Genomic DNA, 72,089 nt, shown 5'->3' on the forward strand with positions numbered 1-72,089 from the left:
ACCCAGTTGAGGGATTGGTGGACCAAATGATAGTTCTACTTTTAGTTCTTTGAGATATCTCCATACTGCCTTCCATAGAGGTTGTACTAGTTTGCAGTCCCACCAGCAGTGTATGAACGTTCCTATCTCTCAGCATCCATGCCAATATTTGTTGTTTGGGGCCTTTTTAATATCAGACATTCTCACTGGAGTTAAGTGATATTTTGTTGTGGCTTTGATTTGCATTTCCCTGATGATTAGAGAAGTTGAGCATTTTTTCATGTTTTTTGACCATTAGTCTATCTTCTTTTGAAAAGTTTTTGTTTATATCTTTTGTCCACTTTGTAATGGAGTTGTTTGATTTTTTCTTGCTGATTTGCTTGAGTTCTTTGTAGATTCTAGTTATCAGCCCTTTATTGGATATATAACATGTAATTATTTTCTCTCATTCTGTAGGGTGTCTATTTGCTCTCGTGATCGTTTCCTTGGCTGTGTAGAAGCTTTTTAATTTGATCAGGTCCCATTTATTTATTTTTGTTGTTGCTATGATTACCCTTGGGGTCTTCTTCATACATTCTTTGCATAGGCTAATGTCTATAATAATTTTTCCAACATTATCTTCTAGAATTCTTATAATTTCATATCTTAGGTTTAAGTTTGTTATCCACTGTGAATTGATTTTTGTGAGTGATGAGAGGTGTGGATCCTATTTCAGTGTTCTGCATGTGGCTATGTAGTTTTCCCAGAACGATTTATTGAACAGGGATTCTTTTCTCCAGTGTATGATTTTGTCTGCTTTGTCAAAGATCAGATAACAATATAAGGTTGGTTTTATTTTAATATCATTTTTCACAGATCAAGAAAAAATAATTCTATACTTTGTGTGGAACCAGAGAAGACCCTGTATAGCCAAAGAAATCTTAAGCAGAAAGAACAAATTGGGAGGTATCAATTTACCAGACTTCAAGCTGTACTACAAGGCTACAGTAACCAAAATAGCATGGTACAGGCACAGGACTGATAGATCAGATTTTTTACTTCTTCTTTCAGTCTTGGTAAGTTTTATGTTGCTAGGAATTTGTCTACTTTTTTTTGGTTATCTAATTTGTTGGTGAATACTAGTTCATACTACTCTCTTGTATATTTTTATTTTTGTGGCATCAGTAATACCTCTTCATTAATTTCTGGTGTTAGTTATTTGAGTCCTCTTTCTTTTTGTCTTGGTTAACATAGATAAGATTTTTCAATTTTCTTAATCTTTTGAAAAACCAGCTCTTAGTTTTGTTGATTTTTTTCTATTTTTTATTATTCATTTCATTTATTTCTGCTCCTAATCTTTATTATCTCCTTCCTTCCTTCTATGTTTGAGCTAAATTTCTTCTTCTTTTACTATTTCTTTGAGGTATAACATTAGATTGTTCATTTGGGGTCTTTCTTCTTTTTGTTAATACAAACATTTACATTTACCACTGTAAACTTCCCTCTAGTGCTGCTTTTCTGAAACACATAAGATTTGATATGCTTTGTTTTTGTTTTTATTTGTCTCAAGATATTTTCTCATTTCCCTTTTGGTTTCTCCTTTGACCAATGGTTGCTCAGAACTATGTTCTTTAATTTACAGATTTGTGAATTTTTTCAGTTTTCCTTCTGCTCTTGACTTCTGCTTTCATTACCATTTGGTCACAAAAGATACTAAGTTTAATTTCAACAAATTTGTCAAAAATTTGTTTTGTAGCCTAACTTGTGATCTATCCTGGAATATGTCTTATGTGCACTTAAGAAGAATGTGTAGTCTGCTCTTATTAGGTGGAATATTCTCTATATTTCTGTTAGGTCCCTTTGGTCTATAGTGTTGTTCAAATCCTCTGGTTTTTTTTGTTGATCTTCTGTCTGGTTATTTTGTCCTTTATTATTTTTATTTTTATTTTTACTTTTTTTTGAGACTGAGTCTCACTCTGTTGCCCCGGCTGGAGTGAGTGCCGTGGCGTCAGCCTAGCTCACAACAACCTCAAACTCCCGGGCTCAAGCGATCTTACTGCCTCAGCCTCCTGAGTAGCTGGGACTACAGGCATGCGCCACCATGCCTGGCTAATTTTTTCTATGTATATTTAGTTGTCCATATAATTTCTTTCTATTTTGAATAGAGACGGGGTCTCGCTGTTGCTCAGGCTGGTCTCGAACTCCTGAGCTCAAACGATTCACCTGCCTCGGCCTCCCAAGTGCTAGGATTACAAGCGTGAGCCACTGCGCCCGGCCCTTTATTGAAAGTGGAATATTGAAATTTCCCACTATAATTGTGTTGCTATCTATTTTTCTTTTCACTTCTGTCAATGTTGATGCCATCATATTGATAAGAAATTGACTCAGAGAATAAGAATGCTGGTATGTGCACCAACAGATTAATAGTAAATCTTTGTTTAGAAGCTGTGGCTTCCAAGCCATAATTCTTACATTTCACTTTCAAAATATATTTCATAAAGGAAAACATCACCTCTCAAACTTTTAAATGTGATTTCTGGTATATAGACTCTACATTTAAAACAACAATAGTAATAAAGATACCTTGCACAGAAGTAAATCACAGCTACAACTATTAAAGTATCTAAGCACTAAATACAGTCAAACTTATACTGATAGTCTCCTTTAAAGAGCTACATTTTTCTCACTCCTAGAAACTTTGTTTAATGTTTCTGCTAAAATCTAAGAAAACCACAGTTACATTGGCAATGCACTAGTAAATGTTTTTTAAAAAGTATGCAAAATAATAATCTGCATCACATAGATAGTATATTAACATGTAATTTGTGTTAGATAACACAAAAGAAATAATTATTAATCTAAAAAGTGCATTTCTGATTACTTTTATAGTATAGTCTCAGGCTTATTAGCCTTCACAAGGAGGTTTTTATTAGGATTAGGAAAAAAGAGCTAATGAAATAATAATTGCTATGAATGCTACATTAGCATTTCAGATTTGAAAAAATTACACTGCTATAGTATAGAGTGCACAAGAATACTCTATTAATTATTACTGTAATGGTAGGGAAGTTGTTAAACTTGTTTTTTTTTTTCTTCAGTGCCTTCGTCAGTGAAAAAGAGTACACATTATTTCCTGCTTATCTGCAGTTGTACTTTCCATGGTTTTGGTCATCCATCGTTAGTACAATAAGATACTGAGAGAGAGAGAGAGAAAGGACACATTCACATAACCTTTATTACAGTGTAGTGTCATAATTATTCTATTTTATTATTAGTTATTGCTCTTACTGCGCCTAATTTATAAATTAAGCTTTATCATAGGTATGCATGAATAGAAAAAGCAATATGTAAGGGACAATATTATTCTCAGTTTTAAGCACCAACTGGGGATCTTGGAATATATCCTCTGTGGATAAACGGGGACTACTGTAATTTGAATATATTTATATTTTTAGTTATGGTTATAGATGAATTTCTAAAATGTATGATAATACTTAAGTATTTATTGGGCTCAAAATTACATACAGATATTTAAAAGAATAACATAAAACTGCCCCTAGAAGAACACTGGGAGGGGAACTTCTTAGATTTGCATTGTTTGAAATGATTCATGTTTTAGAATGATTACTCTGGAAGCAGTATTGAGGATAGATTAGATTTGGCACATTTAGAGGTTAAAACACTGGAGATTAATGGGATGAATCCCTAAAATATCTACCTAACAGGTTATGCATGTCATGTTATGTGTCCTTAAGCTAGGTACACTCATCTGTCACACACAATCTGAAGGGAAGTAAGTAGAAACAGACATCAAATTTAAATAAATAGTTAAACAATACAATAGTCAAAATGGTTAGTACAGAAACAGGTAATGAAACTTAGAACTTAATTAAAAAACATACAAATAGCAAACTAGTAGCAATCTCTGTCCTAGATTGAAACTGATGACAACTTTAAGCTGGGTTATTTTGGTGATTTGTGTGTGTGTGTGTGTGTGTGTGTGTGTGTGTGTGTGTGTTTGTGTATAATTTGTATAGACTTGGGAAGTGACAGGAGCAGTCAGAGAATAAGGGCAGTGCTTCTTTGCCTCCAGGGTTTCCATTATGGCTCACTACTATTAGTTGTCAAATCTTACTGATTCTACATGTGAAATAGTTCTTAAAACCATTTTTACCATTCTTTGTTTATTGTTACTTATTGCTCTAATGTGATCCCCACCATATCTAAATGCCTTTTCAAGTGAGTTCTGAGATGAAAGCAAAGATTACAGTACCAGAATTTGGTCAGGAGATTGTTTTAACCTAAAGCAGTCAGGGCGAGTAATCCAGAACTATGTCCGTCTAAAAAGCTGAAAGTCAGAACAAGAAGACACACACTCACAATACAGACACATACACACACACACATAAATCCAAAAGTCCACAAGATAATAGTGTAGTCATAACAGAAGGAACAGGGGCCAGAAAATAAAGGTAAGTGGAATCATTCATCATTCCATTAATTCATTCATGAAAAATTTATTACATGTCCTAAGTATCAGGCATTTGAAATTCAGTGGTGGTCTGATTTATTGATGATTATGATCTTTAAAGTAAAATATTATAGAGGCAACTGCTCACCTGTATACTTCTTAGTTACTAGAGGTCTGATTTCCTTAAAATATACACTTCCCATGACTATTTTGTGTGATTTTTGCTAAATGTTTGCCATTTGACCCTTAATATGCTTTATCCACCTTCTGTACTAGGCTCTCTGCTCCAAGAATCTGATCTTTGAGGACAGTATCAGCCTTCTTTGCCACTTAACTTCTGGTAGGGTTCAGCCAATTGGGCATCTACATGAATTGGTAAGGGCTAAGAAGAAAGTGAGACAGATATTTAGTCTCCTATTTAGTCTCCTGGTCCTTTTCCTGAAGACAATATTTAGTCTCCTGGTCCTTTTCTTAAAGTCTCTTCTGTCTCCTACTATTCAAATAGTTCTCCCTCTAAATTCTGATGACTGCTTTTTACCCATGTTCCAAGCTTGGAAGTGCTACCCTCTTTCTATGACTACTTCTGTCACTTCCCAAGTCTTTAAAAATTATACAGAAACACACACTCACACACTTATATAAAAATCACCAGAATAACCCAGCTTAAAGTTGTCATCAGTTTCAATCTAGGACACAGACTGCTACTAGTTTGGTATTTGTATGTTTTTTTTTTATTTGTTTGTTTGTTTTTTTAGTAGTCACCAATCAGAGATTAGACCAAACAATCTCTTGATACCGGGCAGAATAAACTAAAGAAAGCAGATCCTTGATGGAACTGCAAACTGGGAAAACTATAGAAAACAATACGGAGATTCCTCAAATAGTTAAAAGTAGACCTCCCATTTGATCCAGCAATTTCAGTACTCAAAGGAAAAGAAATCATTTTATCAAAAAGACAACTTCACTCGAATATTTATAGCAGCACAATTCACAATTGCAAAGATATAGAATCAACCTACATGCCCATCAATTCATGAGTGGATAAAGAAATTGTGATACACACACACACACACACACACACACACACACACACATGTACACACCATGGAGAACTACTCAGCCATAAAGAGGAATAAAATAATGTCTTTTGCAGCAACATGGATGGAATTGGAGACCGTTAGCCTAAATGAAGTATCTCAGAAATGGGAAAACAAACATCACATGCTTTCATCAATAACTGGGAGCTAAATAATGAGTATTAATGGGCACAAAGAGTCATAAAGGATATTGAAAACTAAGACGGGGAGGGTGAGGTGGGGTGATGAGGGATAAAAACTGACCTACCAGGTACAATGAACACTTGAACACTGTTCTGGTGACGGGCACAGTAAAAGCCATGACTTCAGCATTGAACAGTCTATCCATGTAACAAAAACAGCTGTACCCCCTAATACTATGAAATAATAAAAAAGCAATTCCTTAGGTATTGTGTTAGTTCTTTGTTGTTGACTAACAAATTACCACAAACTGAGCAACTGAAAACAACTTCCATTTATTAACTCACCATTCTATAGGTCAGAAGTCCAGGCAGGCAACCCTGGGCTTGCTGCTTAGATTCTCATAAGGCTGAAACCAAGGTGTGGACTGTACAGAGCTCTTATCTAGAGGCACTGGGAAAGAATCAGCTTCCAGGCTCATTCTGGTTGTTGCCTGAATTGAGTTCTTGGTGGTTGTAGGACTCAGGTCATTTTTATTTTCCTTACTGCTATCAACCAGGAGCCACTCTCAATGTCCAGAGGATACTTGCATTTTTGGACACATGACCACATCCATCTTCAAGGCATATCAGTGCCTTCTCAGACTTGATATCTTTCTGGTTTCTACTCCTGTTACCAGCAAGAGAAATCCTTTGCTTTTAAATGACTCATGTGACTAACTCAGCATGACCCAAATAATCTTTCCATAGTAAAGTAAACTTTTTAGTAACCTTAATTACATCTTCAAAATCCCTTTTCTGTGTAACATAATCTTGGGCTTTACACTAGGGCACAGAGGTCATGGCTGTCATTTTAAATTTCTTCTAGTAAAGGCAAAAAAAAAAAAACATGACTTAAGAAGATATCTTTGTAAAACTTTTAAATGAGATCTGAGGTAAAGTTTGATCAAAGTTGGTCTGAGGAGATCCTCTGAATTCCTTAGTCCTTAGGGCAAGCTAAAAATGGACTTCTCATTTACACATTGTTTAGAGCTTTCCTCTTACAAAGAACATTCAAAAATTAGGTGAGTAGACAGTAAGAGCAGGTGTTATAAAGCCAGAAAATAATTGTGCCAAAGAACATTAGAAATATGATTAAATAACCAAAAATTCCTAGGAGACCTCATTCTTAAGAAAAATATAATAAACCCAGGGCTTAAAAGTCTCAAAAATAGAAGAACTCAATTCAGCAAAAATTTGCCTTCCATCCATGGACAAAGTGGTACCTCAAACAGACTAAAAGAGTCTCAAATGTGTGTGCTATAATGGAATCAATGATCTGATTGAAGGTAGAGAAAGCTAAGATAAACCTTTTCGAAACTCCGTATCTGCCAATGCTGTCCATCCAAAGTCCACCAGAAACATCCTTTTAGTTGAGTAAAATAGGGTTTATTGGTTTGTTCAATGAGGGAGAATTCCCACCTTGAGGAAGTGAGATACTAGGAATGTGTTATAAAGGACATAAAGACAAGATTTGAACTATGTTTTTAGGCTTTTCTGTGGATTGCCAATAAGCAAGGATAATTCTATGAATTGATATTTTTATGATTCTAATGCAAAAGTCAAGACATAGTAAGTAAACTTAAAGCTATAATTTGTAACAGTACTTACTCATATTTGTGATGAATTATGGAAGGGTTTGCTTTTGGTTTTGGTTTTGATTTTGTCAATGTTCCTGTGTATTTATGTTCAAAAGCAGTCCTTGGCCTAACTCAAGTGCCAGACCAAGTCCTGGCTGTCAGAGGCTGCTTTTCTTCTTCTTACTAGTGAGTGATAGAGCCAAGCCCTAGTCCATGCCTCTGTGGGGCTGTGTGAAATAGATGAACTTTTGGGGTAAATATGAACATCACTATCACCACCTCCTGTTATCAACATCATCATCTTCAGTAGAGATTACTATTGTGCATGTACTGTTTTCCTAAAACTGTACTTAGAGATTTGCAATCATTATCTCATTTGATCCTTACAGAAAACCTATGGACACTTAGACCATGAAACTATTTAGCTCAAGATTTCACCACTAATAATTGGCACTTCCTTCACTTAATCACCCTAATTTACTCCCTCTCTATAGTCAAATTGTAGCTCCACTAGCTGTGTAAAACTTTGAAGTGTTGCAACTTCTCAGCAATTTCACAAATTTGACACACTGCCTAGCACAGAGCAGAACTCACTCAACATACGCTGATTTGACTTTTCTGTCCCTCTATGTAACACATTTTTTTTTGAGACAGAGTCTCACTCTGTTGCCCAGGCTGCAGTGCTGTGCCCTCAGCCTAGCTCACAGCAACCTCAAACTCCTGGGCTCAAGCGATCCTTCTGCCTCAGCCTCCCGAGTAGCTGGGACTACAGGCATGCACCACCATACCCGGCTAATTTTTTCTATATATTTTTAGTTGTCCAGCTAATTTCTTTCTATTTTTAGTAGAGACAGGGTCCGCTCTTGCTCAGGCTGGTCTTGAACTCCTGAGCTCAAATAATCCTCCTGCTTTGGCCTCCAGAGTGCTAGAATCACAGGCATAAGCCACCGTGCCTGGCCAACACAGATTCTTTTCTATCATGCTGGGCATTCAGGCTTTCTTAGGACACGACACTGCCTATGAGAATATTATAAAATTGAAATCATCAAATCAATGAATCCCAATAATACATACTTCTCTCAGGAAGTAACTTTTTCATCACTTTGTGCTGCTTAAAACTACATGATTCTGCTGGTATCTAAGACAAATTTCAGGAAGGGACCTAAGAGCAAAAAGCTGTAAACTCCCTGTCATCCATAATACCAAAGTATTTACGTTATCTGAGACTGTTGAGTCTGTAACCCTGAATCCAATTCTACTTCCTATTCTCCATCTGGAGCTTTAGTAGTCTTTTTAGGAAAGAGATGTCTATATCACAAGCATACTGTTTTAAAGGCAGCTCTGTAAAAGAGTGTAGAATTTATCAAAAAGAAATAGGTGAGGAGGAAACAGGAGCCTAATTATTTAAATTCAATTATAGTTTTATAAAAATAATTACTTAGTGTTTAAATAAGTAACGAAGGAGAAAAATCAAAATATGTGAGGTAGCCAGTACATTGTGAGATGCATCCTGTTATCCCTGCCTTCTCCACAACACCTATTGCAATGAGTAACACATAAGAGCACTCAATAAAAAGAGTGCTTGCAGAGGGTTATGGCAGGCAGACCAGTAAATTGGATTCCCTTGTTCTGTATCACAATCCCAGCTTACTGATCATCATTCAGGGTGACTTTGGGTATATTACTTTAACTCCCTGTGCTTCATTTTCTATACAGTATAATAATAACTTGCTTTTATGTCCTTCTTACTCAGAGAGTGTCAGAGTGTCATAAAGACCAAGTTTTATTGTCAATTGCATTTGTATTCAATTTTAGTCAAAAGCTTTTTCAATCAGTTCTTTCAGAGATACATTCCCTATTTGAATCTTTTGATTTTTCAGTGAATGGCTAAGGTCTCAGCATAACTCCATGTAGTTGTACAAGGGCAGGCTGATTTTTTTAGACAGCATAGAAATGGTAGAGTAGATGTGAATGTAAGACAGACAATCATAAAAAAATAAAAACCTGATTTAAATACAGACTTAAATGTTGCATGTGTTTTACAATCACTTGACAGGCTAAAATACAATAAATGGAAATGAGTCTTTGATAATTCCAATGAGGCAGTGCATGGAAACATACGAAGCCTCAGTATTTATAGTCTCAAATTTGAGATCGTGAAAACAAAACTAAAAGCTCTTCAGAACAGGCTCATCCTAGTGATTAAATTTTGGGGATTCATTCACTTAGACACAAGGTCTGCCATAGTGGTGAAGTCACAAGTTACAAAGAGTGAAGGGGAAAAGTGAAATGGGCTAGACAGATGCCCTCACTTTCAAATTTCACAGAAGGCAGAAAAAAATGGAGTAAAAGAAAATTTCAAGTGTGGTCTGAAAGGCTTCAAAGACTGATGAGATATTTTATGTGGTGGGCTTTTATAAAAAAGTTATGGATTTACACACACAATATCTTTTTCAATATGCATAAAAATATCTGCCTGATGCTATCTTTATAACCCGAGACGGAATATGCCCATTGGTCAGGCTTGAAACATACATGTGCCTCTAAAAGTTAGTGGTATTTTGAACCCAATTTAAAATACAAGAACTAAGAAGATAAGAATTATTTTCCTTCAAAAGAAAAAAAATTTGTTTATTTTAGAAGTAGGATAATGTATACTAAACAAGCATGACAAAAATATTAAATATATGTTATGTGACCATGATGTATATACACATATAAATGCATACATTATAAAGGTATATACATGTATATACATGCATGCATGTATGTATGTGCACACATACACATATACACTACACCAACTCACTTCTTTCTTAGTCTGCTAAAGCTATTTGAGCATCAGTTATTTAGTCGTAATTATTAATATGTTTGTGTGAGGGCACCCTTGGGTGGAATTTTGCTTGAGACTTCAGCTTTGATTTCAAAGATGAGTGCAGAGGCATATTTTAGTGATCAAATTTCATGAGTCATCTGGCTCTCTCTTACATTTCTTGATCTTTGACCTCTGGAATAAATGTCACAAACACCCAAAACCACATTATTTTATTTTGGGGTTTTATGAGTGAGTAACAAGAAATGTTGAAGCAATTCTATAACTCACTCTATCAAATGGAAAATTGACATAGTGAATATTTATATCTTCTATAGTACTCTTCTCACACTGTGCATATTTAAAATGAGTAAATTAAAAAATAAAATGAAGCAAAACAAATGCAGTTAGCTGGAATGAATAATATCTGGTATTTGATACTATAACAGGGTAACTATAGTCAACGATAATTTACTGTGTATTTTAAAATAACTAAAAGACTGGAATTGTAATGTTCCTAACACAAAGAAATATTAAATGCTTGAGATGATAGATACCTCAGTTACCCTGATTTGATCATTGTATGTCTGTATCAAAACATAACATGTACCTCATAAATATATATACCTATTATGTATCCATAATAATTAAAAAGAAGAAAAAGTGCCTCCAAGAAAACTTGGAAATAGTCAGTTTTAACTGGGGAAACTTACAAAATGCCATATAAACATATTTCATTACAAAACTTTAAAATCAGAACAGCTTAAGAAAAGCTTAATGTATGTATTGTGTAGTTTGGTTGTTAGTAGCAGGTATTATAGCTCTAACACTTGGCACTTAACATTGATGAACATTGATTACACTAAGAAGTTTGAAGAAATGAATAATGAGTTTAAGTAATTTTTTAGTTTGTTTAGATTATATTTTACTTATATACATTCTATCTATAAATTTTATATTTGTATCTATATGCCCGTCTATATAGATAATTTTTAAATTATATAATATTAGCAGAAAGGACCAGTTTACTGCTAGAGGAATATACTATTGTATATTATTGTGTATTAATTATGTGTTGTGTATCAGTGTGCATAAATACACTATAGACCTTAGGCGAAAACACAAAGAAAAATTTTTAAAAAAAGAGAAAAATAGTGTTGGTCTGAGTTAATGGCAACCTCTATTATCTTTTGGCTGTTTAACCTCGGGAAACTTAGATAACTTTTGTATCTCTTTCTGTGCCTTATATAGTCACTAAACAAGATCCTATACATAAAAAGAATATAGAAGTCAGTCCTGGATAGAGCTGGAGCCCATTCTACTAAGTGAAGTATCACAATAATGAAGAAACAAGCACCACATGTACTTACCATCAAATTGGTATTAACTGACTTAACTGACCAACACATAAGTGTACATATAGTAGTAACATTCATCAGGTGTCAGGCAGGTGGGAGGGGAGAGGAAAGGATGGGTATATTCACACGTAAGGGGTACGGTATGCACCATCTGTGGGATGGACACACTTGAAGCTCTGACTTGGGTGAGGAAAAAGGCAATATATGTAACCTAAACATTTGTACCCCTGTAATATGCTGAAATTAAAAAAAATAAAGAAGTCAGTGCTCATCGTGAAAAAGTGTAATCAGCCCTTGAAAATCAATGGAAAAATCAATTAGAGAATCTCCAATTCAGTAGAATTTAGCAAGTAATATATCTGGTTAAATTCTAAGTAAATTATAACTTACGTTATAAAGCACATTGTACATAGCAGGTTTTTAGTAATGTTTATTAAGAGGATAAAGAGAATACACTGTAATAGAAGAGATAAGCTAAAAGAATAGGTGTAGAAAAACAAGACCCAGACTCATATTACATAGTCAGACGTTCTCCAAGTCAAATCACACTCCCCGGGGTAAATTATCTACAGTGAAAGTCTGCCTGATGCAATTAGGCTTTGTGGCTACCAATCCTATTAGATTATGTATGGGGACAGTCTTTCAAACCACAGCAATCCTTTTTCATTTGTGTCTTCTCTCTTTTTGCTTTTTCAGCTCAGTTTTATCAATTTTATTGATCTTTTAAAAAACAGCTTTTTTCTTTATTTTTCTGTTTAATAGTATTGATTTCTGCTCTTTATTGTTTCTTCTATCTGCTTGCTTTAGATTTATTTTGCTATTTCTTTTCTAGTTTTTTTTTTAAGATAAAAGCTTAGTTTGTCAATTTGAGACATTTCCTCTTTTACCTGCATGTCACAAATTTTGAAATGCTGTATTTTCATATTCATTTAGTTTAAAGATGTGTTTGCTTTGTTTGTTTGATTTTGATTTCCTTCAAACTTTCTCTTTTATTCCTGGATTATTCAGAAGTGTATTGTTAAGTTTCCTAGTGTTTAGAGATTTCCCTTTTTCCTTTCTATTATTAATATCTAGTTTTATTTTATTGTGGCTAGAGAACATTCTCTGTATAATTTCAATTACTTTAAACTTGTTGAGGTTTATTTTGTGGCCCAGGCTAAAGTCTATCTTGGTATACACTCCATGAGTAGTTAAGAAGAATGTGCATTAAGATGATAGTGGGGCAAGTGTTCTATAAATGTCTATCAGATTCTGTTGGCTAATAGTGTTATTGAGTTCTTTTATATCCTTGATAATTGTATGTTTAGTTTCTTCCTTCCTTCCTTGTGTCCTTTCTTCCTTCCTTTCTTCTTTCTTCTGTTCATTGGTATTTCCAGGTTGCCAGTTTTCTCAGTCTTGGATATATAAAGCAGAAAGAAAGCATAGGGATCACAAAACCTTGTCATTCCTGATGTCATGGGGTCCTGAGCCTCTCTCTCTGCCTTTAAGAATCTTCTTATATTTCTTTTATGTATGCTACCCAGGGTTTTTATTTGTATTTAGTGAGAGAAATACAGTAAATGTAATGTAAATGATGAAAGTTTCCATCTTTCTGGAAATGGAGGTAGGTTTCCAGAGTTCTGTTGTTAATAAAGCATATTGCCATTTTTTCTCCCAAATAACACACAGTTCACAGGTGAATTCATTAGTATATGCCCACTTATATTTGTTGTGGATTCTACTGTTACCAAATGGGCAGGTATTCAGTTTGCAAAACTATTCATATATTTTAGTAGTCTGGACTATTGAAGACATGAATTCTGTTCTGTATTTGTTTTAAATTTAAATCTCTGTTTCTGAGCTGTTTCATTTAAGACAGATCCGGTTCCACCCATGTTGTTGCAACCCATACATCAAATTACACTTGCACCACCTAAATTTATAACAATAAATAAATAAATAAATAAATAAATAAATCTAAATCTCATTAAAAGTTAGAAAAAATGGGATAACAAAACTGCTTCTTTTTATAATAAAGCTTCAAAAAGGAGATGAGGTATATTTGCTGCAATAAATAACAATTTGAAAAATTTTTAAAAGATGAATTACATTTTTTTCAAATCTAATTATTTTTTTCAAAATAAAGATCAACAAGTGCTGCATTCTTATAGAAAATTTGGATTAAAAAATATACAAAACATAACTCCAATCATACATTCAGAGTGTATGATTGGAGTTAATTACTGATGTATTTATATTCAATTATTTTAATGTGATGAGTCTGACCTGAGGAAAAGGACCCAAGTTAAGAAGTTTGGCAAATGCCATCCAGCCTCAAAAAGGCAATGATGTTACATTTCTGGATGCTGATGGCTCCACTTCCATCATCACCCTATAGAGTCTGCCTCAAGCGTATCACTATTCATCGTTAATAAATGCAATATTTCAAATGCTCTACCTAAAACACTGTTTTACTATACACTACGTAGTCAGGTGAGAGACGTGGCTGCGACGGGACATCTGCCTGAGACTCAAAGCATCGGATAGTTTTTCCCAGTAAATTCAGCCTAACTTCCTGCCAAGCATGCGGGTTCAACGACTGGCAGATTGGATTTCTCTTTGTCCCCGCCCCGCCCCTGCACGTTCTCGGGAGAAGCGGGAATAAGTGATCACCCTGGGATAAATATGTAGCCGGGTGGCCAGAGCGCAGTCCGGTGGCCCGAGCGTGAGAAGCAATCGCTGGGTCCCCCTCCTTCTCCCCGCGCCGCCTCTGCCGAGAGTGACAAATCGCCCTCTGGGCTCAGACGCTGCGGCAGCGATGAACAATCCGGACTGGGCCCTCCTAGGCCGCCGGTGACATCACTCAGCTGATTCCCTGCTCCCGGCTCTCAGCTCCTGTCTCGGCGAGGCGTCGATCCCTTCGTCTGCCTCCGTCTCTTCGCCGCTGGCCAGGGACAAAGCCCGACACGAAGAAACGATAGGACCGGGGGGAGGCTGCACAGCAAGGCAGCCAGGGAGGGAGGACCCCGGCCCGCGACAGGATGCAAGTCAGCCCAGCACACTGCCTGCTGACTCTCTTGCCTGCGCTGGTCGCCAGCACCAGGTGAGTCCAAAAGGGTGAAGTGACCTGAGCCAAGGGGCGCTGCCGGGGCGAGTCACCAGGGAGGCCCCAGGCACACAGCTCAGCTCTTTGCAGCTCCTTCCTCAGTTAGAGAGTATCAGTAGGACTCTGATCTATCCTGGCAGCAAAGGCCTTTTGGAGGAAGTCTCAGGACTGCTTCCTGTGTGCAGGGACAAAGGGCTTTTTCCTACCAAAGTCAACAAGTTTCTTTCCAGCCCTAATAATAGTGAGCATGCGTTTACGGATACCAGAGAGACCAAATAAGTGAAACAGAATCAAATAGGAGAAGGAAATTGCCACTAGGCATTGTCCTGACTCTGGAGTTCTCTCATTAGTCACAGACCACGCCCACAAGGCAGGTGTTTGACTTTAGGGTATAGGGAGGGAGTCAGAGTAGGCAGATAGGTTCTGGAATATGTGTAATCTTGTTTAAAAAAGAAATGTCCCTGGACCTCTGAAATGACTTGTTTCAGTATCTGGGCGAGACTAAGTGGTGAAACAATGCATGCATTTTCATTTTTCTGTCCTCTGAACTGAACTAAACAAATAGCAAACAAGGCAATTTACAGTTAGAAACACTTTCAGAGTATTGATGCTTTCTCACTGACCCTAGATGGAACTTTTTAAAGGTATCATTTACATACACAATATATAAAGTTTAATTGTACAGCTGATTGAGTTTTGACAAATGTATGTAAACATAGAGTATTTTCATCACCCCAGAAATTCCCCATGTGCCCTTTTACAGACAGCACCTCCTCAAAAGTAAACTTTTTAAAAAAATTTCTATCACCGTAGATTAAATTTGACTGCTCTTTAAATTTTTATAAATAGAATCATATAGTATGTATTATTTTGTGTCCAGTTTCCTTCACTTAGTAAAATGTTTCAGTTTCACCCATGTTTTTGAATCAGTAATTTGCTTCTTTTTACTGCAGAGTGAAATGTATTCCATTGAATGAATAAACCATAATTTGTTTTATCATTTTATTTGTTCGTGGACAATTGGATTGTTTTCACTCTTTACCTTTTATAAAATAAAGTTGCTAAGAACATTCTGGTATAATATTTTTGTAGATACTTGTTTTCAATTACCTTAGGAATCAAACACACACACACATATATGAATGATGGGAATTGCTAGATTATAAAATAAGTATGGTTTATCATTATGAAACATAGGCCACCTATTTTTGGAAGTGGTTGCACCAGTTTTTACTATGATCAGCAATGCAACATATGATAGATCTAGTGCTCCATATCCTTGATCACACTTGGTATTTCAACTGTAGCAATTCTAGTCTGTAGTTTGCATTTTTCATTTTATTTATTGTGCCCTCTTCAAAACAGACTTTTTTCATTTTGATAAAATTCAACATAATTTTTTTAGTGACTACTGCAGTCTTCCCTCATATAACATGTTTTTGTATGCCTCAAAATCATAGAAGTATTCTGTATGTTTTCTCCTCGAGATGTTATTGTTTAACCTTTATCTTTGGATCTATAATTCGACTCCAATTAATTTTTTTGTTTGGTATGAGATAAATAGGCTTCTGGGGTTTTTTTCCATATTGATACCTCGTAAGTAGTTCTAATATTATTTATTATTTGTTGGAAAACTATCGTTTTTCTATTAAATTGCCTTGTGGCCTTTATTGAAAAACATTTGACCATAATTGTGTCAGTCTATATCTGGAATAATCATTTTTGTTTCATTGGCCAATTATTTATACATAATTATGCTAATTCTTCAGATTGTATTGTTTACAATACTATACAATTATTCTACAGTTTATAGAAATTCTCTAAATCAGGTGATATAAGGTCTAAAATTTATTCTTCTTCCTCAAGATGTTTTGTTATTTTTAACTCCTTTGTACATCCACGTATATTTTAGAATCAGTCTGTTAGATATCACAAAAAAGTCTATTAGAATTTGATTTGGATTGCTTTGCATCTCTAGAAAATTGGGGTATAGTTGACACCTGGTCTGGTGATATCTGGTTCCAAATTGATGTATAATATTTGCCATTACACTATCACTATCCAAAGAATTATATCATTTATATTTCAGTACTCATTCAGTTTAACTACAATGCTTTCAGAATTGTGTTTGATTAAACTGAATTATTTTCACATTTGAAAGTTTTCCTATACCTTCAGTCCATTTCTTTCTTTGAGATTTTTGTATTTGTATTGTCCAAAAAGTGGACTTTAGTAATGTCTTAAACTAGACTCCCACGAAATCTTTATTAGCTTTATAGATCTGAATTTTATAAAATCTAAAATCCTATTTCCTTTTTAGAATATTCTCACTAATTTGTGATAGTACTCAGGGTATTATCTGTTTTTGTTCCATATTATATTTTCCAATGTATATATTTTGTTTTTACCCAAACGTACTTCAAATAGAGGAGAATTACTTCTACTAATCAGAGAAATAAAATATGGCTCTTAAATCTTGATCTCAGACTACCAGAAAATTATTTAAAGGAATGAGGCACAAACATATACACATCCATTTACATCACAAAAATGTGATGGCAAGCAGTGGATCAGCTTGCAAAAAACTAAATTTTAAAAAGGAACAGTGTAAATAATATGTAATATGGAATATTAGGCATCATTAAACATGATGTTATGTACCGAAATAAAACTTTCCATGGTGTGAGAAGCTAAAGAAAGTATATATAAACTTACATTTTACATATTTTACTGAACATTAAAAAGACATGTTACAAAAATACATGTAAATATATTTGTAAGTATAAATAAATTGCAGAATGTTAAAAATGACTTTTGCTCACTAGGTATTCCACTTTTCAGTAATAAGCTCATTTTTATGTATAGTAGAAATAGTAAACATAAAAAAGTATTTTTTTCATAGAAAGCTTGAATTGAAAAATTCAAACATAAAATTAAAATTAACCATAAAATTCTAATGATATACAATCTTTTGACTTTCATCAAAAATTGTGTTCTAGGTTTTAATTTTTTTCCTGAGAGTATTAAAATAGAAAAATAGGACATACATAATCAAGTTGGGTATCTCTGGGAAAATCTTGATAAATGTAGTAATTTCACTTTAATTTTCAAACAGATATGCCAGGAATTTCAATTACTAGTTTTATTATGTCACATTGGAAATTATGTACAAGCCACTTCATAGTGTCCTTTGTACATGACCACCTCAATGTAATACCACATCACCTTCATGTTTGATGTCTGCTGTTCTTGCTGGTCAAAAATCAATTAAATGACTAGGTTTTTTTCATGAAGAAGATTTTCCCACATACTAAATATCTTCCAGAATTTTCTATATTTGCATGTGGAGATTTCCATGAAATCCTGAGTGTTTAGTCACAAAAGCCAAATGTTATTATCAAAATTCATTTATGAGTGTAATTCATTTATGCTATGTTTTTTATGTTAAATAGTTCTTACCAGTTAAATTCTCTCTGTATGGTTGTGTGTGTGTGTGTGTGTGTGTGTGTGTGAGAGAGAGAGAGAGAGAACATATTGCTTTCCTACTATTTTAAATGTAGTTTTACTTACAATGAAATTTCTAGGAGCTAAATCATTTTGCTTTCTTTCTAAATTCTTTTCTTTTATTAAAAATGCTTCAAAACTATCCTGGAATTTAGAAAGGAAAGTCTGTTATTTCAACAGCATCAGGTCTAGCTGAACATTGTCATATGCTTCAGTCATCTAATCATTCATTCCTATGTGCTGGCAGAGCGTTTTATGAAGACCTTTTTTAATATTTGTTTAAGACAATATCTTATTAGTTGTGATTTTATTGCTAAGGTATACCAACTGTTTATGACAATTTATTCACGTCTTCCCTTACTCTTGGCATATGCAAACCTGAAAGCTAATTTAACAATACGTTGCAGTATTAGGATTATATGAGATAATATGTTCATAACATTGAATCTGTACATAGTACACTAAACATGTTTATATAATTGTTCGTGTGTCCTTGCTTTTTATTTCGTTCCACACATCTCTTCTCTTTACCTTATAATTTTTCTCTGTTCTCTTTTGTAAAGTCATTTCTAGGTTTCTTTATCTCTCTAGTACATGTTGCATAGATGAAAGAAATACAAATTTGAAATAATATGCAATTATTTAGATTTTAAAAACATAACTTTATTAAATAAAAAATAAATTAATATTGTGGGAAAAAATAAAAACATCCTACCTACCCACATTTATTTGTTCATTGCTTTGTATTTTACTCATACCAGGCTAGGTGAAGATTTAAGATCTTTTTGTATCAAGTTAATTTTTATGATAAATATACTTACTTTTAATTGTATATTATGTGTTTTTCTAGAAAATATTTGAGGTACAAATTAAATACATAACATACATGCATATGTATGTACATGCATGCGTGCACATGTATATAAACTAAATACATGGACATATGTATATACATGCAAGAATATACACATATGAACAAATAGCAATAGGAAATAAGGATCATAAAAAGGAAGAGAGTTAAATATTCTAGAGGGTAAAGTAATTGAACATTAAATTGTTCAAGTTTTCCTGCAGAAAGGAAATTAAATAAGCTAATACAAATCTTGTGGTGTAATTATCAGAAAATAAGTCATATTGATTTCTACAGAGAAAAGAGTTTTTCATGGCATTAAATTGTAAAACAATTATTTGTTGGTCCTTCTTCAGGAAATGTTTAGCAACAAGCTGTATAAGTCATCAAGAAAGAGTTAACATATGGAAGTGACTATTCTTTGGATGACCCTTGGTAATGAAGACTATTAGAAGTCTGATAAATTGAGTTTCTAAACTTCCCTTCAGACATTTCTCACCACAAATTACATAAAGATTGACCTTGGCTCTTTGATTTGTTTGTACTAAGCTCTATGAAACAAGTCAATGTGTTGACTTTTTCAGTGCTACCAGTTTAGATACAAACTGCTGAGACTTATAATGATGTAGTTAATAAATAAATGTTATTGACAAATTAAATATATGCCTACTTTCTAAAAAAAAAAATCAATGGTTATTTCTGGAAAAGACCTTTACACATAAATAAGCCAAGTACAGAAAGACAAATCTTGCATATTCTCATATGCGGGAGCTAAATATTAAAAACAATTGATCTCATGGAGACAGAGAGTAGAAAGATGGTTACCAGAGGCTGGGAAGGGTAGCAAGGAGGGAGAGATACAGTAGGCATGGTTAATGGGTACAAAAATATAGTTAGATAGTTAGAAAGAATGAAAAACACTTGGTAGGACAACAAAGTGACTATAATCAAACATAAGTTAGGGTATACTTTAAATAACTAAAAAAGTAGAATTGGAATGTTCCTAACACAAAGAAATGATAAATGCCTGAAGTGATGGATATCCCACTTACCCTGATTTGATTAATTCACATTGTATGCCTGTATCAAATATCACATGTATATAAAGATATACAACTATTATGTACCCATAATAATTAAAAAAAATTAAAAATGAATGTTTTACTTTTTCCCTTGTTATATGATTTAAAAACATTTACAAACTCTTATAATGCCTGGGCCTAAGATTGCTATTTTAATAGGAATATTTTTGCTAAAATCAAGCATATATGTATTCAAATTATATTATATTCATTTATATTAATAAGAAGAAAGCAGCTACTAAAAATAAAGACATCATTTTTTCTTAAGAATTGTTTCGCTTATTGGGCACATTTTGTAAGGCAAGACCACCAAATAAGGTATCTTCCTTATATGGGTAGAATCTACCATTTTAGTTTATACTTTGAACCTTTATTTGGCTGCCTATATTTATTTTTCAAAAACCCAAGCTGTGTCAGATAAAAGATATATAATATTGAGCTATATGTGTGCTTTCCTCAAGAGCATTTATATGTACTCATCACAAATATATTAGCATAGTTTTTTTGGTGTTGTTCATCTCTTCACAATTCTTCTATGAAAGATAAAACATCTGTTACATTTCTATCTTGTGTTAAAATGATTAAAGTTATTCATATACATTGATATTCTATACATTGATATAGAATTGATCAATAGAAAATTTCTAATAGAAAATAATTTTTAAAATATATTAAATATGTGAGATATTTTTAATCTCCTAATAATGAGCAGAGAACAAACAAAAACATTAGCACTATCATTTCTTACGTACCAAATTTGAAAATTAAAAAAAAAAGAAATTCAGTGCTGACCAATAGATAGTCCCAAGAGAACTCCTACCTAGTCATGGTGGAGTGTGAAATGATATAATTTTTAAAATAAAAATTATAAATATGTTATTAAACTTTAAAATTTAAATACTAAATACAGAAATAGTTTTTTATATTTTTATGATTTATTCCATATAAATATTTCATGAAAGCAAAATTATATAAAAATACATATTCTAATATCTGGAACATCTAGAAGAATGCAAAAGTTAACAGTTGTTTTTATATGTTAATTATAAATTATAATTAATATTTATTATGTAATATATTTCCCTTTCAGAAAATTTGTTATGTTAATATTTATTACCTTTTACTCCAATCACATGCTATGGTAATGCATAAGTTCTAAATTAGTTTCTGAGAAGTGCATGCCACTCATACAGGAAGATAATCCATAACATTGGCTTGCACAGCATGTATTACAAAGAACTGAACTCCATGAAAATTAACTTATGTTTTCAATTTTGTCTCCCTCATCATCCAGCATTATATATTCATTACCATTACTTATATTACTTTCCTTTATCTCTATTTTTCATTACACACACACACACACACACCCCTCAATGGGATTTTCAGTATTTTCCAAAATAGGATGAAATATCATGCTTGTAAGAAATACTTAGAATAATTTAATAAATATGTAAAATAAGTATGTATTCTTACCATGTGAAATTTTCATCTTTGGAGTAAATATAGTATTTAGGACTTGTATTTTTAAGAACAAAGCAAGGTAATGTCATAAATACTAAGCTATGTAAATCATCTCTTTCCATTTTTAATTTTTGGTTATACATACACCCCAGGTTAAGTACTCTGGTTGTCCTCTAAGATCTTATTGGGTTTGGTATCTTGGACAGTGAGGCTGAGAAAAGATCAATTTGAAGACCATTTTTTTGTATTAATATCTTTGTACCATGATAGGTATTCCACAATAAAATCTTAAGTGAATGTGATTATGGTAAAGACTAAGTAGAATAATAACAACAACAACAAACATGACTAAGAGAATAAAATATTTGTAGCTAGCTCAAGGATGCCAAAATAAAACAATCTGCAGTGGTTGAAGATATCTTCTCACAATACTTTAGTCCATATAAAAATGCATCAAATTTCTGATGACTCTCTATTACAAAGAATAAGGAATATTTCCTAATTTTGAAGTGTATCTTAGTTAATCTACTATCTGCTGGTTTTCCATGCTTCTAACAATTCAGATTTGAGACTTTCTATGAAAAGTTTGAGATGAAGGAAAATCTTATCTCTAGTGAAAAGTTTCTCTGAGGTAGATATTTAAAAATTATCAACTTTTTGTCTTTTTATATTTCCTTATCTCTCTCTGCCTTAGCATTTATCCACTGAGTAGTGTGTACCTATATATCCTTTCACCTTTCAGCCTGAGAAATTCAAGGGACTGTATGTTTCTAAAAATACCTAGTGGACTACATGAAATGAAGAGACTGTGTTTTCATGGACATGGTGTTTGTATGTTGAGGTGAGAATGGAAAGATGGAAGTGGGGCTCTACAACTTATAGCCAAAGGGATCTGTGTTCAAATAATGTTCTTTCATATGTGACCTAATCTATTAATATAAACTGACAAAAGTAAGTACAGTCATGCATCGCTTAACAATGGTGCTACATTCTTCTAAAGGTGTCACTAGGCAATTTTGTTGTGTCATAGAGTGTACTTACAAATATCTAGACGGTACAGCCTATTACAAAAGTAAGCTATAGCATATAGCCTATTGCTTCTAGGTTACAACCTGTGCAACATGTTGCTGTACTGAATACTGTAGGCAATTGTAACACAATGGGAAGTATTTGTGTACTTAAATATATCTAAACATAGAAAAGATACAGTACAAATATGATATAAATGATAAAAAAAATGATGCACTTATATAGAGCTCTTAGCATGAATGGAGATTGCAGGACTGGAAATTGCTCTGGGTGAGTCAATGAGTGAGTGGTGAGTGAATATGAAAACCTAGGACATTACACTACTGTAGGCTTTATAAACACTGTTCACTAAAGATCCACTAAATGTATTTTAAAAATGTTTCTTTCTTCAATAATATTAACCTCAGTTTACTGTAACATTGTTTACTTTATAAATTTTTAAATTTAAAAAGAAAACCTTTGGACTATTTTGTATTAACTTTTGCTTAAAACACTAACACCTTGTATAGCTGCACAAAAATATTTTTCCTGTATATCCTTATTCTATAATCATTTTTCCATTTTTATTTTTTTTTTACTTTTTAATTTTTTTGTTAAAAACTAAGACACAAACATAGACATTAAGCTAGGCTTATACAAGGTCAGGATCATTAATATCATTGTCTTTCAATTACACTTTTTGTCCTACTAGAAGGTCTTCAGGGGCAATAACACATGGAGCTATTGATAACAATCTCTTCTTCTGGTACACCTTCTGAAGGACCTCGTGAGGCTATTTGAACTTTTTTTTTTAAATTAACTTTTTTTAAAATAAGTAGAAATAGTATACTCTATAATAACCACAAAGGTATAGTATAATAAATACATAAACCAGTAACAGTCATTTATTATCACTATCAAGTATTATGTATTGTACATAACTGTGTGTGTTATACTTTTATATGACTGGCAGAACAGTAGGTTTGTTTGCACCAGCATCACCACAAATACTTGAGTAATGTGTTGTGCTCTGATAAGACAGCTACAACATCACTAGGTAATAGGAATTTTTCAGCTCCTTTATAATCTGATGGTACTACCATCATCACTGACCAAAACATCTTTATGGCGCACATGACTTTACAAAGACCAATAGATTAAGAATGGCAGGGTGGGGAGGTGGTGGGTGGGGGAGGGGATGGAGGTATGACTACATGGTGAGTGCCAGGCGCACTGTCTGGAGAATGGACACGCTTGAGGCTCTGACTCAGGGGGATGGGCGGGACATGGTCAATATATATAACCTGAACTTATGTACCCCCATGATGAGCTGAAATTAAAAAAAAAAAAAAAAAGACATAAAGGTATAACCTGAAAGACCGAGTAGCTTCATCATTCATAGACTTCCTACCTCTTCACTTTCTGATTGATAAGAAAAACAATGTCCTATTTACTTAGTCTAAGTCTAATGCACTCTTCAGAAATAATAGGCTTATCACAAAACATTGCTGAGATACTAGTGAAGTTAGTTTACTATGCATTTTTATTACTTAAATATTACACAAAATGTATATGTTTATATAGATTTGTGATGTTATGAGCAAAACAAAAATGTACTAATGTGTAATTGTGTGTGTGTGTGTGTGTGTGTGTGTGTGTGTGTGTGTTGCTGCAGTTTATGAGTACACCTAGCCTTATGGGACACAGAGGTGGAAGTTAAAGTACTAATTGGAAAAAGAAAGTCACCAAGGAAGAAATAGGTTTTTTTTTTTTGAAAACACTAATCCCTATTACAGATATTATAGGATAGTTAGAGGAAGAAAGTGGTGCTAGGTAATAAATTTTCAAAGTTAATGAAAATATCCAGGGACATCCTAGAACAATGCTTTTCATAGACTGCTATAGATGATTATACAAAACTGCTTCCATGCAATATATTAATTAGTTTAGCGATGAATGAAGTAATAGTCACTTGCAGTCATAAAAAGAGATTATTTAAAGCTCTGATGAATGGCTATGCCACTTTTAGCAGTTTAGTAATTATTTATAGATCTGTGGGGAAGATATTATATTTATTTGTACCTGACTAAGATGTTAATCATCAGCTAGATTTTCAAAAGAGGAATGGGAAGAAAGATTTGGAATGGAACTCAAGAAAAAGTGACAGAGGGTAAGAATACTAACTTTCCTCTCTAAGAAAAATAAAATAAAGAGAAATGTATTTCCTTAAGCTATATACCACTCCTGAAGGCATAAACAGACATTAAAAGTCCCAGTAGTGGCATTCATAACAGTTTTATACTTTGCAAAAAACTGCATTTTTTTACATTCTAGGATCAGTGGATTTATTTATTTTTCCTGATACCTCACTTCAAAGCAAAATGACATACTAGATGGATATGGAATAGTTGTACAAGAAAACTGATTAATTTAGGAAAAAACAGAAAAAAACTCATTGGGCTTATTTTCTTTTTAAGTAACACAGTTCTGAATCGGAGATCTTGGATTATTCTGTTTTAAAATCTTGCTTAGAAACCACTCTGAACTATGAAAATATTTGTTGAAGTTTGAATATACCTTTATTTTATTCTCAAATTGGAAAGACTATGGTTAATTGACCATATATTCTGGTTACAGATGTCCCAGCCTTTGCAGACCATCCTAAGTCTAGTTGTAGTTATGCATAGGTTGTCCACCATTCATTTGGGACGTGCCAACAGAAGTAGCAGTATTTCTCTGACCCCTTTCCATCTTATATTAAAGTGGATGCTTTTGAATGAGACCAATTTTAAGACTTTTCTACAATTTTAGCTAAAATAGCTAAATGTTCATGTTATCATTAACAATAGTTTTATGTGTATCACTTGAAAAATCCAGAATAATTAAAAGCCACATATCAGTGTAATTTAGCTATACCTAAGTGCACATTTGGGAATAACACCAACTGGGTATTAGACAGAAGTGGGGGCTGGGGGGAAGGGATGGGTGTATACCTACTTGAGGAGTGAGATACGCACTGTCTGGGGAAAGGACACGCTTGTAGTTCTGACTGGTGGGGTGGGGGGAGGGGATGGGTGCATACCTACGTGATGAGTACGATGAGAACTGTCTAGGGAACAGATACGCTTGAAGCTCAGACTCGGGGGGAAGGGGGGGTATGGGCAATATATATAACCTGAACTTTTGTACCCCCATAATGAGCTAAAATTAAAAAAACAAAAACAAAAACAATTTCCTTGAAAAGAAGTTGGGAGTCCCACTTGGCTGACCAAAGATTATCTTTAGTATTCTATTAGGTTCTGATTGCTGGGTTTCAAAAGGAATAAATCCAAACCTGAACACATTGAGAACACTGAGGGCATTCTAAAAGCATCATTTTGAGAAATAGATGATGTACCCCGTACATCATGAGTTTTTCCTCCTTTATCTAGGTGTAACAGAAATTATTCCTAGCCCTGGTTATGTTTCAGATTAAGTGATAATATAATCCTTCCAGGTGGTTCTTTCACTGGCCTTGGATGGTTTCCTCATCCTTATATGCTCGTCATTCCCTAGCTAAGGGACCTAGGGTGACCTTTTGCAGACCTTGGGAGCTTACCTTCTGTGTTGCTCTTTCTTCTATGGCATTTCCTACAGCAAACTCTAGCCACCTTTACTTCCACAGACATCCAGTTCTCCTCCCTCAACACAGCAAGACCACTAGGCTCTAACCTGGGTTTCCCCTACCTCTGCTACAGCCCATATATTTCTCCAGGAAATAAACTGGAAGAGTTGTAGGTCTTGCCTTGTTTCTGTTCTCTCAGAGATCACTCTTTGTACTACATGATTTTCAAAGTTTTAAAACTATTATTTTATATTTTTTTCACTTTTTGTTCAATTGCTTTAGGTGGTAAATATGATCATTTGCACTTCATCTTAGCTTGGAGAGAAAGTACATTGGTGACTGGAATTGTTATTTGACAATTTGTCCTTCAATCCCACCATAGTATTTATTGAACTCCCACCACCATTTATTGAAATTGATTGGTTCTTTTGATTCTAGATAATCGCATTTTACCACAAGGAATTTTGAGTTTCTTTTCGCATATTGGTCACACATCCCTGACCATTCTTTGTTTTAATTTACTATGTATGTGGTCTCTGTTGGTTCCTGTCACTTTGTAATTCAGTCCACAACAGCCTCTCTCTTCAAACCTGCATGATCCATAGGCAAAATATTAGGAACAGTGAAGATAGTTGGTAACTCTGTCACTCTAAACTGCTATTGTTTTATCTCTTGCTTTTTAACTTTGAAATTCTATCACACAATTGTTCCTTAATATGTTATATTAACATTTCAAAATGTTTTCATGTTATCATGGTAGAAGGTGCACACTTCTTGTAGATTTTGCATTAAGCCGGAGTAGGCAAAGCACCACCCAGAGGTCAAATCTTGGTGCAACCCGTTTTTGTAAATAAAATTTTACCAGAACACAGCCATGCTCATTTGTTTACATATTGTTCATGGCTGCCTTTGAGAAAGAATGGCAACATTAAATAGCACTGAATAGTTGTGACAGATACTGCATCCTGCAAAGCTAAAAAGATTTCCCTTTTGGTCTTTCCAAAAAATGCCAAGCTTGTTTTCACCTTTAGCTCGTGTGTGTGTGTGTGTGTGTGTGTGTGTGTGTGTGTGTGCGCGCCTGTATGTGTTTGTCAATGCCCATGCATTTGTGTGTATTTACATTTTACATAACAAAGCCAAAATTGTCTTGAGAGTTAGTATCAATGTAACTTGAATTAAAATTTCAGCTATAAAGTTCATCAGCTAGTTGATTTTGGTCAATTTACTTGACCAGTTTGAAGTATCATAAATTCAAAAGGGGGGATGTTTCTGCATTTAATACCTATAATTAGGAATAAATAATAACATGTAGAAAGTGCTTCATTCATAGTACTCCTTCAATAAAGGCCCATACTGCCTCTATTACTAGAATGAAACATGAAAAATAAAATACCTTGTAGGAAATATTATATATAAATTTCTTTGATAGCTGGAAGTTTGTCTTCTTTCACTTATATCTAAGTGGCTGATGTTAATATTTAAATCTTAAATTCTTGTAAGAAGCAGGTCACTTATACAAAATATTTAATAAAGACCTTATTTTTAGATGGAGACTTTTGGGTAAATTAAATCACAGCTATAAGATATCATGAGAAAGATTCTCCCATATAAAGTACAGACATATTTATAGCATGAATCATTTTTCAAAAATCTTCTCATTTACCCAAAAAAAAAAAAAACCTCTTGTTCAAAAGTAGACTTCTCTCTCCTTTTTTTCTTTTGGGGGTTTATTTGCCATTCAGTGTATAATGTTTCAGAGATCCAGACACACAACAAGTGAAAAGGTCAGTTCTAACCTGGGATACAGTACATCATTCCCAAACCATTTTCTGTACACTCCCATCTTTACCTTTTAAGCACTAAAAATCCATTTTCACATTTCAATTACTTAGGCAGTCCATTTCCCTTAGTGAAAACTTTTCTCTGTTTAAGAAAAGATGAGTGAAATTGCCATAGGCATGAGTTTCCTCTGGCTCTCCTGGGACTGAAAAGACCCTGGAAGTGTTTCCTTCTACAGGTCTGAGGAAGAAAGGCTTTGTGCAGGCGACACCAGGGAACTGTTTTTCCACCTGGCACATTTGCTCTGTAGTGTGCAGAAGTTTGATGTTTGCTTTTCTTTGTAAATCTGACACTAAAGTACTGATGGGTAGCTTTAGCTTCTGTATTCAGTCTAAAGTGCCAATAGGGAGAACATAAAGAGCTAAATTGAAAACTGCAACTGCAGAAAACTGAAATCGTTTGGCTAGGCAAAGCTTTATTTTCTACTAGGCTGCCTTACTTACCCTATGTTCTAAGGGCATATGTATGATACGGTGTTCAGACATTTCCTGAGAGAGATAATTCTACAATTAAAGAAAATATTTTAAAATACACTTTTACATTATTCATACATATGGATCAAAACTAAGAGAAAACAGGAAATGAATGATTTGGTCCTGAGACTAGAACATATTATCTTTTTCTTATTTTGAAAGTTTCATAATAAAATAAATTATTTTATAAAGTATACAATTAAGAGTAAATGATTAAATGTGAAATTGTGTTTCAAAAAATGTTATATTCTATGCTTTGAATGTAACTTTAAAACACAAATTAAATTTTTATTAATAGTATTTAGTAGTATTATAAGTATTTTATTGATAGTATTTAAGAAATTATTTTCCTTTGTGTTTCTCCTCAGTTTCAATTTAGCCTATTTTTCTAAAAATTGCTTTTTGAAAATAAAATTTTACTCCTAATGTTTTTACTTATCTACCAAAAAATCTTGGCTTTATTTCTTTGTTTCTCATAAAATAACTGATCTATTATTTTTTATTCTTTTAATACTTGGAGCAATATCTGGGTTGTGTGCCAAAATGTGTAAGACTTGGCCTTGGCTATTCAGTGCTTTAAATCAAGGATTATTAGGTTCAGAATCTAAAACGATGTTGACAGACTACTATTTACCTTGTGGAGGTCTTGCATCTGATAAGAAAACAGCAATGTGTTGAAAACATCATAGATATCTTAGTTAACTATAGATTTATTTACATATCAGTGTAATTTAGTTACAAAGTGAATTAATATAATCCAATTGAGAATTAATATAAAAACAATTTCCTTGAAAAGAAGTTGGGAGTCCCACTTGGCTGACCAAAGATTATCTTTAGTATTCTATTAAGTTCTGGTTGCTGGGTTTTAAAAGGAATAAATCCAAACCTGAACACATTAAGAACACTGAGGGCATTTTAAAAGCATCATTTTGAGAAATAGATGAAGAAACTGGGCATATCTGCCCTGTTAAATAAAAGAGGACAGGAAGGATATGTTTCTTACCCTAATTTAAAATATTTGAAGGGTAACATATAGCAAAGAGATGGAAATGTTTCGCTCTGGCTGCAGGATAGTATAATTAGGATCCATTGACTATTTAGGGAGATGGATTTGTGCTCAAAAAGGGGCAGAAATTTTGTGCTATACGGAGGTGAAAATTGGATGCTTTGAGTGATACTAAGTTCCACACTAAGATAGTCTCTTGTCAGGAATGTGTTCAATAGAATTGAGGGATAGTTAGCTAAACCAGATCATTTAAAGTCCTTTCAAACTCATAGACTATATAAACTATAAATTTGTTCACCACAAAAAAAATGCAAAAGCAAAAACTTAATTTTTTTCTGCATTGCACAAAATCATATGATCCTATTTTTCAGGTTTTATGCTTAGGCTATGTATGTTAGTCCAAGTCCTAGAAAGGCACTAAATAGTCCAGAATCATTTAAGTTGAATGCAAATCTGATTAGATTTTGATATTTCATACAGTGATTCCTAAATTTTTCAAAGCACTCTGTTTTTGTGATACAGTGAAAGGTGAAACAACTATAAGTGAGGTATATGTTGCAATCTTAGGCAAAGTATCACTGCTATTCACTGTGTGGAGTTGATGAGCCTAAGCAACATATATTGGTAAAAAGCTTAGATTTTGAAGTCATACTGACATGAGTTCACATTGTAATTTTGCCCTTTTTCTTTCTGTATGTCCTTGAACAATTTAGCTCAGCTCTCATAGCTTCAGCTTAGTTCATCTGCAAAGCTGGAATAGCAAAATACATAACTATGAGTAGTTATAATGAAAAAGATGAAACAAGTGTAAATACAGGTCTTGGCTCTTTGTAGTGCTCAATGTTATTGTTATACTGTAGTACTCTTATACGTGAAGTATACTTGTCTTTATACTGAGAAATTTTCAACTTCAATGATACTAATATACTATTCATATCAAGGATAGGAGTGTGGGTGGGTGACCAGATTAAAAATTCTAAATCTTAGTGGATGTAGAGAGTGGAATTCAATGATTTTTTGGTTTCTTGTGTTTTATTTTCCATCAATAGGAGAACTTGAACCTCTGCTAATCAACAAGAAATAATCAATTCCTTCTTATCTAAATTTAACAATTGCCTAAATGGAAAATAAAAAGATATTTTTCATATTCTCCAAATTTTTTGAATGATCATTTTCAAATTATGTTAAAGCAAAGTGTTCAAATTAAAGAAGTGTATTTAGATATCTAGCTAATTTTATTTTCCTAAAAAAGAAATGTAATTTTAAAGAAGATATAGATTCTGCATAATAGTCCTTTGTCAGATGCATGCTTTGCAAAGAACTCAAACAAATCAGCAAGAAAAAAAAAAAAAAAACCATGGGAAGAGGTTTTTCAAAAGAAGATAGACAAATGGTCAACAAACATATGAAAAATGTTCAACATCACTAATTATCAGAGAAATGTAAATTAAAACTACACTGAGATACCATCTTACCCCTATCATAATGACCATTATTAAAAGGTAAAAAAAAGACTCCTGCACTAAAACGTTTATCACAGAACAATTCACAATTGCAAAGATGTGGAATCAACCTAAGCACCCAACAATTTATGAGTAGACAAAGAAAATGTGGTTTATACATACCATGGAGTACTACATAACTATAAAAAGGAATGAAATAATGTCTTTTGCAGCAACTTGGATGAAACTGGAGACCATTATCCTAAGTGAAGTATCTCAGGAATGGAAAACCAAACACCATATTTTCTCACTAATAAGTAGGAGTTAAACAATCAGTACACATGGGCACAAAATAATACAAAGGACATGAAAATCTAAGAAGTGGGGAGGGTAGGTGGGGTGAGGAATATAAACTTACCTCTGGGGTGCAATAAACATTATCCTGGTAACAGGCACACCAAAAGCCCTGACTTAAGCATTATATAAGGTATCCATGTAGCAAACATATTTGTACCCCCTTAACATTTTGAAATTAAAAAAATAAAATAGGCCGGGCGTGGTGGCTCACGCCTGTAATCCTAGCACTCTGGGAGGCCGAGGTGGGTGGATTGCTCGAGGTCAGGAGTTCGAGACCAGCCTCAGCAACAGCGAGACTAAAAAAAATAGAAAGAAATTATCTGGCCAACTGAAAAAATATATATAGAAAAAATTAGCCGGGCATGGTGGCACATGCCTGTAGTCCCAGCTACTGGGGAGGCTGAGGCAGTAGGATCGCTTAAGCCCAGGAGTTTGAGGTTGTTGTGAGCTAAGCTGATGCCATGGCACTCACTCTAGCCCAGGCAACACAGCGAAACTCTGTCTCCAAAAAATAAATAAATAAATAAATAAATAAAATAAAATAAAATAAAAGCAGATATAATTACTTTAATTTGAGCTCATTCTTCTATTCAATCCACCTATAAGCTTTCCTTCAGTCTTTTAATCAGTGGTGAATCAATGAACGGTGCTATTTCAACTGAAAAAATACACTGTAAATTACAGTTTTTACTAGTATTAGCTAAATTGACAATAAGAATTAGATGAACATAAAGAAAGAATGTAAATATATATAGATTTAAAAGTGAATGAATGTAAAAACAAACAAAATTTAACAAAAAAACCCTGTGCAAATGTTCAACCTTGCCACTCCAAATAAGGTTACAATTTTGGTGAATATAACAGTCTGTTGTGATGTGCAAGTCTTATGAAAAATCCATATTTTTTGTTTTTTAATAATTTTCCTTTGTTCCTATTGAAGCATTATTGTTCAATTTAATAAATTTTGGAAGACCATATTATAGGGGATCTTAAAATGTTTAAGACCTGCCCTGAAGAAGCTAGTCTAATCAGAGGGGAAGCTAAGTTTACAAATATATACGGCTCAAGAATAGGTGTTCAAGGCATTATATTAGAGAGGAAAAATCGTGCAAAGTTATAGAGATTTAGAGAAAAGAGAAAATGCATTTACTCAATGAAAGATGTCATGAGGTAGGTGGCATATGATGGATATATCAAAAGAGAATGTGATATTTAGGGAGAGTTAAGAAAGGCACCCTAGGAAGAGGGAAGGAGGAAAACAACACCAATGTGGAAAATCACGCTTAGGTTACATCACTTTCTCCTATGTCTCAAGTGTAGGACTTGTGTGGAAGCCTGGGACAGTAGAGGCTCTAACCAAACACCTTTCCTGATTTAAGTTGCATTACTCTATGAACAACATTGTTTACCAGGCCCTCTAAAGTTGTATTTTAGCTCAATACTCCAGGTTCTTCTCTTAGATCTTCCCTTTTGTGCTCACACTATTTTCTCTCTCTTGCTTTCCCTTCCCCATCCCCTTTCTCTTTCTCTTGTTCTCCCTCAGGATATACCTTATTAATTTCACTTTCTCAAATCTGCTAAGCTCTTTCCCATAATTCTGTCTGGAATGTTTATATCCATATAAACCCCTACCAGCCTATCCTACCTTAGTTAATTTCTCTTTAATTTTTATGTTATAGCTACTATTTCTTTCAGGAAATCTTCCTTGACACTCCAGCTTGGATACTTTCTGTGTGTATCCATCCATCAGGAATTTACACCCCTATGGCATTGTACTAGTTAAGTTTCTCCAGACAAACAGAACCAATAGGATATATAGAGAGAAAGATATGAAAGAGGATTTATTAAAAGAATTGACTCATTATGAAATTTTGGGGGCTGAGAAGTGCCACAATATTCCTGCAAGCTGGAGAACTAGAGAAGTCAGTACTGTGACTCAGTCCAAGTCTGAAGGCCTCAGAACCAGGGCAGTGGATGGTGTAACTCTCAGTCTGAGGTGGAAGGCCTGAGTACCTGGGGCGCTGCTGGTGCATGTCCTAGAGACAGGAGAACTTAACGTTTGAAGAGCGAAGGGTGGGATACAAAGGGTACCCCAACTCCAACAGCTCTGGGAGAGTGAGAGAGAGAGATAATGAATTTGCCTTTTCTCTGCCTTTTTTTGTTCTGTCTGGGCCTTTAGCCTCACTGCATGGTCCCCATCCATCCACATTGTGTGAGTGTTGGTCTTCCTTACTCAGTTCCCTGATTCAAATGCTAGTCTCTTCCAGAATACCCTCACAGATATAACCAGAAATAATGTTTTACCAGCTATGTGAATATCCCTTAGTACAGTTGACACTTGAAATCAACCATTGCAAGTATTCACCACACTCGTTGCAATTATCTGTTTTCCTATCTGTATCCTCTATCCTCCTGCAAATGCATAAGATCAGGAACACTATAGATCTTGTTTCTACACTACCTAGCACAGTGGTTGCCAAGTAGTGGCAACCAGCAGCTCTTGTTGGGTTAGGCTAGTGAATAAGTGAGCAAATGAGTGCTGGAGAAATTAGCATCTTAATGTACTGAGAATTATTAATGTATAAATATGGACTATTCAAGCCAAGAATAGGGGCAGTACTATAAGCTAAAGGCCCCAAACAGAATGGGGCAGCCAAAACATCTTCTTGATTAGACTCTAATGACTAGTCAGTGAGATATTTCTTTGGATTACAGAGTAGAAGCAAATGGTGAGTTAAAATGTGAGAAAAAGAGATTAGTAGGAATATAAGGAAAGAAAAAAAAATCCTTCCAAATTTTATGTCAAATAAAGGCATATTGAATGCCAAGACTTTGGCCAGAAAAACGATATCAATTATCCAGCTGAGGAAAAAAATCAATAATGGAATGTATTTTTTAAATAATGATTGTATCAAGTTAGGTGGCATAAATAATAGCTGATAGTGATTAGTGACATTTTAAATAAACTTGTTAACTATTTTTTAAAAAAATTTGACCAAGTTTTTATTTTAGATTTATGTTATTATTATTTTTTTCTTTTTTTTAAACATTAGTAAAAGGAAACCTACATGTGAAAGTGTGGAGACAATTGATTTATAGTTAAACTGGAAAAGTTCTGTCATTATTTCTGAGTATACCTAGATATCTAGTTTCTGAATCTTGGCCAAGATAGGAGAGTTAAACTGTTTAGGATCAGAAAACCCCTGGAAACTCTGAGTAAATTTCTTTACTAATGGTTTCCAATTGACCTAACTGGTTTGACAAGCCTGGTTTGATAACTTAAGAGAGCTTCTCTTTGTGCTCTCTCCAAACCAAGGTTCTTGATGGCACAAACCAGAGATCTACAAAAGGGCCATTGGGGAGTTTGCACATGGGATGTTTCTTGGGCTTCAGATGGTATGGTCGTTTGTACCCTCTTTCTCTTATTGTGCCATATTCTTTGCCTTAAAAATAAAATCTTTACACGGCTGTGCCCTGAATTGGTATATTGAGAAGCCAAGTTTAATTTGGAAGACTGCAACAAAGATTTTGAAAATCTTAGTTTACATATCACATTAAATTAGACATAGTTAATATTTTGAGAGGCAGAAAAAAAAAACTTAAGACAGCTTTGACAAGTGATGAAATTACTCCCATATATGAAGAATGAATTTTGATGGGAACATAATCAGAGTGGTATATGTAAGGAAACGTGTGTGATTTAGAATAATCACCTAGGAATAAAATTGCCTAGGGAGAAAAATATATATCATAGCAAAAGGGTTTGGCTACTTAGACATAAACTTTGCCTTTTTCTTTGCCTATTTAGGAAAAACAAGTTTTGGGGCAGATGATATCAGTACAAGAAGGATATATTCTAAAATAAACTAACATTCTTATCATGCTGAGCTACCAGCAAGTGAGTAAAACCTTTTGATTTCCAGCTGCCCTGAGACTCTACAGATGAAACACTGACATAAGTGTAATAGGATAAAAGTCAAGAAAGGGTATAATAGGCCCAGGGCTTTTCTACTCCTGAAAAAGACATGAGAAAATTTTAAAATTACTCCTTAAAGGAGAATAAGAAAAAATCTGAATTAAATTAATATGTGGTAGCTAAGGGGTGATATTTAGTATGAACAATGTCATGCCTTTAAACTAAGGGAAGGGATTAATGTTAAGCTTCTACTGTGTGTGAATCACTGTGCAGGTGCTGGGGGAAAAATAAGGCACAATTCCTACCTTCAAAACAGTTGTCTAGTGAGGGTGGTAGGCCAGAATGAAGTATGCAGAAGGTCTTGTTGGGGTAGTGAGGATTATGGAACCTCTTGAGAAATAAAAATAAAATACTAAGCCAACCAAATGATTGAATGGGCCCCTTCCTGGTCAAGGGGACCCCAGAAAAACCTTAAAACCGAATTCCCAGCCATGACAGAATGGGAGGTGGGACATACCTCCTTATAACCCCTCCCTCACTGACCACCATCAGGCTTTCTTCTCTAAGGGTTAAACAGAACTAGCCTTTGGAAAGACTTGCTCCTCCACTGATTTCAATCAACCTTCTAATGTTACTTCTCCCTTTTAGTGATTTCAGCACTACAACCAACCAGCATTTCCTCCTGATAAAAAGCCACTGACCAAGGAGTGGTTCTGACCAGTCTACGGAGCATGTGCAGTGAGGGTTTCTGTGTCCTCTGCTGCATCTTTTGATATCAGAGGGCCAAAAACTCCATCCTCAGATCATGCTAAGGCACCATTTTCTGAATGTAGATCCCATGAAGTGGCATGAAGCTCAGTTGCACATGCACATGTTTCTCCTTTTATAAGTATTCATGACTCTTCCTGCAGCTTGTTAAATATGTACATTCGGCCTCCCTGCTCAGCATAAATTCCTGTTCCCTTTGCCTTTCCCTCAGAGTACATGCTTGTAGCTTCTGCTCAAGACTATGCTTCCCAGCCTGTTGGAATGTACACTCTGCAGGCTGCAACTCTTTCATAAAAGAAATAAAGTTCACCTTTCCAAATACATGAACCTCTCATCTTCAGTTGACATTCATCAATGATGATACAGAATCACATGGAGAGTTTAAAACGTCGATGCTTTGGCTCTATATCTGACATTCTGATTTAATGGGACTTACGTTTTGTTTTGTTGTTGTTGTTTGAGAAAATAATTTTACATCAAAATAAGAATGCATATATTGGAATAAAATGAAATGTGCTTTGTAAACAGAACTTCAATGATCAAAACTTTAAGGTTTGGGAGAAAATACTGAAACAGACATTCAACTCAAGATTTAGATAAATCCAAACAAACAAAACTTGAGAATAAAGTGAGGGAATAATTAATAAAAATTGTAAATTTTAATAAATCAGAAAACCAAATAAAAGTAATAAATATATCCAAAAGTTTAGAGTCCGGAGTTGGGGATAAACAATATGATTGATTAGCAATTATCAAGTTATATTCTGTGAAATATTACGTTCATTGGATATTCAGAAATGTTATGAGAATATAGAGATTTTGTGATGATTAAATTTAGTAAATATTATGTTAAAAAAACAGTTTATTTACTATCAGACTTCTCAGAGACTTTACTTTTGTGAAAAAGAATGCTATTTTAACTTTGGAAGGCCAGTGATTAAGGCATGCCACCTCTTTTGCCTTTGCAAAATAAATAAGTAAAATAAATAATAAATTACAACAACAATTTACAAAAAATAAATAAGTAAATTACAATAACAATTAAAAACCCAGGTTATTCTATGGCTGAAGACAAAAACTAGCCAATTAGTGACAGCCATAGCAAGGAGAAAAAGAGGGAATTTGAAGCATAAAAGATCAAAACGCTAGTTATTTTTTTATGAACAATTCTAAATTTTTCCTTCATTTTTTTTTTTTTTCCCTACCAGGAATTCTTTGGCTGCCAGTTAGAATATAAAAGAATAGAAAAGACCTTTGTTCCAGTGGTAACCACAAGAACAGACAAAATAAAATAAAAATCATACCCTTCTATGAAGGTAGAGAAGAGTTGTGGATTCAAGGAAGTGAAATGAAATGACTCCCAGAGAGAAACAAGCCCAGCAGAGAGAAGAGGACGGACAGCAAGAGACACTGCTACCTGGGGCCATTGCCAGGTTGGGATTCAGACTGTCATGCCAGGACTAGGGGCAGTGAGGGCTCAACCCCAGGAGTTACTCCTGTGCTACTGAACAGAAGCCAAGGCTGGGTGAGGATAAGACCTCACTTTTCTTCAAGAATACCACTGGGGGTTGGGGGGCAAGCAGAAAAATGGCCTTAAGGCTCCTGAGAGGCAGGAGAGAGGAGGCATCCTTATTATTTCATGATGTGGCAGTGGATTTCACCCAGGAAGAGTGGAAGCTATTGAACCCTGCTCAGAGGACCCTGTATAGGGATGTGATGCTGGAAAACTACAGCAACCTGGTCTCCTTGGGCATTCCATTTTCCAAACCAACACTGGTCATTCTGCTGGAGCAGGGGGAGGAGCCCTGGACCGAGGAAAGAAAACGTCTGCCCAGCTCCTGTTCAATAGATCCAAAACCTGAAATTCAACCCTACTTCTCCTCCCCTCTGGTCTGCTGCCGTCAGCAATTATGCCAACATGTGCTACATGCTCATCACCTTCAGATCTTCCAAGGCTTGTCTGCAGAAACTCTCCAAATGGCAGATCTCTGCCCAGTAGATCAGAAACAGCAGCAGCCACCACTCTCTTATCAAAGCTTCTGGAGGGACAGAGTGGAAGGTCAAGATAGAGGAGAGGGCTCCAAATCCTTTTTTGGGAGAGGAAGAGAAAGAGTTACTTTAATGAGCTTTTCCATCCCACCTGCAGGACAGCTAAGAAGCTCTGTGGAAGGCAATACAGGGGTAGAAATAAAACTGAGCTCAGCTGAGAAGGAAAACCCTGTAGAAACAAAGAAAGTATTAAAGTGGGTAGAAATGCAAGGATTTGAAGTAATCAACTGTGGAAATTGTGGGTTAGGCTTTAACCAGAAATCAGTCTCCTTCACTCATCAGAGGATTCACTCAGGAGGAAAGCCTCATATTTGCAGTGAGTGTGGCCGAAGCTTTAGCTACAAATCAGCTCTCGTCACACACAAGAGATCACATACAGGGGAAAAGCCTTATCTCTGCCCAGAGTGTGGGCAGGCTTTCAGCCAGAAGTCAAACCTAGTCACACACAAGAAGGCCCACTCTGGGGAGAAGCCCTTTGTCTGTGAGCAGTGTGGGCGAAGGTTTCGCCAGAAGTCAACCCTCATCAGACACCTCAGGACTCACTCAGGGGAGAAGCCCTTTGTGTGCAGGGAGTGTGGGCGAGGCTTCAAGGATAAGTCAAACCTTTTCACACACCAGAGGACTCACACATGGGAGAAGCCTTATGTGTGTGGGGACTGTGGGAAGCTCTTTAGAGATAAATCAATTCTCAGCAAACACCAGAGACTTCATTCAGGGGAGAATCCTCATTTGTGCGGTGAGTGTGGCCGGAGCTTTAATCAGAAATCATACCTCGTTAAACACAAACGGACACACTCGGGAGAGAAGCCTTTTGTGTGCCAGGAGTGTGGGCGAGGTTTCCGTGATAAATCAAACCTTACCACACACCAGAGGACCCACTCAGGAGAGAACCCATATATGTGTGCTGAGTGTGGGCGAAGGTTTAGTGTTAAGTCAGCTCTCATTACACACCAGAGAACACACTCAGGAGAGAAGCCTTACGTGTGCACGGAATGTGGGCGAAGCTTTAGCCATAAGTCAACTCTCGTTGCACATCAGAGGACCCACTCAGGCGAGAAGCCTTTTGTGTGCAAGGAGTGTGGGCGAGGCTTTAGACAGAAGTCACACCTCATCAGTCATCAGAGAACACACTCAGGGGAGAAGGCTTATGTTTGCACATTGTGTGGGCAAGGCTTTAGCCAGAAAGCAAATCTAGTCAGGCATAAGATGGCTCACTCAAAGGAGAGGCCCTTTGTGTGCAGGGAGTGTGGACGTGGCTTTATCCAGAAGTCAGCACTCATAAAACATCAGGGGAGAAGCCTTATGTGTGCAGAGAGTGTGAGCGGGGATTTAGTGATAAGGTAACCCTCATCACATATCAGAGAGCACACTGAGGGGAGAAGATTTGTTTGCAGTAAGTATGGAGAAGGTTTTATGCTGAAGTCACACTTTATTAGACGCCAGAGGAAACACTTGTTGTAGAGAAGCTTTGTGTACAGAGAGTAAAGGCAAGGCTTTAGCAAAGTCACACATCATCACTCAAGAAAAGACAACTGTAGGAGGAATCTCATGTGTGCAGAATGGACTTCAGAGATATGTTAACCCTGGCCAGAGAACAAAAAGATACCTACACATATTGGGCAATGTTTCTCAATAAGAAGCAATTTATCACCACCACCCCCATGTGAAATTTGGTGATGTCTAGAGACATTATTTTGTTGTCACAACCGGGTGACTTTTGCTGGAATCTAGTGGGTAGAGGCCAACCATGATGCTGCATATCCTATGATGCCCAGAATAGCTCCCCACAATGAAGAATTACCCGACCCTGCAAGATTTGGACCCTTTAAGGGCAGCTTTGGCTCCAGGACTCCTTTGCTAGTTAAACATTTCTTAGACTGTGCTGAAGCTGAGAGCTCGCTACCCAACCATCTTTCCTTTCCCTCCTCCTTCATGTCTAGGTCTGATGACCTTTGCTGCCTTCTCTGACTCCCTCTCTACATTTTTCTCAAATATAATCTCTTTCACATCTGATCCTGTTTTCTTTCTCGGAAGACTCAAACTATTATACACAATTACAAAAGGAAAAGAAGAACTTTACAAGGAAGCGCATGATGTTAACAAAGTTAACTGTCGATATTGGAACAGACCCACACCATAGGCTTCCTCATAGGATTCCTTTAGAAGGACACCATGATATTAAAAAATATATATATTCCTGTCAGAAAATGTGTAACCTAAATCTTGTCATGAGAAATCATTAGACAAACATAAATTAAGAAATATTCTACAAAATAACTGCCCTGTACCCTTAAAAAATGTAAAGGATAAGAAAGACAAAGAAAGGCTAATTAACTGTTTTATTAATAGATTAAAGGAGACTATGGAAGCATGACCACCTAATACAATGCTTGATATAGGATTGGATCCTGGACAGAAAAAATATAGTTACAAATGACTACGGATTAGAGAGTAGTGTTTAATAAATGTTAAATCATGTTAAATGCAGTGTGGTTATGTAGTCATGTTCTTGCTCTAAAGAAATACACAGTTGAGCTCTCAGGGGTGAAGGAACACTTCAAGTTATAAGTTGTTCATAAAAAAATGGTCTCTAAGTGTTCATACAAAAAATGTATATATAAATATAAACACGATTCCAGAAAAGAGAGAAAAGAGAAGTACAAGGGGAGGGGGCAGAGAGAGAAATGAAACAAATATAAACCATCAGTAAATCCATTTAAAAGTTATATGAAAATGCCTTATAATATTTTTTGCAACTTTCCTTTGTGTTCAATATTACATGAAAATGAAAAGATTAGCAAAAAAGAAATAAAAAACAAAGGAAGTAAAAGAAAGGGAGATAGAAAGAAAGGAAGGAAGCTCCTGGGATGTTGGGTTGGTTGGTAGTTGGAATAATCACAAGTAAAATTTGATTGGAGCTGTAACAAAGCCTGGATTAACTCAATTCCCAAAGAACTCAGAAAGATTAGCCCATACCCCAATTTCCAGATAGGAGAAAGGGCTTGTGAAATATCAGTATATTAGTCTCTGTGAAATACCCATACATTAATCTCTAACGGTTCTTTCATATGCAATGTTCTCGATATAATTAAAAATTACCACATACGGGAAAAGGTAGGACAATACAATCTATAATCAAAAGAAAGTAATAGAAGTAGACCAACAGGTCACCTAGTTAATGGAAATAGCAGTAAAGCTTTAAATAAGCTATTGTAACTATTTTAAAGAATCTGGAAGAAAATTGGTTGGAAATTTCAAAAGAAAAGTCAAAACCCCAAGAAAAGAATCAAATATGAATGCTCATATTGAAATATGCAATATCTGATTTTTTCCTCCAGGGTTGCACATACAACAAAATAAACTGTCATCTTTCCTCTATTTCTTTCTGAAATAACTTTCATGGAAATTCAAGCAAATGATTTAAATGAACTCAGAAATAGCATTAAAAGGGAGCCATTACTTTAAAAGTTATTCATTCTCTCTATCTTTAAGCTGGGAAAAAGAGTGATTAAACCCTAATCCAGTAAACTATATTATGAAGCAACATTAAAGCTAATTTTTTCCTCAACATTGTACACCAAATAAAAATTATATGACTCCTCTTAACTCAGCCACTTGCTTCTCAAGCTGATATACTTCAGTAATTCTTATTTAGAAATGTTTTTATTTCTAAATTTTGAATAGGATATTTGCTTTCTCTTGGAGCATTTGCCTAAGTAGTTTTCTTTTTCACAGATAAATTAATAAACACTTATCATCTTCTAGACCTAGCAAGAATCTTCCCTCCCTCCCTCTCTCTTCCTCGCTTTTTTTCTTTCTATCTCATTTTCTCTCTTCCGCTCTCTCTGTCTCTTGTTTATTTTGATCACTCCTGTCTCTCCAATTTGGTAAATATAATACCTTAGTTTTTGTGACTTCAATTTCATAGAAGCAATAATTATTACAAATAAAAAATTCACTGTTTATTCATTTTTATTAGTCAATATTCTCATATTAAATTAGATGGTAAAACTACAGGCTGGCCGGATATGATCCACTTTGTATTGGGATTAAAATGGGTAAAATTAGTGTTTCTTATAGAAAACAATCCTGTAATGGGTATAAGAATGAGGTTTTGTACTCCTTTCTAGTGTTCTTTGACATTACAGCCCTGAGCTGAATCAGTTTTAGTTCTTTGTGCTAGTGTGAAACAAATAACATTTAGTGGTTTAGGGTTATCGAAACTTAGCTATTTTTTTCCCTTAGGCAGGGAGTATGAACTTATATGACTTTCTTATAATATCCCAAATAAAATTCTTTGAAACAGGGAATTTTACTTATCACTTCATACACACACACATACAAATACCCACACACACATACACAAAACAGAGCCTATGATTTAAGATTCTTATTTTTAAAACTTTCCTTATAAAAGTTGGTGCTAAATGATCAAAAATGCATAAGGACTTATTCTTACAAACTTTATATTATAATTAAGTTAATGTCTGTCATTTTGAATTGGAAACAAAATGTAGAGAGCCGTAGGTATGGGTAATTTAGAGTTGTCTACATGAGAAGTGAGTAATAAGTTTTTCCATAGTATTTCCTTTTCATGCTTTTCTCTCTGGAGTCTCCTCTACCAAGAGCAGAAGGAATCTGGGTAGTAGGTTTTCTGTTCAGGCTTTTGGTCCTAGAGAAAAATCTGTAAAACTTGTGTTGGGGGAAGAAGATCCTCTGTCAATATCAAAATGCAAGCTGTGCTATACAATAGTTGGAAGGTCACAGAAAAATATTTACAGTGATTAAACTGAGCTGCCTTTCCAGGCCTAGAAAGTAGAAATTAATAAATTTGGATATTGTTCGATTCAAAATCCTCCTGCTTCCCTTGCCTCTGTAAGCGTAGGTAGCCAATTCTTTATTGCTGTTTCTAAGCAGTTCCCTTGTCAGTTAAAGACAAATAAATTGCCATAGTAGTGAAGCTCAACCTTCAAAATTAAGTGAAAAGAGTCATAGAGGCCATTTTGCTTCAAATTCTGCCTTTTCCCTTTAATTTACTTTAAGAACTTGGACAACATTGGTACATCTAAAAAAACTGATTTTCCCATCTGCAGAGTTATTATGATTAAATAATACTATATACACTAGGATTCTTATAAGTAGACGTTTAAAAAACCCCCTTTCCCTCTGATGTTCCCTATTTAACTGGTTCCCCTCACTAAATTAATAAGAAACCTAATAGATCCAGAACAGCTGCAGCTTCAGGTCATTTGATGACCTTGATCAAGTCATGTATTAATAAATTCTCAAAGTTTCTATTTTTACATCTGCAAATCCCATATAATAACAGTTGACCTCTGCTCACTATGCTGTGAAGATGGATGTGGTAACATCCACAGAGCACATTATACTCTGGAGAAAGACAAGTGCCACTTGCAATAAAAGTAACAGCAAGACTAACATTAAAACCTATTTATGTCCCAGGTACTCCCTAAATTGATTTGGGCATCTGTTGTCCAGGATATATTGACCTTTTAATTAAAAACCAGTATCTCTCAGTATTCATTAAAGTCCGTTTTAGCAAATTTTTAGTATTCTGTAATATTTCTGTGGAATCCCTTTCAGATTAGCAAAGAGCCCTTGGGAGGAAGCACTGGACCATGCTGGCAGGAAAGGAAAAACCCTACCAGGGCTCACTCTGTGCACAGTTGGCAATCATCCAAGAGCATTCCTCACTGAGATTTTATAATGTTTGCCCTGAGCAAACATTAACCACTTTAGCTGGGATATTTTTCCAGGATTTGAGATTACATTATGCCTAAAAGTAGTATGTGCCAAATAATATGGCACCATAAATCTCTTAGTATTATTATGCATTTAAACAGAACAATTATTGTCATCTTTTGCCAATATCTGTGAGACCTTTTCACATTTAATTTGATATTTTGATCTTTCATTATTCCTGTAGGAGTACTGTAAGCAGTAGCATGTTTTTTTCTTAAATGCAATTATTTATTTAAGAGCAAAGAACAAAACAATGTATGCAAAAGCATGCTATGTGATTATTAAAACGGCACGTCTTAAGATATGGCTTAAACTTTAAAGATGTCTCAGCTACTATTGTCTAGATATGGCATTCTACATATGGCTTTTTAGATGATATCAGGAAGCCTTTTCCCAGGCCAAACTTGGTGCCAAAGCATGTTCTGCTGCATGCTAAATGGTTCAATGAGGCCAACTTAGAGCACCATCTGTATAGTCTCCCGAGTACAAAGTGTGCTAGAAGAAAGCATTGCCCTAGTGTCATTCTCTGCATTGAAAGAGAAAGTATAATATAAATGACCTTCTAAGTAGGTTGGTGGCCAAATTATTACCTAGTGTACGAAGAAGGAAATATTTCTATTAAAAGTCAGAGCCAAATTAACAGGAGTAAAGAAAGAGGTAGAAAATTAGAGAGAGAGAAAAATAATAGTCTTCCAGGCGAATTATTTGTGCTTTTAAGATTAGAATCCATTAAAATATATATATCAGTGATGCACAAAATTCAAATAATATCTGTTCTTCAATTTCTGTTGACACAAATAGACTTTGCACATTTTTCCCTAAAAATTGAACGCTATTTTAAAATGGAATGATTTACCAAAGTCTTTTTTTATTAGAAAAATTAATGAAAAGCATAAGAGAATAAAAGGGATCCCTGTTTATAAGACTGAACATACTCAGAATGTTAAGGGCTGGCTCACACTCAGTCTCAGAGAGACAGAGGTGATGGTCTCCCAATAGGACTCTCATCTTCTCTGATGCCCCCCATCTATCTTTCACAGAACTCTTTGGCTCTTCTTCCTAAACCATACTGACTCCTAACTGCTTTCCAAATAAATGCACTCAAGACCTTCTAAGATCTCGTCTCCAATTTATTTTGTGACCTCTTCTTACTACTCTTTTAAACTTAGCTGGCTTTCCAGTCTAAATGACCTACTGATTGAAACATCCCTATACTTTCTCGCTTCCATTATTTTATTCATATTTCTGTCTACAAAGTTGTGACTTTACTGTGATTTTTCTGTTTTCATGTCTAATGTGTGTTGTTGTTTCTCTTTTAAATATCACTCTGATTTCTTTTGTTCCTTAAGCCATAATTAATTTTACTTTCTTAAAAAATCCCATAGCAATGTATCTAGGTCTTTTGTATGGTATTTTATCATATTCTCTATCATACATTAAATCATCTGGGTAGACGCCTCATATCATCTACTAGGCCTGATTATTTTCTTCCATATATGATGTAATATCTGTGAGATAAGGATTCGTTTTTGGTTATGTCAGCTCTGTACATCTACCTCTGAGAGCACACATTTAATAAGTACTATATAACTTATTGAATAAATGTAGAAGGAAATATCTTTTCTAGTTCTGTTCATTCTTCTTTTATTGGTACAATTTTATATTTTATTTTGTTTACATTTTTATTAATTTGTTTGTTGAAAATGATAAAGTTGGTTCAAGGCCTAGAAAAAGGAGATAAAAGAGAAAATGTGCTAGAGTACCTATAGAAGGCTAGAAAAGCTGGCTTCAGAAGGATCTTAATCCAGGGATTAGGGGGCAGGGGCCAAACAGCAATTTCATATAAGGAACAATTTAGTTAAGATACCCCTGCTCAGAAGAAATGGAACACCAAACACCAGTTCTACTGAACTGTCAAATACTGAGAAAGGGACATCACATTGGTTTAATTGGTTATGCTAGACTTGTACTTGGGAAGGTGTGATTACTATTTACAATATGTGCCTAAAAGACTTCTAGTACTGAAGACATAGTTTATGTTGTTGAATCTTCTAAATCCTTGTATATCTTTCCTTCTAGATTCATATTTCTTAGGCAGGGGCTTTGCTGTCCAGTGTTTAGTACATAATGTCACAAAGAAAATAATAAATACAATAATATATCGAAATTAAGTATTTATCAGGCCCTCTGATAAGGTCTTTATAAATTTTGTCTTAGTGCACACTACCTGAAGTTGAACAGGGGTCTCTCTGGCTCCAATACTTTTATCCTTCCAACATCACACTATCTATCTAATGACTAGCAAACATGTCATTTCCCTTTAGACTCTAAGGGCAATGAGTACAAATTCCATATTGGATTCAACAATAAAAATCAAAATTGGCTGAAGTTTAAAAATTCCCACTACCAATAGTTAAAATTCTGATACTCTCACTCTTTAAAGCATTGTGCTTCTGTATTCACTTACTTCTCCTTTCTGTGTCCATGGACTAATCTTCGAAAAGTGTAGCTCTTTCAAAGCATTTTATAATTTCCATTTCTCACACAGAAAGGATACATACTAGTGTGGCATACTGTCTCTTTTCTCTTCACCTTAGTAGAACACTGTCTTAACAATATGTGTCTTTTGTTTGTCTTAACCAGAAATCCATGAAGGAAAAATAATGAATTTATTACGTGAAGTTGTTTGTAATCTCTTTGCTTATGTTGTTATTTCTCATGCTTTTCCTAAAGAAAGAGCATTTGTGAACACAATAAAGACCTCCTCATACACATTAGACAGGTAAGTATGCAGGTTGTGGTGCAATGGGGTTGTTTCCAAGGGCTACTCAGTCACAGGTCAATTTGGGGCAAGTTACTTAATCTTGCTGAGAATGTACTTTCCTCATTTGTGAAGGAAATATAAGCCTAATGATGTCCACTTCCAAAGATCTGCATAAAGACTAAATAAGGAAACATTTGACATAGTTTATGAAAAATAGTAAGCTGCAATCATTGTTTATCTGTTCTTTCCTCTTTTCTATTATATAGGGTCTTATCTCAGTCCCACAATAATTGGGGGGTACATGACAATTTATCTTTTATTTCCTAGACACATATGAAATTGTTCTAAAATGTATGGATTAAAATTTAGAGAAAAAGAGATATTGTTTTGCAATGGGTGTGGGTTGTGCTTGGAATGTATATTGTCATCAACTTCTATTCTAAACTAATGAATTTGAATTGAATGCTGAATCTCCTCCCTAGAGGTATATTTAAAGAGGGATAAGAAGCAAAATCCCAATTTGAATACAATGTAGAATATAAATATGAAAATTCAAAGAGAAAAATATTCATAAAATACACAAGGGTTTAAAAAATTTATCAGCTAATAAAGTTGAATCTAATAAAGTCAGTTTGTGGATCAGGGCATTGCCAATCTAATGCTAACTAGAATTTTAGAAAAGATTTGATTTTTACTGTTCCTTTTGGTTATTTAATTTGGTAAGTCACAAACTCATATAAAAACATACTATGTAGTATGTTAGTGTCTAGTAAAAAATGATGAATCAAGGAACCATTTTACCTAATATCCCTCTAGTAGAAGGTAATAGACGATAACTTCCCCATAGTCCAGGATTGGTCTATGAGATCACTGCTGTATCTCCTGCATCAAGAACAGTGCCTGGCACACGCTAGGTGTGAGGTAAATATTTGCTGAATGCCATTTTGTATTCATCAATGTGTTAATATCCTAATACAATGATTGTCAACAGGTAAAATTTGTCAAGAAATAACTCCTAATATTTTATAACTATTTTAAATTTATAAAACATGCTAATGTTTGTTATCTGATCTCATCTTATGAATATCATTTGAGGTACATGAAATAGTATCATTTCAAATTTATCAAGAAGGAAACTGATAGCAAGAGACTTCATTCGATATACATTTTAATGGTTCACAAAGACTGAAAGAGATCGATTATGAATATCAAGTGAAGACTTTGGATTATACTCTGCTAGCTTCCTTCCTTCTTCCTTTCCCTTCTGTTTCCTCCTCTGCCTCCAACTTCTTTCCCTCTTCTTTTCTCTCTCTCTCTCCCTGCAGTGACTATCATTTAAACACATGCTTCGTTCTGAAGACTAAAACATTCTTAAAAAATTAATTGATTCTCTACCCTCAAAGACTCATGGTCTTCTTATGGCTACAGATAAATAAACTAACAATATAAGTTTATAAAACTTACAGTTAGAGATGGCATAGTGAACATATTTTTATTTCTTCACCACAGAAAATAAATAAAAATGTTATTCAAGGAATAAAAATATGCAGACACTTGTCATCATAAAGAAAACAAGGGAGGATCACTTAGTATACATGATAGTTTTTTTTTTTTTTTTCTTAAAGCAGAAAGGAAAATTAACAATTCCTATTTCAGGCAGAGGAAGTCACAGCTCAGAATGTTCAAGAGAAGAATCTAGGAAACAGGAAAGTGAATTGCTTATCCAAACTCTGCAGAGGCTAAGAATTAGACACCAAATACCATGCAGGGAGCTGAAAGAAGCATGGCTGAACACACATGGATTAATCAAAATTCTATATCTGCACAGTCTTCTTTTGCATAACCTTCATTTTTAAAAATAAAACATACTAGAGCATACATAAGTGTTGTCTTAGATACTGTAGATGATACTAAGTTTGTACTCTTTCTCAATTCCCTGCTTCCTTTCTGCCTCCACTACTGAGGTTTGAAAGACTATTCATCCTTCTACCCTCTAAAGCAATTTCAGTGGCCATGTGAAACAAATTTGGCCAACATGACCAAAGTAGAAGTCCACAGGAGTCTTCTAAAGGCTGCAGCTGCATATTGATACCAATAGATTAAAATACAAAAAGAGGATACATGACATATAATGAGATAAAGAAAAGAAGTAGTAAAAGTAATAGAGATGGAAAAACAACCAGTTGTGTTAAGAGTGAAGTGTTGGAGTTTCATATTTCAAATGCAAAGCATTTGGGGACAATAAGAAAGTCTAGACACATCCTTGGGTATAGTTACCTGGGGTGAATTTTCAGGACCTTGGAGACATTAATATCAAAGTATTAGATAAAGTAGGTTGTTAACATGGCTATCAAAATAATCCAAGGCCAGGGACAAAGGCTCAGTACAGATAGTGACCAGGAGATTTGCAGATGACATCAATAAATTAATAGAGAGAAGCTTAGCACAATGACATTAAGACTCAAAAACAAACACATGAGGGTGCAAGCAAAGTAAACAGGAAGCAGTAGTAATGGCCTGGAGAATACTGATGTTTCCTCCATTTCATGGCATTATGATATGCGGGGAGTGGGCAAAGAGCTCTTAACCACTGGGTTAAGAGCATATTTTACAACTCCAGTGCTCTGTACAACCTACATACTAGGTTTGTAACATCAAACAAGGTATTACGGTCTTCCGAGTCTCAGGTTCTATAGAATTAGAATAATAATGTCAAACTCAGGGGATTATTATTCTGATAAATACAACACTATCTATGAAATACTGAGTAGCAGACTGGACACTGGTGATCCCTCAAACAGATGGCAGCTATTTCCATTATTAATCTCCACCGGGAAAAGGATTGAAATGCTTGTGGTTATGGGGAAAAGTTATGTTTCAGTTAAGATAAAGAATGCTAGGAAAGAGGCTATATTCCTCAACAGTATCTGCAGGAAAGAAATTTGGAAACTGTCATTGCAAAATCCTGCAACAATCACGTATGGTATAAAACATTGGGTTAGAAGCAGGAGAAAACAAATGAAGCTACCTCTCAACCGTGAAGTCTTAAAACAGATTCCCAAGTGGAATTTCACAGCAAATCACAATTGCATTTTCCTCCTTAGACATTTCATCAATAGTTCCTATTGCCATGCCTCCTGGTAGACTTTTATCAATAAGAAGGTAACATTTCAGCCAACTATAGAATGAGGCAGGAAAGCAGCAATCAATGAAACTTTTAGGTTTTGTAAATGACACAGCCATTTTCATAATTTCTAAAGCACTGCACTTTACTCAACTATTTGTAAAGAAAACACAACTGTGAAAAAACTACTCCATTATAATAATAAGAATGGCAAGGAAATATCATGATGGAGATAGAGAGAAGATGACTTTTTGTTAGATCTAATTATCATGACATGAATTAAAAGTTATGATATTGATCATGTGCTTCAATTTCTTTTGGCTAACAATTCAAATCCTCATTCAAAGTACAAGTTGGTGAGTGGCAAAAGACCATGAGAAGTACTTACCATGCCATTTCATGTCCTGTAAAAAGTTTGTTACAGGACATTAGTTTTCATCAGTCAGCTAAGACAGGAATTTGTTTTTATATCTAAACTTGAGGTACATCATTTTTTATGATATTAATATTAAAATGATACATTATAATACTGCATACTATAAATATAAATTTATTTTACCTCAGAGTCAAATAATCACTTTTTAGAGGAAAATCAAATTTGCATATTTTAGTATAGATGTAGTCGGTCAATTGTACTATTACATTTTTACACTAAATATCCCAAAGCAATCTGTTCTCTGAGAAGCCCAGAAACACAGAATCTCACAGACCTGAATTAAATAGGGGTCAGGTACTTTGGGACTCCTATACTATTTAATATATATAAAGGAAGAAAGATGATAAATCAGCACTTTGGTAGACAGAAATGACAAAGTAAGTTACCATTTTAGGGCATTCTTAATACATATTTTTAGTATACAGAGACTGCAGACAGATGCCCCAAAGTATAAGAAATATGTGAAATGTTATTATCTGGGAATTATTTTTTAAATATTTACTGTTTTTTTTTAAAGCAGACATATGCAAAGGTAAACAGCTGTCATGCTGGTAAGATGTAACCATGAAAAGTTCACTGAATATTGGAAGAAACTGTGCATGAAATGAAGAAAGTTTTTAAGACATGTAATAATAAAAAAGAGATTTTTTTTTTTTTTACAGCCAGAGTTGGCAGTACTCATTAAGGTACTTAAAGGGTAAGAGGTTGCTTTCTCTTTTCTCTTACAAGGTATTTTTGCTGTAGTGGGATAGCATGTATGGAAGGATGGGGATATTAATCTAGTTCTTTTAATGCAATTAAATCAGAGTTTCTCATTTTCTCACTCTAACTCAGTGACATTTGGGGCCTAACATTTCTTTTTATTTTATTATTTATTTATTTATTTATTTATTTTTATTTTTTTTTGAGACAGAGTCTTACTCTGTTGCCCGGGCTAGAGTGCCATGGCGTCAGCCTAGCTCACAGCAACCTCAAACTCCTGGGCTCAAGCAATCCTTCTGCCTCAGCCTCCCAAGTAGCTGGGACTACAGGCATGTGCCACCATGCCTGGCTAATTTTTTTTCTATATATATTTTTTTAGCTGTAAAAATCATTTCTTTCTATTTTTAGTAGAGATGGGGTCTCGGTCTTGCTCAGGCTGGTCTTGAACTCCTGACCTCGAGCGATCCTCCCGCCTCGGCCTCCCAGAGTGCTAGGATTACAGGTGTGAGCCACTGCGCCCAGCCTTTCATTCTTTTTAGATTTTTGAGTGACCTACCAGGAAGAACATGATGCTGTGCTATACTAAAAATGCAGTATTCCTAGTTGCCTTTCTCCTTCAGCAATCACCACAATCTGTAGGCTTCTTGACTGCTGAATTCCAGGAAAATTTCAGCTTAAGCTACTCAGCCTCATTGTCAAGTGATTGCCAATGAGGGGAAAAATGTCACAAAGGTGGGCCCGTCAAGTTAAATGAAACCTCATGAGGATTGTTGCACCTTCAAAGCTCACTCAACACCTGCTGCTTTTTCGAAACAATTTGTATCTTTTTTAGGGTTTCTGTAGAGCCTGCTCAATGGGCTGCAGACAGATGCTTGGATCAGATGTCACCTAGCACAGCTGGGGCTGCTAAGTCAGCACATGCCTCTATTCTCCATTCTTGTCTCCTTGTTGGCACAGCTGTAATTTTCAGTGCATTAAGTCAGAGATTATGGCTCAATTTTCTTTTTAGTTGAAAGCTCATCAAATGTACACAGAACAACAGCCTTTAATCTTGTGCTGATGTGACTTTGGTTCACAGTCTCCTAGGACTCTGTACTTACACATCTCAATAATGGAGCTCATGAAAAAATGATGCATTTCCAAATGAGGTAAATTATTAACAATTTTAGACAATAGATGAAGGGCTTTCATGAGTTCCTGATAAACATCTTTCAACTTTTTGATTATTTTAAAATATTTCAAAATAAAAAATCTGGGGAAACCTTTAAAAATACATTAGTAAAAGGTTTTTTTCTTTTTTATTGTTATAAGTCATACTTATACAAAAAAGTGAAGGGTGGTTTAGAACCACATTTTAAAAAGCCATCAACAAAGGGAGAGAGAAAGAGAGAGACAGAGAGATAGTATATCACAAATAATGAGGAGAGAAATTAAACTAGTGGGCTGCTCCTTTTACATCTTTCACACTCACACAGTAATATGTTTCCACAATAACAAAGTATAGATTATGGTAAACTCAAACAATATTCATAGATACGCACATAGGCATCCTCAATTAAAAAGATAGGCACAGAATCAGTGATCACTAGAAACTTGTGGAAAACATGTGCCCAAATTTTTTGCCCAAATTAGTTTGCCCAAATTTTGTTCCTGTGCTAGGCAGTGCTGTTGGGCTAATCATGTAGCTAGAGTAATCTAAATACTAATCTGCTGGGCCATTTGTCTCTAGCAAATTAGTCCTAGTCTGGCTTCTTCACATGTTGGCAGTGTTACAAGAAGGAATACCCCAAGGTACAAATGCTATTCAAGCCTCTGCTTAGCACATACCTGCTGATGCCTCACGGGCCACAGAAAACTATGTGCACAAGCCAAGGACCAGCGTGAGTGGGGACTACACAATGGCATGGACAGACGGAGGGATGATTCTTTGGAGGCCATTACTATAACACTTTAACAAAATAATTCAATATGTATTTCTAATATCTTTGCACCATCTATGAACATGAGTAGGTAGTAAGGATAAAAACATAGTAAACAAAAGCCATAGAGACCATAAAAAAACTGAGACTTCTCTCCCTTTAACCTCTAGTAAGGTTAAAGGAAGAATAAATCATCTCTCCTCTCACACTGCTTCCTGATTGGCCATCTAAGGCTTTCTTCTTGCAGAAGGAAATCAAAACTTTTAAACTACTAAATTAGGCTTATAATAAAATGTCAGAAACATTGTCTTTTAGGAAAATAATGTAATCACAGACTCATAACGTTCAAATTTGATCTCTCCATTATGCATGACAAGTGGATCACTGCTCAAAAGCAGTGCAGAGGAGCACAAAGTGTATGGACTTCAGAGTCTGGCAGACCTAGGTTCATGCTGAATTTAGTCTCCACACTCAAATTTTCTTTTAAAAAACATCGAGGATAATATCACCTATTACATATGCACTTTGTAAATATGTAATTTTTATGGCCCAGAGTTGTTGTTACTGTCTTGAGCAAAAAGGTTTGTAATAACTGGCCTCACAGCAGAATTTTTTCAGTTAAAGATCTCAAAGCACAACTGAAAATTATGACCCCAGGAATGCTTAGGCAGAAAGTAGAGAAGGGGTTGAACATAGGTTTTACTGCTAGCTCATTCCCTGTTCAGCCTTGAGATACTTAGTTTTGTTTCATTGACCATTTGTTTTTTTTCTTGCATGCAATGAAAGAGTAAAAGGATAGCCGGGGCCTGGAAATGTCTGGGTTAGACTGGAGCTGAATCAACTGAGGAAGCACATTCAGGGCATTGTTAATCTTGCTCTCTGAAGGGGAGGCCCTGGGGTGATATTTTTTCAAAAGATTTATAAACTGTCTGACATGTTTGCCTACTAAGCAAGTTTATTGCTGCTACACAAGCAACACAGGGATGCTGGGAGCAGCTTTAGAAATGTGGATATAATGAGCCTTGCTCTTTTTCTACCATAAGGGCATTGGGGAATCTTCACCTCTTTTTTTGCTTGTCTGAAAGAGAGAATTTTATCTGGCACTATTATTTTCTTTTCTTCTTTTCCTTGGTTTTCCCCCCATTTACTTTTCTTTTATTCTTACACCTTTGATCTAAAGTCAACCATTATACAATGATTATCTATTGTCAGTGATGCTCGATGATGCCAAGCCATGTGAGTCCTGAAATGTGAATTGCCCCTCTGTGTCTTCTATCAAGTATCTTTCTGTAAGAGTGATGTACCATGGAATCAGACCTCATCTCTTAGCACTTCCTAAAACGTTGTGTTGCCTCTACTTAGGAAGAGATTAGTTTGTCTCCTCTCATTTACATCTTCCTCATCTTCCTCACTGATGTCTATATTCCTCAGGCACATATATTCTCCTCCCAGAGTGTCCACTTTCTCCTTTAGATGAATCCACTCACCTCTTTCAATAGGTCTAACATAACCCATCTCAACCCATCTGAACTTTGATCTTTCTTGCCATGTGTGTTCATTTTCTGGTTTTCCAACTGACGTTTAATAGTTATTAACACTTCACCCAAAATTGGACCCCTCATCCCCTCCTCATCACCTCCTCACCACACCATTCTAAATTTTTGATTTAAATTGGTAGTACCATTCCAGAGTCATATCTCACCCTATTTTTTGTCATGTCTTCTATAGCCAAAGTTTTCAAGTCCTAATAATTTTATCATATTTCTCCTATATTCTCCCTTTCTCTCTTTTAACTGATTTTTTTCCTGAAAAGCAAACTGTGAAAACTTTTCTCTGTGATTCTTATAATTGCTTTCTAACTCTTTCCTTTCTCTCTCTCTTTTACCCTTTCAATTCACCCTACACTTGATTACCAAACTCATTTCTCTTCTGAAGATCTCAGTTTTTTTCGTGTCTGACTTCTACCTATAACGTTGGTATACAATTTCTCCTCTCATATTGTAACTAGCTCAGCTCTCATCTCCTGGAAGCCTTCCTGAGCACCCACCAATGCTGACTCTAGTTTACTGTCTCTCCTCTCTGTACCATGCATTGATCCCAATGAAGGCCTTTTTGCCTGTGTTCTATTAAATAGTGTAGACTATGATTGTCCCTGAGAGCTGAAACTATTTTTTTTATTTGATGTGTGTCCTCAGTTCTTATCACAATTATAGTAGCCTACAGGGAAGAGATGATCAGTAAATGTTTTGGAGTAAATGAATGAATTGTGGTAAGAGTTTTGATTTGCCTATGAGTTCACTTAATGCACTTAGACCTATTCCTAATATTTTTGAAATAGAATTAAAGAGAGTATAATACAACAGCATCTTTTACTTGAATTGAATGTGAGGATTATTCTGTCATGCACGATTGACATTATCATATATTTCCTATTCATTCCTGACATATTTTTAAATATATTTTACATCATAATATTGAGATAGTAGGTAAACTAGTCATATTAGTAGTATAGTAATCTCTCAGTATCCCTGGAGGATTGGTTACAGAACAACCCCCAGATACCAAAATTCATGGATGCTCAAGTTCCTTATCTAAAATGGCATAGTGTTTGCACATAACCTATGCATATTCTTCTGTAATCTTTAAATCATCTCTAGATTACTTATAATACCTAATATAATATAAAGGCTTATAAATATATAATATATAATAGTTGTTATACTATATTATTTAGGGAATAATGATAAGAAAAATGTCTACATATTCAGTAAAAATATAATGGTTTTTTGAAAAATATTTTCAAGCTGCTGTTGGTTGAATCTATGGATGCAGAACCCACTGATATGAAAGGCCAGCTGTACTGAAGTTGCTAAGCATTTTATACCTATGCTTTCTCTATGCAAAAAGGAAGTGTGAATAGTTGCCTTACAATACATTGGTAGGCAGGTTTTTAGCAACATTTGGAAAGGAAAAATGTGACTTGCAAGGTGACAATTCACTGAATCGATTTCGATTTCTTCATTTAAATAGTTGACTACTGCAGCTTTTAATTTCCTTTCACTAAGCCATACTCTCTGCTTAACTGTGGTATCATTAGTTCTTGGACCAGTTGCTCGCCAGACAGCTGTCTTGACATAAGCTATTCAAATGCAACTTCAGAATGTTCCCAAGCTAGTTTTAGGATATACTGGAAAAGAAGCTTCCGTATGTTCTATTAAGTCCCTTTTCCCTTTGTAAAGTTAAGCATCTCAGCTTTACAAAATAATGCTCCTAGTCCATCTTGTCCTAGAGATTTAAGTACATTTGTCCAAAATACATTTGCATTTTCCTCCCATTGAATTTGTTCTACATGGCCCATCCAAATAGCCTCTCATCGAGCATCTGTAGAAAACAATCCAATACTTCTTAGGAGTTTGGCTTCCCAAATGCTGGCTTCTAACTCGGCTAGCAATAATATGGTCCAGTGCTCATGAACACAGTGACATCCAAAATTCTGCCACTTTTATGGACACTGTGTGTGTACATTTTAAAATTCATCCTAATGTACCTGGGTCTCGACCTTCTTACCTCACAACTGGAGCCTTTAAAGTTTTCATGCTGAAGGTTCTCATTGTTTGCCCCTCAGTTCTCCCTAGAGATGCAAAAAAATTTGAAATGGAGATCCAGATTTGGAACTTCACAGAGGAAGTTTTGTTACCACTTGTAAGGCCAAAGAATTAACCAGGCTGTGCCTCAAAATTGGGCTATGATGAGGATTTCACATGTTGGATACAAAAATAAGAAAAAGGAAATAAAAATGCTCTCCAGAGTTTTCCATTAAGCTGCTTTGATCAATTTAATGGATGGTCTTTCATTCTGAGAAAATATCTTTTTCTAAATTCTTTGTTTTAAAATATGCTTTGTCCTCTAATACAGTGGTGGTGGCAGAAGATAGAAATTAATTGTTTTAAAATATCCTTGCTTGGAAAAATCAAAATTTAGGAAACAGTTTTTGCTCCCAAAAATATATTTTGAAGATATTTACTTTTCTATGAAATTCAAAAGACTAAGAAGCATCGTAAAAGGCAGCAGCAAATCTGCTAAGAAAGCTAACACTACATTTAGGGACCTCTCTAACACTTTGTACACATAAACGCTTCTAATGCTCATAGTGTGTCTCTGTGATGTACTATTTTTAAGTCCATTTTATAGACAAGGAAACTGAGGCTCAGAGGAGTTTTATAACTTTCCTAAGATCACAAGGACAAAAAATGCTAGAGGCAGGTTTTAGACTAGAGTTGTTTGTCTGTAGTCTGTGTTCCCAAAACCTCCTAAAACCTGTGCTAATTCACTACACTGTTTATTTCTACACACTCCACTGGGTCCCTTGTTATCTTAGTCAGCTGATTCTCTTAATCTACTTCACTGGTACTGTAGCTTGCAGATGCAATGGGATCTCTCTATGCACCAGTATATTTTGTTCATTTATAAGCAAACTATACAGTCTCTCTGAGGCTTTTTCTGTGAAATACATAAATTAAAAATATGAATGCCAATGTGCCCAGGTGGTATGAAGGAATCAAGGTATTAGAAGCTATTAGGACAATTTCTAAAGCACAAAATCCCCCTATGAATGGGTTTACACAATCCATCACTTTTCAACCTCTCCACCTAATGTTCTGTATTTACCTTGATGCCTGGAGATAGGTCCCTGCCTCTGGACTGTGCCTGCAATTTCACTTTCTGTGTACCAATGAATGCCTTTCACTCTTGGGGGCTGGTTCACATTCCAAGTACAACTTCTCTCTCTGCCTTCCCCACCACACTTTTTAGACCAAAAATAGATTAAGATTACAGCAACAACAGCAACAATAGTAGTTAACATTTATTGAACATTTGTGTCATGTTCTCTGTTAAACATTATATACACATATAATTTCATATAGTCCTCCCCAAAAATTCATCATGATGATCCCCAATGTAGCAACCAGGAAAATAGGCTTATAGGAGTTAGTATCTGGCCTGATGTCACCCAGTTAATGAATTACATAACATGAATTTAAAGTCAGGCAGTAAAACTTTATAAATACTATGTCTGTTCTACATGGATATCTAAAATGCCATTCAGCTGCTCTGTGACTTTCTTGTAATTTTAATAAAGAGACTCTTGAGACTTAGTCTTCAGATAATACCAGCCTCTCTAGTACTGGGGACAAGATCGCATTTTGCATTCATTTTTCCAATGACTGGAATCTTGTCGATAGTTCCCAGCTTGTCTGCTGACATATTCTTTTCAATACCGACTATAGCATGCATCCCTGCATAAAACTTTGCCCTGGATTTTTTGTGCTCATGTTCTGATCGTTCATCGATTAACCACAGACACAAACGGAAGCCCCTTGTGCCAGTGATGCTACCGGGCTTTCATCTACTGTCTGCTATTTTGCCTTCTGGGTACCATGCTTTGTGTGTTGGCCTTAGCTTCTTTTCCTAATATGAGAAGTATTCTTGCCACTCATTCTAGGATATATTCTTTATTTTGACTGCCACGTGTGCTTAGAGATCTGAGGCTTTCTCATCTGCCTGATCTCACTGCTGTCAAATGGGTCTACCCTTAAAATTGCTAACTATTTTTTCCCCATGTTACATCTTTAAATGTAATTTATCTTTGGTTCATCAGAAATGGGCTCATGCCTCTGCCCAAAATTTTGTTAAATTCCATATATTTATTCCCCATTAATAATGATCTTCCTTCTTACTTAACCATTGTCTTTCTCTCTGTCCCAATATATCTAATTTAACCAAATATTTAAATCTCCTAATAATTTTCCCCATTATTTTAGAAATCTTAGTAGTTACCATAGTAACTATTATAAAAACATCCAGTCTGGATATTTTAAACATAAGTTAGTGGAGGCACAGGGAACCTAAGGGACTAGCCTGAGGTGAAAAATGAAGATAGGGACAGAACGTGGACCAGAACTTCACTGCCCACTGTACTAACTCATCTGGTATCATGACCTGAAGGTTCAGGTTCAGAAGTCTAGCTGAGATATGAGTGTATGCTCTGAGCACATGAACTATAACGACAGTGGAATAGAAATAGTGTTTGTATGTAACTAAAGAGAACTTGACACATGGAAAATTTGATAAACATGCAGAGTGTACACATGTAAACAGAAGATTCAATTCACATGGTGCACAGTAAACATGGAAGTTCACATCTGATAGAAATATACCCAATGGTGAAGCATATATATCTATAAACATATTTTACTTTTGTTATGATAGAAATATCATAGAATAGAATTAATCAGAATTCCTGTGTGTCTTGTAACATCTGTGCATCTGTGTTTAAATTCTTATTTTATATATCCTAATGAGTTGGATCACATCTTACAATATTTGAGCATCTTGTCCTGAAGAAGTTGAGTGATTCTATACGAAAATCAGGCAAAAGTCATGGTGCAGTTAACTAAATTAAAGAAAAGTGTTTCAGGAAAAAGCTCATATGCATATCTTTCAGTGAGTCAATAGGAATAGTGTAAGAGTTATACCAGGTAATTTATTAGTAAAACATTATGCTGTGTTTTTGTGGATTTTGTGATAGTTTCATCATTTCTCAAGGTTTCTTAACTTTGTTTTTATTTTAGACAACTATTGTAAAACTTTATATTGTATCTGCAATCTTACATTCTTTTTCTTAAAAAGGGAATGAGAAGTTATAAAAGCTTCAGGTCTACAAACAAGGATTTCCTCCTAAAAGCAAAAGACTGAACAATAAAGTATCTAAATTCCTCCCCTTGGGGAATATTGTGGGGCAAGAAAGTACCTTATAATGACAGAAACATTGGAGAGCAAGCTAAGCCCTCTTAGATAAAAGGGGGAAGTTCTCAAATGTAGGTGGAATATTTGGATACAGTGAATGGAAACTGGGGAAGTTATTCTAACTCTAGAGCTTATGAAAGTGTAGAAAATATTTCTCTTTGTTGGCTTTAGAGTGGCACTTGTTATCAATGGCATGTGGTTTTCCATGGACCAATAAAGTTCAGTTAAATTCAGCCAGAAAAAGAAAGCTTTCTTTTAATTATAATTGTTCTGTCTTCTTAGGAACCATAACTATGTGATGTGATGAATGTTAGTAATAATGGGAATTGAGAATTCAAAGACTGATTTCATTGATTCATCATAGAAAAAAAATTACCTTATTACACTAATTGTCAAATGATTATATAGAGGAAAAAAATCACTTAAATAGCATGTGACAGCTTCTGAAAATTTCAGGAAATTTTTTAATCAGATAATTTTTGAATAATCTATAGCCATATATACATATTTCAGAAGCCTTTTGTTTTTCCTTGTTGTCCTTTTATTTACCTGAATCCAAACGTTTGCTCAAAAGCTTCTTTTGGAATTGACAGAGTCTAAGGACAATGCACTATACTTGCAAAAAATTAGGAAATTTTTGTAGTGGAGCTATACTTTTTATCCCACACTGCAGAAGCCACTAAAATGGATCCAGGTCATTAAGGTTCTCAAGTAGAAATACAAAGTACTATAAATCAGTTCTGAGCATTTTGTTGTCCTGACTACTTGATGCTACCTGTTGGCCTTGACTGTGAAAATGAAACAAAGCAATACAAGCAGAAGTTAGACTTTTATATTCACTGCATTATTGCTAATACAACCAAAGAAAGGGAACATTTTGATGTTGGAGTCTTATTCTCTACAATATATTTTACTTCATCGTGTAATATTATTTCATATTTTACCTTAAAGCACATAATCTTTTCTTGGAACAGAAGAAAATTAAATTTCATATTGATGGAAGTCATAAAAAATATGCATTTTTCTCAAAAAGAAAGTTAAATTATAGTGTTTACTGTAAAATCTAATTTTCAATTAAATGAGTACTAGAAATTCCATTTATTCTTTCATCAAATGCATGTTTTTCAGACACTATATTTATAAGATATTTGGACTCTAATGGGACAAAGCAGAGACATAAGAAAGATTTACTTTTCAATTGAAATTCTGGTGGGAACATTTGCTATGCACATATAAATATAAAACAAATGATTCTAATGAAAAGTAAATACAAATGGCCAATAAATATATGAAAAATGCTTACCTTCACTGATTATTGAAGAAATATAAAATAAAACATAAATTATATGTGCTTTTCAATAAGCAGATTAGCAAAATTTAAGAGGATTGGAAGCCAGTTGTGGTGAGAATGAGGGGAAAAGGTACTTCTAAACATTATTGATTTGCTGGGAATATAATGTAAAACTTAGAATGATTGGGCAGTATATATCAAATTTTAAATGAGCACACTTACACCACAGGAATTCCACAGGAAGGTAATTATTCTGACATGGCAACCACAGTCTGGTTTTGTTTGAACTACAAACCTTGCAGGTTTTCACTTTACATTTGGAAAACATCAGGTTCATTGCATCTTCCCTATGTTACCTTGTTTTAACATTATTCTCTTCATTCTACTTTTGTGGTTAAAGTAGGCTGTATTTGCCCTAGAATACAAGTAAATGGAACAGGAAGGAGGCAATGGAAGAAAAGATTAAGGAGAAGTCAAGTGGAATTGTAGAAGAGGCTTTTATCCATGTTTTACTTTTCCTAAAAGTTCTCCAAATTCATCTCTTTATGGCCAAAATTTTGTTTATTATTTGGTAGAGAACAAACCCATTCTGGATTTGAAGACTAATGGACCAGTTAGAACTAGGTAGAGTGTTCTCTGAAGATATGAGGCTAAACAGTTTTGAAGCTTCTGGTTTCAATATCTGCTGAAAGTAGGTCCTTCAACATGTATTCACTGTCATTGCTACTAAGAAACAGCTGTGACTGTTGAAAAACATTTGAAAACAACAACCTAGGAACAAAGAGATACTATGTGATTTGATCATATTTCAAAATAATAAGTTGAGAACTGATACTAAACAATTACAACAAAATGTTGCAAGTAGACTCCACTAATAGAAGTGACAAAGAGATACTATGTGAATTGATCATGTTTCAAAATAAGTTGGGAACTGATACTAAATAATTACAACAAAAATGTTGCAAATGGATTCTACTAATAGAATACTGCCAACTGGCAGTACTGCTCACCTTGATTAATAGGTGTTTGCTATGCCAGTTGGACTGATTAAAAAAAGACTTCACATTTTCAAGTTTGGCTGTTAATGTAATCAGTGAAAATGTTAATTCAATAATTCATAATCTTAGTGCATAATTTCAAATGAATATAACATAGGCAAATAGGACTATAACAAACCTTCTAGTTTACATTATTACTATTTTTTTATACTGAAATATGTGTTCACAATGTTGGAGAAATAAAACTGTCCTGAAGCTTTTCATTTTAGAAAGTGCTGAGTGACAGCTAAACTAGCGTGTGTAACCCTCAGGGTAAGACTACTTTCTGGAGACATGGAGAATTTTTCCTTGTGAACTGTGTAGTGAATTGTACTTGACACTCCCTTCCCAGAGAAGTGAAGAAATAGACATATTTTGAGGGTCCTAAAATTTTAACAGATGGTATATGTCTCTGTTATGTTCAGTGCTATTGTTAAAACAATATGATGGTGATAAGAATGACGATACTTCTTTTGAAAATTGCCATATATTTTTGTATATTCAGAACAACAAATAAAAAGAAGTGAAATAACATTTACTGAGTGCCAAATAATTGTCACATTCGTGATAACTTTAACAGAAATATCATTGGCTTGGGTATCTCTAAGAATTCTAGCTGTCTTCTTCTTTTTTAAATTTATTTAAAACTATCTTGATCCCCAACCCCATGTCATATTCAGAGAGAAATCCTATGTCCTCTAATCGATATCATTAATTTTTTTCTTTAATCTCCCTTCACTTCTAAGAAATTCTTGCTGAAATTTCTTATTTCCACTTATGCCTGATTGCTCTTCTCTGTGTTACCTTTTTGATTATTCTCTACTCTATATCCTACGTGAACCCCAAAGTAGAGTGAAGCTCCCGCTTTCCCTTAGTGGCCTCAAGGGACCACTAAGTAAAGTTCTGTCATTTAATTGGAGGTCTTGGAGGTCTTTAGCAAGAATCTCCCTGAAAATGGTAGGGGAGTTTTTAAAGCCTTGGGGAAGAATTTCCCAATAGTATTGTTGCTTTGCTTCCATATTTGGGTCCTCCCATTCAAAAGCAAACAGTTCCTGTGACTCTGGGTTCAGAAGAATGCAGAAGGAAGCATCCTTTAAATCTAAAACTGTGAACCAGCAGAGCTCACTAGTCAGGGTTGTGAGCAGGCAATAAGGGTTGGGGACCACCAGGTGAATGTATTCCACAATTTGATTAATGGTTCTTGGGTCTTGAACAAATCTATATTCCTTAGTCCCAGGCTTCTGGGCTGGTAGGATGGGTGTGTTATATGGGGACTGGCAAGGTCTAACAAGTCTAAACTGAAGGAAAGTGGACAAGAAAGGTTGGATTTCCCATCGCACTTGTTCTCTCGATGGGTATTGCTTCAAATGTGGTGGTGCCATGCCTGCCCGCAACTTGACTTGCACTGGGATGGCAGTTTTAGCCCTTCCTGGCCTCCCATCCACCCACATCTCTGTATTCACGTCTCCGAGTATCTCTTCAGGAATGGGAGCAGGTCCAGTGGCTTCTGATTGTAGCAAGGCAGCGTGCAAGACACAGGCCTGTTCGGGAGGTGCCCTGATATTCAGTTGTCCTGGGCTGAAGGTAACTTTGGCATTTAGTTTGGTTAAAAGGTCATGTCCCAGCAAAGGAATGGGACACTCAGGCATATACAGGAAGCTGCGTTTCTAGTGTGTCTGGCCTACTTGGCAATGCAAGGGTTTGGCCTCCTCATGGTTTCTCCTGAAGCCCCAGTCACTTTTATAGTCTCTGAGGAGAGTTTAGACAGCCAGGTGTTTATTACTAAATATCTGGTGCTCATATCTACTAAAAAGTCCAAAAATCTGTTTCCCACTGTTATCACAACTTGAGCTCCTTGTGGGAAATATAGACAGTGTTGCTTGGGTTAGGAGGAACCCCTGGGCCCCAGTCATCATTGTTCCCCATCCTCGATATTTTCAGCCTCAAACCTCCTGGCCAGCTTAGGCATTTGGCAAATGGGAAGGGGATTCTTCCCAGCATGAGTCTTTTTAAGGTATGGGCATTTTTCCAGTGTCCTTCTTGTTTGCAGTAGGCACATTGATTGGGACTCACAGTGGGATGTCCCCTTTTGTTGAGGGTCTGGGGCCCAGGGTATCCTACTTTGGGTAAAGCACCTGAGGGGCATCTACATTGTGGTCCCGGAGTTCTTTGAGTCAAAGCAGCAGCCAGAACTGACCTGTTGCTTTAGCTTTTGTTGTTCTCTTTTGTCCATCATCTCATCACGATCTGTGAACAACTTAAAAGCAATTTCTACCAACTGAGACATAGACATAACTAAATCCCCATCCAATTTTTATAACTTTTTCTGAATGTCAGGAACACTTTGGTTGATGAAAGTCATATTTACTATTTTAGAATTTGCTGGCAATTCTGGATCAATGTCTGTATACTGCCTGTATGCTTCAAAAATACACTCTAAGAATTCCAAAAGGCTTTCATTAGTTTTCTGCTTAACCTCCTGAAGTTTATTAAGACTCCTCTGTTTTTGCACTCTCTTGCAGAGGCCAGCCAAGATGCAGTCTCAATAATGCTCAAGCTTAGGTCTGTCTCTAATGTTCACATTCCACCCTGGGTCCAAGGTGGGCACTGCAACCTGCACAGCCACCCTTACCAGGTTACCAAGAGAGTTGGTGTGCATGCAGTCTGCTTCTTCCCTGGCCTTATCTAGAACGATTCTCCATTCCTCTGAAGTTAGTAAAGTAATGAGGAGACTCTGAACATCTGCCCAAGTGGGGTTGTGAGTTGTAAATATTGAGGAAAACAAGTTTTCCATCTTCCTTGGGTCATTTTCATATGTGAGCATGTTATTTTTCCAATTATAAAAGTCAGGGATGGAAAATGGAGAACAGACCCAGACAAATACCATAGGCTGACCTGTGGCAGCATCAATGCCCTCTAGGGGTATCTGCTGAAGAAGAAATTGCCCTCCGGGAGCTATGGTGGCATGCTGATGGAATCAAGTTCTCTGTCAGCTGTGGGAGGGGAGACCATTCCTGTTGTTCCTGGCTCTTGTGACCCTCTGAAGATGGGGACCCTGGCTCAAGTATTGATGGCACAGCTACAGGGAGCTAATGGCTCACTTAACTGGATAATCAAGGTATTACCATCCTTTTCTCAGGAATCAGGCAGCATAGACTTTTTCTCATCATTAGCCTGCTGGATCATAACCTCACACCCCTTCTGCATTAGCTTATTTTGCCAGAGTAACATAAAGCACTGTACATATGGGATCTCATCCCACTTTTCCTACCTTCTACAGAATAAATCCAACTGTAGAATTTAATTACAGTTCAGGGATCCATTCACTGGCCATTGTTCCCCTGATCTCAGTGAATAATGCAGCTAAGCAGTGTTTTAAAGAAAAACTGCTTGTGGGTCAATGGGGAAAATCTAATGGACTCTCAGTTCTTAAGAAGGCATTCCCAAGGGCTACCTTCTGGTACCGTGGATGCCTGGTTCCTATGTTTATTGCAAGTTTGTCTATAGTTTGAAAATCTGACTAAAAATGTCAGATAATCAGGGAAAAATATAGTTTACAAACCAATGCAAAATTTAACAGCTTACAAAACATTTTTGCTCTTGAAAGTTTTCAGTCATTTCTCTTACTGGCAATTTCCTATCACTCAAGATTTTTGACCGGTTTCTGTTCACCAGCCACTTGCTAAGTCATCTCTCTATCTCCTTGCATCTTTCTCTTGATTTTTTTTCTCTCTTTTTTCCATTCCCATCCAACACTACCTCTTCAGTGCTTCTCTCACTTTTTGTATGTATCCTCACAAAAATACAATTCCTATTACTTCTTTCACACATCAGAATAGCCATTCATTTGTTCATTCATCATGATAAAACCATGACTTCACCATGGATTTCAGCCTATATTTTCACACTGAAATGGCCAGTCATCGTAGTTTGCTAAATAAAATAATAAATGTAAAATATTTATCTAAATGAATTTTGTATTAAAAATATAACCTTTAATTTTAAAAAGTGTGATATCTTTACTTTTAAAATAAAAAAGAAAATGCTGAGGCCCAGAAAGAGTACTTAGCTTGCCCAAGTTAGTTAGCTGGTAGATGTCAGAGTTTATATTTAAATAAATATGTCCGTTGCTGCGAGCCCTTGAGTTTTCGATTATTTATTACTGATGCTGTTATTTTTTATATAAACTGCATTTAGTCTTTTAAGACCAATCCAGCCCTTAGTACAACAGACAGAGCAAGCATGTTCAATGATAAAAGCCGGAATTCATGAAAGCCTCTTGGTGTCAAGATGATAGCAAATCTCAGAGAAATACGGGAAGATCTGAGGCCAACCAGGCAATGAATGCTAGACATGCTTTGACAAAACGAGAACAGGTTGTAAGTAAACACAATTTCTGCTCAAAAGTCAGATACACAGTGACAAGTTTTCTGTGCATGGCCATGAATTACATCTATCCTTTTAAATCCACTAAATCTTATTTTCTACTACAACTTTTATATTAGTTGTTTACACTTTTCACAATTGTCTCTGATATATCATATCCTAAAACTGACCTTGAAAAAAGCTGACAATTTAGGTTCAATTCTACAGAGCACCTAGTTTCTGTGAAAACTAAATGCATTTATATCCACATAGCTGATTATCTGCATTAGCATGGTTTTAATATTCCAGAAAACTGTTGCCTCAAGAAGATGAAGTTACAAATAACTTTGTTTATTTCAGGGACTTCTTTAAATATAATTTGTCAGAACAATGGACTATTCAGCCCACTATCAATTGAGTAAATTCCTTCTTCTTGAGATAAAAAATAGCTCATCAAATGACTGTTCAATCTTAAAGACTTGCTTAGAAACCCTTACTTTGTTCTGTTCACCAATCCTAAACTATTTTCTGATGAAGATGGCCTAATCCTTATCAAAATCATCATCTGCTTTTCCCTCACCCACCCTCATGTCATGAAAGATTCAGCTAAACCAGACCCTACAATCCTTACCCCTCCTTTTCCCTCCTCCCTCTGACATGTTACTAAGATTCTATTAATTAGTCACCTCCTTTATGGCGGTCAAATATAAAATCAGCTTTGCTCTATGACAGGTTATTTTGTGGAATTCAGTGTTGGACATGTAAAAATCTTTTAGGTACCAAGAATTACCCTAGAAACAGGGGATGCAACTATATATAAAACATTTTTTCTTGCATTCCCGTAGGTTGTTAGTTATACGACCAATTTATAGACTACAATAGAGGTCTCTCTCTTCATATGCTGCTTACTTATTTTTCTATTTCCAAAATCTATCGTAGTACTAAACACATGGAAGGCATTTGAATGTAAGAGAACAAAAGGAAGAAAATAAGAAAGAAAAGTGGCATTACCTCATGAAAGGAAAAAATAAAATTTATTTTAAAATGCTAAATTACTGAAAAGACAAATAAAAAAATACACCTAATAAACATAAAAGTTTTAGGACATCAGTATTCAGAAATTAAGATTAAAAGAGCATAAGTCATTATTTTAGCATATTAATTAAGGAAAGATTTGGTAGAAAGCTAAACCTCAAAATAGACATTGTATGAATTACTGGTAAATGTCCAAACTGATAAAACTGTTCAAGAAATTAATTGGCAGTTTGGTTTCTGAGTTCTGGGCTTTCCTTTCAAGCAGTGATCCTAGAATAGACTGGATGATATAATACAGGAAAGTGAAGCTATGATATATTATCCAAACTGATTCAGATCCAAGTAACAGAGAAATAACAAATCATTAACACCTAGTTGCTCTCTTCTGATTATAGGTTCAAGTTTACCTTTTATATGTAAGTTATATTATCCTTTTCATGGTATCAACCATTGAGACACAAAATCTTATCACTTCCTTCTCAAACCATTTAGCAAGGAAGTGTTAACTAGAATTCATAGTCCTATCTTTGAGTATTGTTTTCACTTAATTTATTGCCAACATAGGCTGAAATAGAGTTTTCAGAATGCAGCTTTGAAGGAGGAATTTATAGCTTTCAGGTCTTGCTCCTAATGTTTTTGGCTACTCTATGAGTTATCTTTGTTCCTATAAGACATTTATTTGCTCTCAGTCCTGTGTTGTATTGGTGGTTCTTTTGGTCTGGACTATATGGCTGATGCTGGATTCCCTAGGGTGGTCTCATGTGTCTGAGGGTTGGGTTGAAGCCAGTGGTTTTCAACATTGATTACAAATTAGAATCAAGAAACGAAGTCAGGAAAAGCATTTAAATTTTTCATGAATTTTGGCTTGAAAAAGTCACAAGTTTTGTAACCAAAGTTCATATTCAAGTGAAATGTCCTGGAAAATTCCCGGAGTTCTATAACTAACCTCTAACTTATGCTATCAAGAAGCCCTAAGTGTTCCAACAGTGGATCATCATTATTTAGGAACTTTGAAATATACTGTGTTTCCTCACTTCATCTTCATCCAAACATTGTGCTGAATGCTTGCAATTGTCAAAAGGAGTCCATTTTCCATCACATGTCACAATACAGTGTAGAAATGGTGTACCTTTATGTCATGACAGCAAAGAAAGGAAAGCTTCGAGACGATTTCTCTTCTGATGCTTGTTTAATTCATGCAGTACCCATCTATTCAGTTTCTTTACCATGCAGATTTGTTTCAATTTGTCCAATATTGTTGGGATAGTAATGTCAAACCTTGCTGCTAATTCACGTGTAGGTTGAGATGGATTCACTTTCACTACAGCTTTCATCTCATCATTATCCACCTTGGTCTCAGGTCACCCACTTGGCACATTTTCAAGATTAAAATCACCAGAATGGAACTTCTCAAGCCACAGATGTACTGTTCATTCATTAACTCAATTCTTCCCAAATACTTCATTGATACTTTGAGCTGTTTGGACTGCACTGGTTCCATGACAGAACTCATATTCTAAAATATTACTCTTCCTTGCTGTGTCCTTACATGGTCAAGAGAGAGAGAGCTCTGGTGTATCTTTCTGTTCTTATAAGGGCACAAGCCCTATCAGATTAGGGCCTCACCCTTATGATCTCATTTAATCTTAAGTACCTTCTAAAGGCTTTATCATGAAACACAGTCACATTGGAGGTTAGGGCTTTAATATATGTATTTGGGGAGGACACAATTTAATCCATAGTAATTATCTTGTCTCTACAAGCAAAGTCTAACAAAACTTACAAATGTAAATGTTTTGTAATTTATCTAGGAATAATACAGAATATATTGCTTTATATTTTATGAGAAAAATATATTTTTTACAGTGTATTTCAATCTAAATAATATGTGAATTTTTTTTTTCAAAGTAGCAGAAAATTTCAGAGAGGCTCACTGTAGCATAAAATGTGAGACTATTAACTATAGAAAAAATGACCCTGTCAATACCTAATCAATGTGTGGCCTTCTGATTAACTTCATGTGTCTATATAAAAATATATTTCACCAGTAGAGAAGGTATCCATGGCTTAGCACTTTGTTAGACTTATAAAATAAATCTTCTGCTGCATGTATCTGACTAATGGAGCTATATTGATTTGGCAATCCTGGTGTGCTGTGTGGTTTCAGAAGCTATCATTCTGCACATTGTATCCAGTTCAGAAAAGACTCTTCAACGATAAAATGAAAAAGCTATAAGGCCTGCATGATCCCTCTGCTTGTACATGTGGAAATCTCCAAAGGTACCTTTATAGTAATGAAATAATCACCTTTCATTTATATAAATCTTTTCATATCAGGAGCTCACAGAAGCTCAGAAATGCCATTCCACTGATCCTCATGGTAGCTCTTAAAGATACTGACAGGGGCATGTTAAAATGGTAAGCGGATCTGGTCCTAGTAAATGATAATCATAGTTAACTTAGGAGCAAAAGAAAATTGTCTTGCTAGAGGAATAAATTTGTATTACTTCCCAAAGTGGGAACATTTAACTAAAGGATTAGCCCTTGGCACATGGTTACTGCAATGTCTCAGGTTCTAAGGGCACGATTAAGCCAGCAGCTGAGAAAAGCCAGACACCTCAGCAGCTGTTTAATCCACTAGTTCCTCCAGGGAACTCAATTTGTTGCTGAACAGAAATGTGACCAAATTTCTCCCAACAGTTCTCTCTTTCTCCTCTGTAACTGTGTTTAATGTCAACAGATATATATGTGTCTAAATATTCAAATAACATAGATGTGAATAAAAGCTGTGCTGCATGCACACCTCTTCTATCAATATAGTTATCAGATCAACCACCATTATTTTTTGGAGGGGGACCCATGTAGCAAGAATCCAAAAGACTCTGATGAGGGCAGGGTTTTCTTTTGCTATTGTTTGGAAGGAGCCTATGGTGTCCTTGTGAGTGTCCATGTAGGTTCCAGGGGTTACACAAAAAATATCAGGAAGTCTGTGCCTCCTGTGACATTTTTAATAGGATTTTGGTTATACCAGTGTATTCTTTTATCCTGGGTTGACGATTCATAAAGTTCATCAGATTTTCAAAGAAGCTGGTAAATCTCAATATTTAAGAACCATGACTCTTGAGTGGAGTCAATCAGTCAAGTTCTAATGTCAAAATGTAAGGCAAAAGGCAGTAAAATAAAAATTACACTTTAGATTGGGGCATGTCAAAAGGACACAGAGCCAACCTGAAAAGAGCTTCCAACAGTCAATACTGGAACAATTTTAGCAACAAAAAATAATAATATTGGCTTATAACCAAGAAATATAGTAAATAGTTTAATTAGTTTATATTGATATAAATAAATATTTGAATATATTAATACACATGGTGAGGAAAGAACAAATCTTCCTTACAGAATTCCTAACATAAGTGCACATACACACCCATTCAGACAGTGAAGACTAATTTCCCTCCCTTTGAGTATGGGCAGGGAGTGACTTGCTTATAAAGAATACAGTGCAGAGAAGAATAATAGCTTTATACTAAAGCATCACCTTAACAAGTAATCAATAATATCTCTAGCGTTAAGGCATTGTGATACTATGTATCCCCTCATATAATGTAACTTCATATCTATTTTCTTCTTCCTCAAATCCCATTAGACTCCATTAGTTTAATCTTGAGAAAATGTCAGGCAAACACAAATTAAGAGACATTATACAAAATGCATGACAAATACTCTTCAAGATTGTTTTGGTAACCTTGTCAGGTTACAAAAAGTAAGGAAAGCCTGGCAAAATGTCACAGAATAAAAGAGATTAAAGAGACATAAAAACCAAATGCAATGTTGTATTCTGGATGGGATCCTGAAATAGGAAAAAAAAAAAAAAAGGACATTAGTGGAAAAACTGTTCAAATCCAGATAAAGGTGTAGCTTGTTTAATATTACTGAACCAATGTTAAGGTTTTGTTTTGGACAATTATGCCATAGTTATGTATGATGCTAACATTAAAGTAAGTGGGTTGACGAGCATATGGGACCTTTCTGTATTATTTTTGCTACCTTTCTGTAAATCTAAAGTATTTTAAAATAAATAGTAAAACATGTCACTCTATAATTCCTTAACTTTCTCATTGGGACATTCTTTATTCTATCAATTAGTCCCATATAGCTACTTTCCTTCTATCATTGCCAGAATTGCTTTTACTTTGGTTGACTACCATATAAATTTGTTTGCTTCTGTGTAGGGGTTATATTAAGTATAGGGCAGAAAATCCATCTTTAAATACTAAAATCACACCAAGGATGGCAATTTTGGCAAGATGTTTACAGTGCAAGAAGTATGAAGGCCCTGAGACTATTTTTTTAGTTGAGATGAAATTTACATAATGCTTAGTTAACTCATTTAAAGTGTACAATTCAGTGACTCTTAGTGCCTTAGCAACGTCCTGAAAACTCCCACCTCTTTCTAGGTTCAAAGCTTTTTCATCACCCCAGAAGAACACTCCATACTCACTAAGTGATCACTCTCCACTTCCCTATCCTGCATCTACTGGCAATCACTATTCTGCTTTCTGTCTTTACAGACTTGCACGTTCTGGATATTTCATGTACAATGAATTATACAATATTTGACCTTTTGTGTCTGCCTTCTTTCACTTTGCATGTTTTTGAGGTGTATCTAAGTGGTAGTAAGTTTCAGTACTTCACTCCTTTTTATGGCTAAGTAATATTCTATTGTTTGTAAATACCACACAACATGTATATGCATTCATTCCTTGGTGAACATAGGGATTTTGTCCACCTTGAAATGATTTTGACTAATGCTGCTATGAACACTCATGAACAAGTATTTTTGAGTACTTGTTTTCAATTATTTTCAGTATGCACTAGGACTGGAGTTATTGGGTCAAATGGTAATTCTATGTTTAACTTTTTGAAGATCCACAAAACTGATTCCACAGGAACTACATCACCTTA

At 35.1% G+C, this 72,089-nt stretch overlaps 1 protein-coding gene across 1 annotated transcript; it reads left to right on the top strand.

Annotated features, from left to right (window-relative positions):
- The first annotated feature begins 14,097 nt into the window (after positions 1-14,097).
- Positions 14,098-40,325, top strand: LOC123641681 (zinc finger protein 133-like). Its single transcript, XM_045556576.1, has 2 exons — positions 14,098-14,516; positions 37,041-40,325. The coding sequence occupies exon 2, from the start codon at positions 37,420-37,422 to the stop codon at positions 39,223-39,225; it is 1,806 nt and encodes a 601-aa protein (XP_045412532.1). The 5' UTR covers positions 14,098-14,516; positions 37,041-37,419; the 3' UTR covers positions 39,226-40,325.
- The last annotated feature ends 31,764 nt before the right edge of the window (positions 40,326-72,089 follow it).

This window comes from Lemur catta, chromosome 7 (assembly GCF_020740605.2).
Source record: "Lemur catta isolate mLemCat1 chromosome 7, mLemCat1.pri, whole genome shotgun sequence".
Classification (NCBI taxonomy): Eukaryota; Metazoa; Chordata; class Mammalia; order Primates; family Lemuridae; genus Lemur; species Lemur catta.

Bases quoted from the DNA above. Each gene is read 5' to 3' on its own strand.
- LOC123641681 (XM_045556576.1), top strand. From the start codon at position 37,420: ATGGCCTTAAGGCTCCTGAGAGGCAGGAGAGAGGAGGCATCCTTATTA.